Source organism: Trachypithecus francoisi, unplaced genomic scaffold (genome assembly GCF_009764315.1).
Source record: "Trachypithecus francoisi isolate TF-2019V2 unplaced genomic scaffold, Tfra_2.0 Lachesis_group20, whole genome shotgun sequence".
Taxonomy (NCBI): Eukaryota; Metazoa; Chordata; class Mammalia; order Primates; family Cercopithecidae; genus Trachypithecus; species Trachypithecus francoisi.
This window is the reverse complement of record NW_022681466.1, coordinates 57,290,950-57,363,038: the sequence shown is the minus strand read 5'-3', so window position 1 is coordinate 57,363,038 and position 72,089 is coordinate 57,290,950. Positions and strand designations below refer to the sequence as shown.

At 41.5% G+C, this 72,089-nt stretch overlaps 2 long non-coding RNA genes across 2 annotated transcripts; both read left to right on the top strand.

Moving 5' to 3' along the window:
* Window positions 1-29,434: 29,434 nt before the first annotated feature.
* LOC117066520 lies at window positions 29,435-67,539 on the top strand. Its single transcript, XR_004430374.1, has 2 exons — window positions 29,435-29,488; window positions 66,616-67,539. It is a non-coding gene; the product is annotated as an uncharacterized LOC117066520 (long non-coding RNA).
* LOC117066519 lies at window positions 45,655-46,638 on the top strand. Its single transcript, XR_004430373.1, has 3 exons — window positions 45,655-45,780; window positions 45,895-46,171; window positions 46,275-46,638. It is a non-coding gene; the product is annotated as an uncharacterized LOC117066519 (long non-coding RNA).
* Window positions 67,540-72,089: the final 4,550 nt, after the last annotated feature.

Genomic DNA, 72,089 nt, shown 5'->3' with positions numbered 1-72,089 from the left:
GAATATGCAGATTTTTGACTGTGGGAGGGGCTGGTTCCCCTAACCAACCCCTGCCTTTTTCAAAGGTCAACTGTAGTTTGAAAGAGTCAAATCATTAAAAAAGTGAAACATGGCCGGGCACGGTGGCTCACACCTGTAATCCCAGCACTTTGGGAGGCCGAGGCGGGCAGATTGCATGAGGTGAGGAGTTCGTGACCAGTCTGCCAATATGGTGAAACCCCATCTCTACTAAAAATACAAAAGAAATTAGCCGGGCGTGGTGGCAGGTGCCTGTAATCCCAGCTACTCTGGAGGCTGAGTCAGGGGAATTGCTTGAACCAGGGAGGTAGAGGTTGCAGGGAACCCAGATCGCGCTACTGCACTCCAGCCTGAGCGACAAAGTGAGACTCTGTCTCAAAAAAACAAACAAACAAACAAAAAGAAACATAAGTCAGACACTTGGAAAACAGGCTCCATAAAACAACTGAAAGAACCTCTGGCAGGAAGATTTGGTGATGGAATTTCTACCTCAAGGCCGGAGTCAGCTCATGTGCCCTCAGCTGGGGATGGAGGTGAGTCTGGCCTCTGAGGGATACATCTTTCTTTACCTCTTATTATTCTGTGCACCACTTGAGCTGTGCAGCTGCGAACAAGAGCAAATCCAAGGTGTGCCAGGAACCATGTGAGAAGAGAAATATCCTGGACCTACAACTTCTAGGTTTTCCTACTCACAGAAAAAAAAAAAAAATTAATAAATAAATAAAGTCTTAGGCAAGACTCACAGAGAAGTTAATTTTAAAAAGAAGAAAGGAGAAAGAAGGAGAAGGAGAAGGAGAAGAGCAGCTTTGGTGCAGCCAGAACAAGAATCTAAGTTTGACTGCTAATCAAATACCAACACAGTCATATTGGACTGGAAATTGCTTCGGTAACTCGCCATCATGTTTACATGAACACTCTACTTGTTTAAAATTGGGTTTCCTCAAAAGCAAAGCCTGAGACAAGGGAATTCATGTGGGAGGTGATCCCAGGAAGCAACAATGAGAGAGCAGGAAGAGTGACAACACAGGGAAGGAGAAAAAACCAATTCCACCAGAACCTTCTGACGCAAGCAAAATGCTTCTAGAATGGCCCACCAGCAGGGCGGCAACTGGAGTGTTATCCATGCCTCCCGCCCCTCATGATGGTGGGATGTCTCCAGGAATGCCAGCTTAGCTGCACCTGCCAGGTCAGTCTAGGGCAGAAAGAGAAGAGCCCTCCTCAGTACTCTTAAGATAGGTAAACCAAACTTGCGTGAAATGCTGTGCACTGCAGCTTGGTTGAAATTAGAGATGGGCCAAGGAGTTGTGCTGGGGGCACCAGACATAGCTGTTGCCCCATCCAGTTCTACATGAGTCCTAGAGAGCCCCACAAAACATCAACTGGGCTCCCCCATTATAAGTCAGTAATTTGTCACCAAGCCTGTTTTGGTTTTGGTGGTTCTTGACAGAGGCACGCACCCATTCATTCATTCACTGATTCCTTAGTTCTGATTTGAATGTCTGCTCTGTGGCTGGCACTGTCCAAGGCACTAGGGATGCAGCAGTGAACAAAACAAACACGTCCTTGTCATTATGGTGGAAGACAAAGAAATAAACAAATGAAATATATAATTTGTCATATTGTGATAAGTACCATGAAGAAAAATAAGGCAGAAAAGGCATCAAAGGGGCTGCTGTAGTGGTGCTTCAGGAAAGTGGGAAGATCAACAGAAGACACCTGGTATTTCATCCGGCTTGAATCTGTTTAACTTAGCAAATTACCCCCATCTGGCTGACCCTCAGAAAAACAATAAACAAGTTTATAGAAAAGTATAACTCTATGTTGTCTCATATAAAGATATTGGCTGATACTCAGGCAGATTCTACCTGCAGAAATTGGTGTAATCCTGAGTGCGAATCCAAGGTGCAGATTCTCCAAAGTCAAGAAGTCACACCTTCAGCCATGTGAGCCTTTTGTGCATTTTTGAAATTAGGATTTCAGTTTCATGCACAATATTCTGGTATCAAAGGCTACCCTGCAAAAAAATTGTAAAAATAATATCTCACATATTAATTAATTATCAGTGAACATCAAGATTCTACTCTGTGCTGAAGTTGAGCCTGGTTGCTGTCTTCAGTAAAAGCCACAATTAAGTTGTGGCCAGATGACCCGATAAGAGTAAACAATACCAAAGAGAGCACAATTGTGCTTTTTAAAAAAAAAAAAATAAGTATGGACTGATTAAAAGTAAGTTCTAAAAAATTTGAACAAAGGCAGATTGTACAACAAAGGTTTCTCCAAAGAACTGGGTTATGAGAAGGATCTTAAAGAATGGATCAATTCTAGCAGAATGATTGCATATTTTATTACTCAGGCCTGGCATAGATGGCAGTCAGAGAGGTCTGCTGCCTGATTGATGGCTTCTGTTATGGAAAGCTGCACGCATTGGGTAAGACTGTGGTATGGTAGGTCTTGAGAAGCCATCCAACTCACCAAACAGTGGTTGAGCACCTGATCTACCCCAGGCTGAAGATGTGACTTCTTGGCTTTCTTTGGAGAATCTGCACCTTGGATTCACACTGAGGATTACATCAGTTTCTATGGGTAGAATGTGCCTGAATATCAGCCGGTGTCTTTAAATGGGACAACACAGGCACTGTGCTGAGACATGGGGAAATCACCTGTAGCTAAGGGGCAGGGGCTGAGAGAGGCTGTGAGTGAGGAAAACAGAGGGCACTTGCAGGATAGGAGGGATCAGGGAGTCTGCCCGGGTCACACCAGCGTGACACTAGGGTAAGGACAAAACTCAAAGTGTGGCAGTGGAAATGGAGAGGAAAAGAGAATATTAGTCATTCTATGTAAAAAAGAAGTCAACAGAATTTATATCGGACTGTACGTGGGGACTGAGGGAGACATACACTGATGGTAATTCATTGTTTAAGCCTGAGAAAATATTGGTACAGTTGTTAGAGACAGAAAGAGATCACTTCGAGAATCACTCAGGAGGAAATGAGCACATTACTTTGAAGTCATACTTCCAGAGAGTGAACACTGTGGCCGGCACTAAGGTGACTACCTAGAGTAAATCACCACATATTCTCACAACAACCAAGGGAACCAAGGGAACCCAGGGAAGTTCACAGTTGCCATCTCCATTTTACAGATGAGGAAACCTGAGCTTGAGGAAAGAGGAAAGGAACTTAATGTATATCATTCAGCTAGACAGACAAGGGGAGGGTGGGATTCTATGCAAAGTTCATCTCATTAGAAAGCCCGCATTCTCTAGGAACTACCACTGCCACAGAGGTTAAAAAACTAATGTTCTTCAGTGAGATCACTTGGACTCTGGGAGGGGAACATCACACACCTGGGCCTATTATGGGGAGCGGGGAGAGGGGAGGGATGGCATTGGGAGTTATACCTGATATAAATGACGAGTCGATGGGTGCTGACGAGTTGATGGGTGCAGCACACCAACATGGCACAAGTATACATATGTAACAAACCTGCACATTGTGCACATGTACCCTAGAACTTAAAGTATAATAATAATAAATAAAAAAAGTTATTCTGTACCTGGGAAAAAAACAAAAACAAAAACAAAAAACTAATGTTCTTTTCTGGCTATAAAGTAATTTAGTATAGCTAGTAATTATTAACATTAAATATTTATATTTTTTCTGCATGCAATAGTAACCATGTGACTTATTAAAATGCTCAAATATAAAAGATAATGTAAAGTGTAAAAAATTCCAATAACCTCCTTCCCTCAGAAAATCATTATAAGTAGCATTTAAATATTATTACAGATTAAAGTCTCTATTAATTCCAGTTTTCAAGTAAATCTTATTACCTTACTGCTACATCTTGTTTCTTTGTATAAAAGATCATCCACTTGGGTCTTTGAAATGAATATTTCACATTTATCATGGCATAGCCTTAGGCACGTGTCAGTGATTCAGTTCTTAATCCTCTGAGTTCCCATTCTCTGGATAATCTAACTCTCTAGATTAAACTCATTTCTACCAATTTCCACATGTTCAGCCTTCAAGTCAAAGAATCAGCATCATAAATTCTGATCTTGCTCACTGGGCATGGATGGGCATTTATGTATTCATATCTGAATTTGTATGAACCTTCAGGATGAACTTTCTAATTATTATCCAGCCTATATCCCTAGACTTACAATCTAAGAAAGAAAAAAAAAAACTGATTCAGATGGAAAATACCAGGTATAAGGAATGTGTTGACATGAAAACTATGAATGTCAGTAGGGAGAATGCAGGGTTATTTTCTTAGTGGTGAACTCAGTCTGATAGGATAAAAGGGTTAAAAAAAATGCATTGGGTGAAAAAGTTCTAAGCTTCATTCAACCCATGCTTTATGTCAGTCGGTACACTAAGCACAAGGGATGTGGCAGTGAATACAATGAACAGTCCTGTGCAGGGGAGGCTTGCTTTTTATGGGGGAAAGACAAGTGAAGCAGCATGATATTGACAAATTGTGATCATGCAATGAAGGAAACAGCAGAGAAAATAGAATGAGTCAGGAAAGTCTCTTTAGAAAAATGACCAGAAATAGGTGCTTTTTGCCGGGACCCGAAGCATACAAACAAGTTTGGTCTTCCATTTATCACCTACTCACTTCTTCAGTCTCCACTTTGACTGATCCTGATCTGTTCTCCATTCCTGCAACAAAGCAGCTGAAATTCACCAGATCAGATCATGTCTCCAGAGTGCCCAGAGTCACTTTAAATTCATGAGCACCAATGTCAAAGGAGCAACCCTAGAAATCCCTAGACATTCTAGAAATCCTACTCAGTTCCCAAATAGTGTGCCTTCTCACTCAACTCGTCAAGGTCCTAGCAGAAATAGAGTACAATGTAGATGTCTCAGAAAACTTGAATGAAAAAACCTCTTAAAGAGATGTGGGCAAAATTAAGAGAAGCACTAGGGATGTTAGGGCACTCAGAGATGAGCAGGCGTGGTCAGTTGTTCCATCCTTAAATCTGAACAGGCAAGAGGAGAAGGAACCAGTATTATTGAATCATAGAGAGTTCTGGAACCATGGATTAAATGTCATCTGGTAGGAGCACCAGTTTGGGAGGGACACAGCCACTGACATGGAGGAACCAGGGAAAAAGCATCTAGACTTTTTTCTCTCCCACCCCAGCCTCCCACTGGTGCCTCTGTTGACAAATCCCACCAAGAGCCAGCCAACAAAGACCTTAAGATGATGCCGTCAGTGGGGGCAGGCTTCCAAGGCATAGAGCAGGGCAAAGGATGGAGATAGGCATGGGGGATAAACAGAGAATAAGGAACATTGCACTCCAAGATGCCAATTTCAGGCCTTCTCCTTTCACCTCAAAAACCTCATAACCATGGTATGGTCTCTTTGGAAATCAGTTCAGCAGTTTTCTATAACTGTAAACATAAATGTACCACATGACCCACTGATCCTCTTCCCAAGTAGAATCTTTCCTTTCCCAAGAAGGATGAAAATGAATATTCACTCAAAATCTGCACGAGTGTCCAGACTGACTTTATTCAGAGTCCTCCAAAGCTGGAAATAACCCAAATCTATACAATGGTATTGCACTCAGCAATACACGTTGATGAACTACTGATACACGTGAAATGCAGATGAAGTTCAAATGCTCCATGCTATAGGATCCCTTTCATACAACATACTCGAAGAGGCAGAATAAGGATATAAATCAGCTCCGTGACTGCCTGAGGGCCCAAGGGGATGTGGGATCCTGAAGGTCACCCTCTTGCTTGTTCCATTTTTCCCCAAGACCCCTAGGGATCACCCCTTTTGCACATAAGCTCATTTTGGGGTGTGGCTTTCTTATCCAAACTGCCTGGGTCTGGGGAGTGGAGAGGGGTTGACTACAAAGGGGTACAAGGGATTTGCAAGGGGTTCATGAAACTGTTCTATATACTGATGGTAGCAAAGATTGTGTGTGTGTGTCAAACCTCATGAAACTCGGCATGAAAAGGAGTGAATTTTAACAGCTGTAAATAATACCTCGATAAACCTGACAACCACAAGAAAGCCATCCCCATACCACCCCGCCCACTCTCAGATGATGATTTTACTTTTCATGTCGATGATAAAATCGAATACATCTTGGGAAGGCTGTTTTATAGTCTGCTCATCAAGTTCTGAAAAACCTGAGGATCTGTAATTTCACCTGTCCTTCCTGGCATTCAAGAGGAAGAAGTGACATCCTGTTGATTCACAAGGCAAATGGTCCTTCAGGTGTTCTGTGTCAGGGATAAAATCCTTTCTCCTTCCCATCTTCGGTTCATGGCTGATCCTCCTATCACAAAAGACAAATTAACAAAAAAGTCATACGAATGTATTGAATATAAATTTTATGTGACACAGGAATGAAGACTCAACGAGACAGGGAGACCTGTGTTTTTTTATGCTGAGTGTGATGAAGAAGTGGATGGTCTTGGAGAAGAACGATTGGACAAAGCGGGTAGAGTCTAATGGTAGTTAACTGGTAGGAAAGTAGCAAGACTTGTTTGTTAAAATTCTTCTGTGTCCCTGCATCTTCAGGGATAATAAAGATGTTTCTTTCCTCTGGGTATAGGGAAGGCACCTCTCACACGAGGGTCCTGTGAACCGCTTCGGGAGAGAAGGGTGAAGGTGACCTTCTGGCTTCTGCTGTTTTCTCAAATGCCACATTTGGTGCTATGTTTCAGGGTAGTGTGTCCTGTACACTGTTGCATGCACTCCTGTCACTCCTCCAATTAGCCCTCCCTTCCTCCATCTCAGTCCCTACCTTTACCAGATTATCTCCTTCAGTATGTAGACAAGTCTCTCTCGATCCCATCACCCACCCCCATTTCTGTACCATGTCTCTGCCCCTTCCACAACAAATATCTCAATTAGTTATCTCCTCAATGCTTTCTCCACTTCTTCATTTCTAATCCACTCTTTAAAATAATTCTTAAACATTTCCAATGTAAAGGAAATGATAAATAATAGTATAATCATTATTCATGCTTTCAATACCCAGATTTCACAGATGTTAGCACTTAGCTATATTTGCTCAAGATCCTTATCTTTTCGTTTTTAAGAAATAAAACATTACCTGTATAATTGAATCCCCTTTTGGACTCCTGCCCAATCCTATTATCCCCTCATTCCCCAGAGGTGACCTCTATTCTGAGTTGGATACGTACCATTCCCTCCACGGCCTTGTATTTTACCACATCCACTTACGTCCAGAAATGACATGTAGAATTGTACAGCATGCATTTAAACTTGATACAACTAGTGTCTTATCATACTTTGTCACTTGCATCTTCAGTTACTTTTTGCATCCCATGTCTTTCTTTGGTTTTATTTCTTTGTTTATATGTATTTATTTTGCTGGAATATGTTCTTTCATAATTGTTTCAAAAAGAGTGGGTAGGGGGGATCAACATTGTTATTTCTTGCATGTCAGAAAAATTATATATTTCCTGTAGACTTAAATTATAGTTTTTGAATACAGAATCATATTTTCAGGTTACTTTCCTCAGATGATTAAATGTATTGCTCAATTGTCTTTCTGTAGCCAGTGCTGCCAGTGACATGTGATCTGATCCTAAGTTCACACTGGGTTTCTCTCTCTCTCTCTCTCTCCACCTGTGTGTTATGTGTTTTGGCCTCTCTTTCTCAGCTTTAGATCTTTCTCTTTGTACCGGTGAGAGTTCTTTTTCACCTTATACTACTTTTTACATTTGAAGAAATTTCTTTCCTTAATTTGGGGAAATTATACCCTATTATTATTTAAGAATTTCTTCCCCTGAATTTCACTATTCCTTCCTTCTGAAATGCCTATTAACTTGACATTGGTCATCCTGGAGCTGTCTGTCCTTCCTTCTCTTTACTTTTTTACTAGACATTTCATGCCTGTGGCCTTGTGGTCTCTGAGGATTATTGGGATCTACTCCTCATTTTCACAAATTCTGCTTTCCAGCCCATTCATTGACTGGAAGATGTTTTTGGTTTTTGTTTTTTAAATTTTGACGAGGTTTTCAGTTCTGAGATCTCTGTTTCATCCTTCAATGAACAGAATATCCTCTGACATTTCTTGGAATACCATTGCCCTGTTCATCTCCCATTAATTATGTTTTCTCAGGCTGGTTGCACCTGGCAGCTGTCTTCAGGCTGTCGGTTTTCCTTACATGTGTGATCCCCAAGTGCCTACATGAGAGCATGGTACAAATGCCTGATTTCAGCCTTCTTCATAAAGGAAAGAGTGGGGCTCACTGCTTCATGGAAGGTACCAATAGCTGTTCTTCCACATGGATGAGCCCTCTGTTTGTTCTGGGTGTTACCATCATGTTGACACTGGGTCTGTCCCAGGCACTCCCGGGCACTTTCCTGTACTCTCTGCCTACTCCAAAGTTCCGTGGGGTCCCAAGGGGATTCAGGATGCTGAAGGGTCACCCCCTTGGTTGTTCCATCCTTCCCCAAGACACCTCCGGATTGCCCCTTTTGCACACAACCACATTTGGGTGTGTAGCTTTCTTATCCAAACTGAACTCCTGTTCTTTTCCCATCTGTCAGGGATTCCACACAGTTTTAGCTAAAAGGGGCACTGCCTTTTTTTTTTTTTTTCTCTTTCCAAACTATAATGAATTTGTTCAGTGCTCTTTTCTACAATGTACATGGATTCAAATAAAAGGCGAAGGACTGAAGCATGTGTGCAACTATCTCAAATCCTAATTCTCTACGTTTGTTTTATAAGGGACTCCTTAACAAATTGTCCTATTAGAGTTAAAAGGTTTTATTGGCCGGGTACGGTGGCCCATGCCTGTAATCCCAGCACTTTGGGAGGCCGAGGCGGGTGGATCACTAGGTCAAGAGATCGAGACTATCCTGGTCAACATGGTGAACCTTGTCTCTACTAAAAAAATACAAAAATTAGCTGGGCGTGGTGCCACATGCCTGTAGTCCCAGCTGCTCGGGAGGCTGAGGCAGGAGAATCACTTGAACCTGGGAGGCGGAGGTTGCAATGAGCAGAGATGGTGCCACTGCACTCCAGCCTGGTGACAGAGTGAGACTCCGTCTTAAAAAAAAAAAAAAAAAGTTTCCACAGTGAGTGTGTGGTGTGTGTGTATCTTTTATCCTTCACCTTTCTCGGTTAGCACTTCCAGAACTATTTCAAATAACCTCAGTCAGGGTGGGTGGCCTGCCTGATCCCCTTTTCTCGCCATTCTGGCTCCTCCCCATCATTCACAAAAAATAAGGAGGCTTCCAGCTGCTGCAGTCCCCTGTGTCCCTGAATAGCGCTCATTAGATTAAGGAGAGACCCTGACACAGGTTGCACGCATGTGCGTCAGGGCCTCTTTTTCTAGAAATCTGAAGTAACAATCACATAGATACATAATTAAAAATTGCAATAAGTAAAATGAAAATCAATATCAAGGAGCTGTAAGAGGCTGAGTTCTGAAGGACTTCACCTGGTTGAAGAGAGGAGAAGGGTTCCTGGCAGGAAGAGTGCAGGTGAGGGCCATGGGAGAGGAGAAGAACACATGCCACCACTAAGGGACTGAAGGAAGTCCAGGAGGTCTGGTGGGTGGAGCCCCAGGAAGAATACCTTCCTCCTCTTCCTCCTCCTCCTCCTCCTCCTCCTCAATACCATTGAGTGTCTGTACCCTACTTTGCCCCAAAGACCTTACAGGTCTCAACCCATATAAGTAAGGAAGAAGAACTGGAGAGAAACCACACTCTGCAGCACACTGATACCACATTAAAGACCTGGTTCTCTTGCATAAGAACAAAAGGAATTAATTACAGGTATGAAGAATGTTCATGTGACAAGATGTGCACTTTAAAGGATTCTGACCTTCAGAGAATGGGAAGAAGTTAGGTGAGATGAGAAGCAGGGAGACCAATCCTGCAGCTGTTTCAGGGGCAGTACCCTGATCTACTGCTGACTTTAAGGGGAATACCCTATTGTTACAAAACTAAATGTGGTAGGTGATTGTTGGTTTCAGATAATTCTGTGAACCCTGTGAATGAAGGGCACTTATTTTGCTAGATTACTCAGTCTTTTGCTTATATTTGAAGTCAGGCATGGAATCGAATTCTATAAAATTGACATTTTTTTGGAAATGATTTTATTTATAAATAAAAGAAATTATAAATATGTTAAAATACATTTCTCATAAATCTAGGGGGAACCTCGTTGGCCATGTGGTGTATTTTATTTGCTGAGATGAGAGAACTTCTAAAATTTATATTAATAAGAGAAACTGATAAACAGTTTTCTTTGGACAGGCATTCTCTGTCCAGTTTCTTTTTTTTTTTTGAGATGGAGTCTCTCTCTATCACCCATCCTGGAGTGCAGTGGCGTGATCTCAGCTCACTGCAGCCTCCACCTCCCAGGTTCACTCGATTCTCCTGCCTCAGCCTCCCGAGTAGCTGGGACTACAGGCGCATACCACTACATCCACATAGCTAATTCTTTGTTTTTGTATTTTAGTAGAGACGGGGTTTCACCATGTTGGCCAGACTGGTCCCGAACTCCTGAGCTCATGATCCGCCCACCTCGGCCTCCCAAAGTGCTGGGATTATAGGTGTGGGCCACCACGCCTGGCTGGTGCTAGCTTTTTAAAATAGATTGGGTTGCATTCCTTCTTTCTCTCTGCCCAGTAGCAATTTAAATAGCAAAGGAATTTTATTGAATCCTGAAAAGAATTTATCCATGAAACTACCTAGGTACAGATCTTTTGGCAGGAGGGAAAATGTTCTTTGAAAACTTTGCTTATTTTTCCCTTTATTATTTATCTTATTTTCCTTTAATAAGATCTGAAGTCTTTGTAAGTTGCCCATATCTTCCAGCTTTTTAAAATTATTAACATAGACTGGAAAATAAATTTGGAAAATAAATTTTTCTTTCCTTAGTCTCTTCTACATATATAAATTCCTTCTCTCAGTCTTAATTTGCCCTTATTCTTTTTTCCCTTGATTAATCTTTCTAGAGCTATGTCTATCTCATTATTGTTTGCAAAGAAGCCAGTTCTTAGAATTATCAATTATGCAGTTTTTTCTGTGAAATGTATACATTTCTGCATACCTTCCTCCAGTCTCCTTATTGAAGTTATTTTTCTACCATCTTGAGTTGAATATTTATTTACATTCATTTTTTATATATGCAATTAATTCATTTAAAACTATGCATCTTCCTGTGGTTACCGCCTTGACCATATCTTATATTTTGATACACACTGTATTTAATAGCCTTTTAAAACCTAAAATCGCCTGCCAATTTCTTAACGTGTAGACAATATCAATTTTATTACTCTGACATTTCTTGATTTCTAATCCCCACAGTTTTAATGCAGGCTTAAAATACCATGTATTATAAGGCCCTTCATTCTTCTGCCTTGAAAGTAAAGCAGATTATGCTTCTCCTGTCTTCTTTTTCTTGCCTTTATTTTCATCACATTACACCGATCATGTCTTGGTGTCCACTTCACAAGATTTTGGTTAGGAGTCATCATGCCCTCAATGTCCCAGCTCAGAGGTAAAATATCTCCTGTAGAGTAATGCCCAGACACACCTTTTTCTCATCAGTTGCTCTTAAAGTGTGCTGAAACCCATGATAAAAATAGGTACTTTTATTTTTTAAGGTTTCAATACTCAATATTCTAAGAATGAAGTGACGTCAGGAAAGTAATTGCTATGGTGCAAGATGTTGAAAGGGTAAATAATAAAAATCAGATGGATTTCTTGGAAGGAAAATACGTTTACAGTTCAAACACAGGGGCTGGGTGGAGATACAGAACCAGGGGAAGAAATTAAAACATATGAGAGTCAAGGGTAACGGTCAGAACAGCTCAGAATGTGGGACTGATTGAGCATGAGAATCCAGCAAGACTGGAGGGCCAGAAGGACAGAGTTTCACTGTGTGGTAGGCCCATCAAAGGTCTTGTTCACCTGAAGATATTACAATAACTGAAATTGCATATTAATTGGACTTGCATATTAAGTCCAATTAAGCCTGTTTACTTTATTCTATGTTTACTTATATTTGCATTACCATTTGGCAGCCTCTGGGTCTTTATGACGCATCCTTTGCTGCTGGATAAGCTTGAATCTATAAAAGTTGTGAATAAAAATTTCTCAAAAGAATGAGGGGATAGTCCTCAGCCAGTGGAATAGGTAGCCATGCCCTAATCCAGAAAACACTCATTCTTGGATGCATTCTGCTAATTTGACATCTTTTACTCTCCGTCTTTCTGGTAGTGCTCGCCAAAGTAGCCTTTGTCAATTCAGCCCATTCCCATACATGCTTGCTGCTTCTTCAGTGAAAAAGTGGATGCTGGTTGCCCTCTCCTTGCCCTTAGTGACTTGCTTAACCCACAGAATGCCATAGAAGCAGGACTTCTATGACTTCCCAGGCTGAGTCATAAGGAGCCTTGCAGTTTCCACTTGAGTCTCTTGGATTGCTCACTCCTGTAAAACATCCACCATGACATAAGGAGCCTGTACCACATGAAAATGCCATGTGTATGTGTGCCTGTTCTCAACCTTGGCTAAATTCTCATCTGGCATCAACTGCCAGCCTTTGAGTGGGCCTTCTTGGCCGTTCAACTCAGTTGGACCTTCAGTTGAGTACAGCTTGATCTGATATTTGTCTGCAACCATGTAAGTGTCATCAAATGAGAAACTAGCCAAACCCAATCATTGCATAGAACCATGAGAAATAATAATAAATATTTTATACCACACAGGTTTGAGGTAGTTTTTTTATATATATACAATACATAACCAGAATAATCATCCAAGTTTCAATGACCCAAATAAGTACCTTTCTGAGGGATGCATATATATCTTACTTCTTTAGATATATAACGTATTATTTCAGGTTAAAGTCAAATCACACTTACTTGGAGCAATTATGCCTTCAGTATTTCTGATTTGATCCGTTATGCTATTTATTGGTTGAACAGCAATATCATTTTTAGATTCTTATTGAAGATGAAGATACCTTATTTTCGTTCCCATTGATCACCTAATGGTAATTATGGTGAAACTCTAGGCTCTGATTTTAGTGAACTGCTGAATTTACTGTTCAATTGAGTTACTGCTCAACTCAATAGATATTTATTAACTGTCTTTTATGCCCTGTGATTGTGGCTCTACGACTTGCAAAATGAATGTATTTCTGTTCTCAAGGACCCTTTAGTTCAGGAGAGAAGATAACTCAAATATAAAAACATTGTAATTCAAGGAAGAATGTGATAGGTCCTAAGTATAAAGGGCACATGTAAAGTCATACTAGGGCTCAAGAGAGGAAGAAGGCAAGTATCATTCAGGATACTTGCAAAGGGGAGGAGAAAGTAGAGAAAGACCTAGTTTGAATCCTATATCTGCCACTAACCTGAACAAGCTATTTAAACTTCCACATTTATAATACAGGGAAAATGAGAGTACATTAGCAAACATTCTTTTAGGGTTTTTGTTTTTGTTTTTTGAAAAACTACTTTACAGAATCGTGAGAATTAGATAAAATACAGGAAAGAAACTAGTGGTAATCTAAAAAAAAAGATATTTTATTGATGGTGGCTGGTGTTATCATCATTATTATCACCCCTTTCAATATTTAACTAGCATTTGAGAAAAGACTTAATGGAGAAATGGCATATGAGCCGAGACTTTAAAAATGTTCTTATCTCACACCATATACAAAAATTAACTCAAAATGGATCAAAGACCTAAAAGTAAGAGCCAAAACTATAAGTTTATTAGAAAAAAACAAAGTTTTTGTGATCTTTGTAAATCTTTGTGACCTTAGATTTGACAATGGATTCTCAGATATGACACAAAAAGCACAAGCAACAAAATAAAAAAATAGATATATTAAACTCGATCCAAATTAAAACTTTGTGATTCAGAGGGCACTGTCAAGAAAGTAAAAACAAAACCCTACAAAATAGAAGAAATTATTTTCAAATGATTTATATGATGAGATTCATATTTAAAATATGAATAATTACAACTCAATAATAAAACAATAATTCAACCAATTAAAAATAGGTAAAGTATCTGAATAAACATTTTTTTCCAAAAATATATACAAATGTCCAACAAGCACATGCAAAAATATTTACCATCATTGGTCTTCAGGAAAATGAAAATCAACTACAATGAGATACTACTTTACACCCACTGGGATGACTGTCATCAAAAAGTAAGGTGATAACAAATATTGATGAGGAAATTGGAACCCTCATACATGACTGATAGGAGCATAAAATGATGCAGACGTCTTAGAAAACAGACTTGCAGTTCCTCAAGTGGTTAAACAGAGTTACCATATGACCCAACAATTCCATTCCTTGGGATATACCCAAAAGAACTGAAAACATGTATACAAAAAAAAAATTTATACATAAATGACATAAATGTTTATAGCAGTGTTATTCACAATATTTAAAAGGTGGAAACAACCCAAATCCCATCAACTAATGAATGAATAAATAAAATGTGGTCTACCATACCATGGAATATCATTAGGCTACAAAAAAGAATGAGGTACTGACATATGAGATAATATGGATATACCTTGAAAATATTACGTGAAGTGAAAGAAGCCAATCAAAAGACCATATATTATGTAATTCCATTTACAGAAAATGTCCAAAATAGGCAAATCTGTCGAGATAGAAATCAGGTTAGTGGTTTCCTAAAAGTGGAGGGAATCAGAAGTTCGGTGATACTTAAAGAGTACAGGGTTTTTTTTAACGAAGTGTTTAAAATGTTCTATAATTGATTATAGTGATGACTGCACAAGTCTGTGAACATACACAAAAAACATGGAATTGTACACTTTAGATGTGAGTCATACAGTTTAGAGGTGAATCATTTAGAGGTGAATCATATAGTGAGTGATATCTCAATAAAGCTGTAACCAAAAAATGATGTCAAATACCTCAATATGTGGGGGTAAGCAGTAGTGAGAGGAGGTGGGACACCAGGGATCCAGTTAGAGACCGTATGTACAATGAGTAGTGGTGGGACATTATCAAGCAGAATATATTTGTTGGTGAAAAAGTTGGAAATTAGCCTCAGGTAAGACAATATGTTAGAACACTGTGAGAGCCACACACTCATTAAAGATGGAACCTACAACTGGCACAGCAAAAAAGCACTGGGGATCTGAAGGAGTGTGGTGACAATAGAAATGGAAAGGAGGAGACACACCTAGGAAATACTGTCTGCCATTCTTAAATTTATAGGACATTAATTATGTCTGTTGAGTGGAGGCTAAAGTGTGTAGGAAACCCAGGTATGATTGTACAGTTTTGAATCTGAAAACAGGAAAAATGATATTTAATAGAATGCAAAAGTCAGGAGAAGATGCTGCTTTGGCAAAATGGGGTGGTTAAGTCAGTTTGGACAGACAGACCAGAAGTGGAGAAAGTGAGAGAGAGATGAACACAGGCAGAACCCTGAAAACACTCACATGCCCAGTCTGTGAAATGGGCCAACAACACCTCATTATCATAGGGCTTTTTAAAGTTGTTGTTTGTTTTGGTAGGTGATTTGGGGGGTGGGTGGGGGTTGGGAGAGACTAGCATTTATCGTTTACCACGTGATATGGTTTGAATATTTTTCCCCTCCAGTTGCATGTTGAAATTTGATCTCCAGTGTTGGAAGCGGGGCGTTGTGGGAGGTGTCGGGTCATGTAGGCTGATCCCTCATGAATGGCTTGGTGCTGCCCCAGCGGTACTGAATGAGTTCTCTCTCTGTTAGTTTCCATGAGAGCTGGTTGTTTAAAAAAGCCTGAAACCTCCTCCCCTCTCCTTGCTCCCTCTCTCACCATAAGACATACCTGCTCCCCTTCCCTTTCCACCAGGATCAAAAGCTCCCAGAAGCCCTCATCAGAAGATGCTGGTGCCATGCTTCTTGTACAGCCTGCAGAATCATGAGCCAAATAAACCTCTTTTATTTATAAATTACCCAGCCTCAGGGACTCCTTTATACCAGTACAAAAGGAACTAATATACTATGCATCCAGCATTCCCCTATGTTGTTTAACTTTTTTTTTTTAAATATGGATTGTTTTACTTTCTCACAGCAGCCCCATGGAGTACACATTACTTTTGTTACCTTCTGATTTTGAAATCAGATCTATTTGGTTAACGATTATTTCTACTGTCCTTTGCTGTAAAACCAATGAGGCGGCATGTCTGAGAGCCTAGCCTAGGGTCTGGCAATCGTAGGTGCTCAAAATATACTAATTTTCTTCCCTGTACCTGGATCAACCTACCCTCCATTGTTGCTGATTTTGTATAAAAGCCAGGATTTACATTTACTAACCAGAATCTCCCTGCTCCCTCACCTCTGTCTTTGGCACAATGCAGTTGGTACCTCAAAGCTTCATTTCTCTGCATGGGCAACTTCCTTATCTCTGATCACTCCATTCCTTGTACATCTGCACCTCCCCTGTTCCTTTCAGTCACTCCTCCTTACTCCACCAATATCTCTTTCAGCTTTGGCTGAACCAGTGGGGTTTAATAAAGACAAATGTGTATTGTATTTGAGGCTACAGATAAGTGCTTCTCGGGAATTTGGTGAGGCCCATCCACACTCCCATCTCATTTATAACTAACGTCACTGGAATCAAGACTGCTTAAAACAGAAAGATTACGATCCTCCACTACCCTCTCCAACTAATCTCAAACACAAGAGAGGACATGGCAGAAGGCTCATCTCTGTGAGATTTTACAACAGTAAATTGTAGCTCATCAGAGCCAATTCCTCAAGCTATTTGCTGTAATCTAAACCAGAATTTCTCATCTCCCCTTTTATGATTCCATTTCGGGGCTCTGTGATGAAGTTGAGCAGCATGTCCATATGTTATCGTCCTAATGAAAACAATCAGAGCCTGGTGATTATTAATCACTTGGCCTTATCATCCATTAAAGGAAAGTCTTATTAACCAAAAGGCATATACTTTGGTCAGAAATTCCAAAGATAAAAACCCAAAAGAGATGAGAGAAGTGAACTAAAAATTCAATTGCATTGAAATTTTTAAAATGAGCAGTATCATGTCAATGACTTCTTTAACTAAACATTCATGGAGTTCGAAATAAAATACTCAGCCCTAGATGTGGTTGTCTGAGTGTGTTTCTCTTTTTGTTATTGTCATTCTCATAGTTTAACATGGGTTCTGGAATTCCAGAAAATGAAGTAGCTTTAACCAGCTTTGTAAAGAAATTATTAATCAGCTTTGTAAAGAAATTATGAGGCCTCATAGAAACCGTTCATAAACACCTAGTTGTATTCAGTTTCAGTTTTTCATAAAAGGAAAACAATGTATAAACCATTTAAGAAACGTGTTTTGATTAGAAGCCTGGTAGGTAAGTCATAGAATAATTGTAAGTGATTTTACAATTCTAATCTCCTTAGGTAAGGGCTGAAAGCAGGACAAAATGATTTCATAGCAAGAAAACCTCTTGGTTAGAGACAAATTATCAGAGCAAAGACATGTACGCTGTGCACTTCTGTAATCTCTAGTTCACCACCAACTAAAATAGACATTTAGGCAAAGGAAAGTTACATGGAAAATAATTGAGTACCTATATATTATTTTGTTTTGCTTGTTATTTTCATGGAAAGTACATTGTATTTGAATCAGTATTTCTAAAAATGAGTTCCACAGAGCACAAGTATAATGTAATAATTAACGGGAGGAAATGTTTGGGGACAATTCACAGTCAAAAGTGTTTGGGAAACTGTTGCATTCTGTACTCTTCATTGAACATATCACTCACATTCACCTGGTAGGGACTTTGAGAAGTCTTTCAGCAGAAAAAACTTCCAAGTTTGAATTTTATTATTATTATTTATTTATTTATTTATTTATTTTTAGAGGGAGTCTCACTCTGCCGCCCAGGCTGGAGGGCTGTGGCACGATCTTGGTTCACTGCAAGCTCCACCTCCCGGGTTCACACCACTCTCCTGCCTCAGCCTCCCGAGTAGCTGGGACTACAGGCGCCCTCCACCACACCCAGCTAATTTTTTTTTTTTTTTTTTTGTATTTTTAGTAGAGACGGGGTTTCACCGTGTTAGCCAGGATGGTCTCGATCTCCTGACCTCGTGATCCGCCTGCCTCGGCCTCCCCAAATGCTGTGATTACAGGTGTGAGCCAAGTTTGAATTTTAACTCAAGTTCTCTGAAACTTATTTGACAGTGAAAATGTGTGTCCTTGTAACATCTATTAAAACGTTCTGGAAATAGTGTGTGTTCCATAAAGTCCATTTAGGAAAACACCTGGCCTCCCAGCATGCTATGATTGAAGAAAGCGTGCAGAAGTTGTCCATGTACCCACAGCCAGGCACTGGTATTCATCACGTGACAGTGACCTAATTTTCAGGCACAGCAACTTAGGGAGGTACAATGATGGGCACATAGTAGGCACTTACTATTGTTTCCATGGGATAAAATTCAAGTTAATAAAGCTATTTAAATGACCCAGCCCAACTGCTGCTTTCATTGGGACACATGTAAACTGTATTCTAATTGGTGGCCTGACTACCACCTGACACAAATGGGCTTTGTCCCCAGATCTCTGAGACACCAGCAATCTCAGTGAGCTCTACGTTAGGCTGAAGTCCTGGACAGCTAGACTAGAAGATAAACAAACCATAGAGCTAGAGGGTGTTCGGTGCAATACTTAATCCTGCTCAGTCTTGGGCATTCTCCTACATTTGGACGCACGTTTGATCCCTTCCTGGCCCACTGCATAGTGGGGAAACAGCCTGTGCTTAGGCATCAAACAAAACCTAACTCTGAGTTCAGGTTTTGCTATTTATAATCTTGCAAGCTCCGGCAAGTGACTTACACACTCTGAACTTCACTCTCATCATCTGTAAAGTGGGAATAAAAACAGAACCTATGCCGGGCGCGGTGGCTCATGCCTGTAATCCAGCACTTTGGGAGGCCAAGGCAGGTGGATCACCTGAGGTCAAGGGTTTGAGACAAGCCTGGCCAACATGGAGAAATCCCGATTCTACTAAAAATACAGAAATTAGCCAGGCATGGTGGCAGGCACCTGTAATCCCAGCTACTCAGGAGGTTGAGGCAGGAGATTCACTTGAACCCGGGAGGCGGAGGTTGCACTAAGCTGAGATCGCGCCATTGCACTCCAGCCTGGGCGACGAGAGTGAAACTCCGTCTCAAAATAAAAAATAAAAAAAACAGAACGTACTTCGTAAAGTTGTGAGGAATAAAAATTAAAAAGACCACATGTGTATGAAATGAAAAACAGTGCCCAGAAGACAAACGGCCAGTCAATTTTAGGTGATGCTGACCACAGTGAAGATGATGACCCTTTGGCTGGGAATACCATGAAATCAGAAGTTCACAGTGGCCTCTGAGATCTAGTGAGAATATTAACCAAACAGGCTATACAGAATTTCCAGCCAATATCACATGGCATTGCAAACATTTCCACTCCTTCCATTGACAGGGACTACAAGATCCACAGAGGCCCAGAGAAAGGGAGAACAGCAAGAGGAAAGTAAGTTAAGCAGTGCTCAGTCAGGCCTCCTGGGACTTCCAGATCATCTATGAGGGGGAAGGTTGAAGCTTTCACACTGAAACAAGAATTTGTCCCCAGGTACAGAAGTGCGCCGGGTTGTATAGCCTGAGCCCTGCCCCAAACAGTAAGGCTGGATTGGGTCACCTCTGGGTTGCTGAGCATAGCAAATAATGCTCGGGTGCATTTGAAGGGAGATATCTAAAGGTTAGCAAGCCACAGAGCAGGGACTACCCTTCCCCAGTAGATCTGCAGGAACGTGAAAATGTAGCACATATTAGCTGGAACTTTGACCCAGACCCCTTTGTGGAATCGAATGAACTGGGCTGGCCACTCGGAGAGAGCTTTTAGCTAAGCGAGGTCAGTGTAAGAAGTCAAGAAGAAAGGGATGTCTGCCCTGAAAAGCAGAGTGTGTGAGAGAGTGTGAGAGTGAGCAGTGGAGCACCACGAAGCTCACACCAGTGGCAGAATAGGCACCCAGTGTGTGCTTCCTGGGACGGGGCGGAGTGGAGGCCAAGTTGCTTCTAGTCTCAGCTTATGTGGACATATTAGAGAGGGAAGAGTATCCGAAGGGGGAAAAAAAGAGAAAAACAGGACTAGGCCTTCCCCCAGAAGTGGCTGGCTCAGACTTTCACTTATTCATTGATTCATTCATTCATTTCCTCCACAAATATTTACTGAATACCACAAACAGTTCTAGGCTCTGTGACTATATCAGTCGATACAACAATTACCTAAAACCCATCCTTTTGTAGAGCTTACGTTCTGTTGGGTGTGGAAAATCAACAACAAACATAACAAACCCGTATATGTATATTATATATTGTATGTATATTATATTTTGCACTAGATGGTGACACACGTTACGGAAAAACAAATAAGCATGGTAAGAGAGATTGAGAAATACAGTTAGCCTCTTTAAATAAGGTAGTAAGCATGGACCTCCCTGAAAGGCAATGTCTGAGCAAAGACTTGAAGGAGCTGAAACAGCAGGCCATGTAAACATGGGGAAGAACATTCCTGGCATAGGGAACAAAGGACAAAAAGACAAAAGTCTTGGGTCCAGAGAACCCCTAGAGGTTACAAGGATGCTCTATTATAAGGATGCTCTATAATATAACCTAGAGGTTATAGGGTGCTTCCCAATGCCTATTGCATCGGATCCAGACTAAAGAAGGGAAGTCAGAGGAACAAGATGGATCACGTCATCAGCTCCAGTGAAATGTCCTGGCCTTGACCACACCCATAGCACTCCTCCCAGGGCAGGGATAGGGGTAGGGTGGCAAGGCGCAGGGAGACTAGCCTCAAGCCCCTACAAAGTTCAGTAGCGAAGAGAGGAGAGCAAGCTGCACCTTGGAGAAACAAGAGTCCTCGATCCTGACCCTCCAGAACATGGGCACTTGAGTTTTCAATTGGATGTGCTACATGGAGCTGAAACTAGCGACAGCAGTAGATTGAAACAGGCTGCGTCTCAAGGTGGTTCCATAGGAAAGGTGCCAGCCCCGGACAGTAAACCTGCGGTTGTTTGGAGCTAGTTGCAAAGCTTTGCTCTCCCTTTGAATTAGGCAATCTAAGCCTCTGCTTAAAACCTGGGAATGCTTAAAACTCCTTCCCTGGTGATTTGATTCAATAATGCTGGGGTCAGGCCCAAGAGTCTTAATTTTTACAAAGGGAATTTAATGTGCCTCCAGGCATAGAGCTGTACGTCCACACCCTGTGGTCAGCTGTGTGAGGAACTCCAAAAAGGGTTGTCTCTAGCCTGCCACCAGCTTACCCCTTGATAGTATTATTCATGTCTCATTCTCCAATGCAAAGCTTTTGACCTTAGGGATGGAGGAATTTAATATAATCTGGAAGAGCCAAGGACTTCATATTTTAGTTTCTTTGGCTCTAAATAATTCCCGTAAGTAAGATATCCAAATATTACGTTTTCCTGTGGTTTGCCCTTCATGTTTTAATTCACAACATCTCTCTGTAGCCCTCATTGAATATCTGGATGACAATACATTTCTCAACACTTAGAAATAAGTCCTCCACAGCCATTACAACTATAAAGTACAGCTGCTAATAGCATACGATCCAAGTTCCCCAGGCTCTCAGAAAACATCAAAGTTTTCTGTTGCCAGAAACTTTGGGTGGAAGGGAAAGTGAAAAGGAGCCTTCTGATCCAACGTGTGAGCTGAGGAATGGTGAGTGGGTTAGATTTATGAACTGTTAGCCGTCGTCCTTGGATGCCTGGATGGCCAAGAGTGAGGTCATCAGAAAGCAGGTGCGCGGCTCCCTAACAGGTGTTTAAAAAGAGCCTTTTAGCCTTTTCTGGGCTGCTACCTGGAGTCAAGGGGTGCAGACATCGGGCACAGGAATTCTCAGCAATGGTGCTAAATCAACACAAATGTTCTCCTAAAGGAAATTGCTAAGACTTAAAATCGTGGTCATGTGATTGGAAAAGTTATTTCAGAAAACTGACATGAATTTGAGTGTGTGCCAAGACTGAAGTCTGAGACTGTTATAAAAATTAGGAGAGTTCTTCAAACTACAAAGAATACATTTCTAAAAATGTGTGGCTTTGTTGCTCTTGCCTTCTCTAGGGTTTGGGTATGAATGTGGAAGGGGATATAAAAGTCCAAAGCCATGGGTGTTCTATCCATGAAGAGATTACATGTGGTTCAATCTGCCGAGCCTGTCTTTGAACCATCCACTGTCTTTCTCCCATTCTCAGTCTGTAGGGTTTGAGACAGCTGACTCTACACCTGTGCTCCAAGACTGCACATACAACCTGCTATCCAACTGCAATCTGCAATCCCCTGAACATTTTGCAGAACTATTGGAAAAGGGCTCCTGAGCCACTTGGAAAGGAACCTTAATTAACTGGGCCTATCTTTGGTACCATCGGTAGAAGGCCACCTTGAGGGCAAAGCCAATACAGAGGACACTAGAGGTGACAGAGAGAGAGCAGCAGAGTCCTGAAAGTACTGTTTGAGGCCCTGGTGCTGGCCATGCCTAATGATTCCTCTCCGATTTGATTTTCATGAGATTCCTCTGTTGGCATAAGGCACCATTACTGACCAGAAGATCCAGACTTCATCATTTATTCCTCGAACAAAAAATCTGGGATGGAGCCCTGGGTTTTTGACTCCTGTGGCACTCTTGGCTAATCATTTATAGTTTGAATGCATCAGGTGTCCTCATTTATTAAACCAGAGGGTAGATCAAGGTCAATTCTCAGTTACTCAATTCTATTATCTTACTATGAACTCCATGATCTTATAACCTAACACCATCTTTAAATTCATAATACAAATATAATTTCTTCTCTACACTTAATTGCCTGATAATATGGCTCATTTTAAATGTGTTCATTTATCGAAGGAATAAAAAACTTGACCTTGTAAGTTTTAGCAGCATTACTCTTTATTTACGATTAATTCTAATTCCTGACGGCTAGTAGGAGAAAAAACAAGGATACTTCCAACAAAATCCGTTATTGGACACAGCTGTCTTGTCAAAGAGCAAGTAGGATGTATCTGGAGATGTTTGATTGGGGTTCCTTGTCCTATACCCACATTTAGAGCCTCTCTCTCATCCCTAGACTCAAATCTTAGCCGCATTCTTCATGTATCTTTGAGCCAAGCGGGACAAAAATTCTCTGCACACAAATGCAGTAGTGCCAGGAAGCCTTTCTGCCTGTCTCTCACCCAGCTTCCGTGTTCAGAGCAAAAAGATACCTTTTCTGTTAAGAGCTTACAAAGTATTAACGTCTACTTGTTTCTTCACCTGCTGTCTCTAACCCTAGAATCCTGGAAGTATATCCTTATTGGATTAGTGGCAGCTAAATGTCTCAAAACTAATAAAATTACCCTAGTAGGAATTGTTCATAGGTCATTTGTAAAATGAGGACGCCCTGACATCTTTTCCCTTGTCATTAGACAGCTGGAGAGACAGAGCCTGGCTTTCGTTTTAATAACAAACAAAGCTCCACGCAATTCCTCTCAACACCCTCACAGGAGGAACGAAACAAGCCTACAGACCAGCAATAAATGTGGACTCACCTCACCGAATAGGCCTTTTCCCACTTATAAATCAGAGATAACGAAATTTCAGGTTTCTGCTTTAAGCTCCAAATGGGGGTGGAATTGAGGGTCGGGGAGTAAATTGCTATATAAATGCAATACATTGATTTGTGAGCATTTCACATTTGGTTTGGGAAAGGGAAAAAGGGGGCTAATTCAATTTGTACTAAGTATTTTCTTTCTCCTTTAAGTTGATCATTGGAAATTCTGGCAGTTGCTAGGCAAAACTTTGGCTGTTCTGAAAAATCTACCAGGAGGCTAAGGTAAGGCATTGCCAAGTCCTGCGGGGGACAAGTTTGACAACTGAATGTGCAGCAAACACTTGAGGTCATAGCATTTATTCCCTGCTGGGCGGTGGTTTGCAATGGCTGTGTGCAGCCCACGGCCATGTATCTATGATGTGGGTCCTTCCCATTAGCAGCAGCTCTCTCACTTTGCCCCTTTGCACGTAGAGCTGTTAATGACTTTCTGCTTCTGGTCATCCCTGGTGTACTGCTCTCCTCTGTTAGTTCACCCTTCAACTCTTTCAGGATATTTGGACCACCACAAAGAAATGGACACATATTAATGACATAGATAAAAATTGTGAGCCACAAAACCCAGAGGTAAGAACTCAGAAGAGCTGTCACTAGTATGTCCCTCAATATCTAAGTTGTAAATGCATCTCTTTTCACCTTCTCTGTCTGTAACCTGCATCATCAAAGATCGTTTTCTCAATTCCATGTGGTTTCTTCAGCCCCAGCACACCTGTGAGCACACATGCACACACCCACACATTTATAATTTAAAGCTGTTTGCAAACACCAGGATGTTCAGTGACACTACCCACCTCCTCTACAGCCTCTAACCCCACCAACATCAAAGAACAAACACTCTGTCAATTACCAATCTTCCCAAACTTTAGTTTAGGTAATCCACCCACAAGCCCCAGGTTGCCCCATGCTTCATCCTTTACCCAAAAAGACTGTGATCATTAATTTTATGTGTCAGCTCCACCAGATCACGGGATGCTGGGGTATCTGGCTAAACATTATTTCTGGTTGTGTCTGTGAGGATGTTTTCCTGAGAGATTATTAGCATTTGAATCAGTAGGCTGAGTCAAGCAGTTTGCCCTCTCTAATGTGGGTGGACATTATAGAGCAAACGGGTAAAGGAAGACAGGATTCACCCTCTCTCCCTGCCTGACTGCTTCTTCTTCTGCCCTTAGCACTCCTGGTTCTCAGGCCCTCAGACTTAGACTGGAATCTCCACCATCAGTTCTCAAGCCTTCCAACTACACTGCTGGCCATGGGACTTCAGGTTGCAGAGAGCAGGTAGTGAGACCACTTAGCCTCCATAAGCACAGAAGCCAATACCTTATAACAAATTTATTTATATGTATTCTATTGGTTTTGGATCTCTGGAGGACTCTCACTAGTACAAAATGTGGATGTCTCAGGACCCAAAGGACCTGGAGAAGCAGACACAGTGGACTGTGGCACCATGCTATAATCATGCACCAGAGAGCATGAACAGCTCCTGTCAGGGTACAGGAAGGTAAGTGAGGCGGGAGAATAGAGATAGGATAACATGAGACCAGTGGCCCAAAGAGCAGCCTCCATCAAAATTGCCTCTGTGGACTTGGCACCTAAGAGCCAAAGGTAGGGTGAAGACAATGCCCTATTATAAAACCCGATGTCGGCCAGGTGTGTTGACTCACACCTGTAATCCTAGCATTTTGGGAGGCTGAGGCGGGCAGATTGCCTGAGCTCAGGAGTTTGAGACTAGCCTGGACAACACGGTGAAACTCCATCTCTACTAAATACAAAAAAATTAGCCGGGTATGGTGATGGGCGCCTGTAGTCCCAGCTACTCGGAGGCTGAGGCAGAAGAATTGCTTGAACCCGGGAGGCGGAGCTTGCAGTGAGCCGAGATCACATCACTGCACTCCAGCCTGAGCTTCAAAGCGAGACTATGGTGCCAAAAATAATAAATACATAAATAAATAAATAAATAAATAAATAAATGTTTAAAAAATAAAGTAAAATCCGACACCTGCGTAGACTTGCTGTGGGAAGCCAGGAAATCGGATGGCTAGCAGGAGCTGTGGTCCGCAAAAGAATAGATCGGGAAGAGGTGAAGAAAGGTGCCTGCAGAGAAGCACCAGAATCAGGAAACAGGATGTGGGAGTTAGGTAAGCCCTTAACATTTTCAGGCTTGAAATCCAGTGCTTAGCAAGCTTGCCTACATGCATGTGGTAGTCTTTCTTTTCCCTTAGCCTCAATGACCCTTTCCTTTTAGAGCCAACTTTGACTACAGATTGGAATCATCCCAATGGGGGGGCTTAAAAACACGGACACCCGAATCTCACCCCTCCTCCTCTCAGATTTTAACCCATCTGTGATGCGGCTTTGGGTATTTGGATTTTTAAAAGTTTCTTCCAGGCAATCCCAATATGCAGCCAGAGTTAAGCATCACTGTGTTAGAAATGTCAGGCAACTCACCTGTACTCAGGAAAGTACAGAAAGGGCTTCTTAGCCATCTTTGCGTAGGTAAGAATAGCCGCTACTGACCGGGCGCGGTGGCTCACACCTGTAATTCCAGCACTTTGGGAGGCCAAGGCGGGTGGATCACGAGGTCAGGAGATCAAGATCATCCTGGCTGACACGGTGAAACCCCATCTCCACTAAAAATACAAAAAATTAGCTGGGCGTGGCGGCGGGCGCCCGTAGTCCCAGCTACTCGGGGAGGCTGAGGCAGGAGAATCGCTTGAACCCGGAAGGCGGAAGTTGCAGTGAGCCGAGTTTGCGCCACTGCAGTCCAGCCTGGGCGACAGAGCGAGACTCCGTTTAAAAAAAAAAAAGAATAGGTACTACCATAATCCTTAAGCTGGACTTAGTGGCAAAGGGATCAAAAGGAGACTATACCGCAGAGGAAATATCATCTGAAGAATGCCCAGTGCAGCTCTTTCCCCTCTGAGCAGATTGTTTTCCTTTCGGGCAGTGGTTCTCAAATGTTGGCAGCATCCAAATCACCTGGAGGGCCAGGGCTTGTCAAAACACAGACTGCTGGGCTCCACCCCAGAAGTTTCTAATTGCGAGAGCTGGACAGGACCTTAGGAATTGCGAAGCTGCTGGTGCTGACGCAGGGCCACACTTCGAGAACCACTACTCTAGAGAAAGTTTCTCTCCATCCATGCCTTACTCTTCCCTGTTTTATGCGGTTAAGAGAGCTCTTTCTTTACAGTTCCATGGGAGCCTTCCCACTCTGTGCCCACACAGAGGGAAACATCCATCATCCTGGGCCAGAAAGGGCAGCAAAATCTTATCTATTCCCCAGCAGGTGTTTGCATACACAGCTGCCTGGGGCCATGCAAAAGCTCACTGGGAACTTGGGGTTTACGTGGCTGTCATTGAAAATCTTGGAGCCTACACAGCAAAGAACGCTCATGTGTCAGCAAGAACATTTCTTCCTATGATCACAAATGGTTTCCATTCCTGAAGAAAACCCAGGAGACATGTGGGAAGAAAAACTGCCAAGTCAGTCCATCCCAAAAATGAAACGGAAAGGAAAACTATGGAAATATATTGGCTTTTCTCTACCCATTCTTGCACTCCTCTTTGGAATAAGCAGATTTTTCTTATATTTCCCATTTTCAATATTTGCAAGGAAATAGTCCCTTGAGAAGTAGGTAGAGTATTTGGAGAAGATTCACTTTTATTAAGACCTGAGTAGCCCATTTGTTTCCTTTCTTACAAACGCAAACACCTTATTGTTTTTTAATTATTGAGTTTCTTTTCTTTGTATACATGGAAACACATTTTAGAGATAGAAAATACCAGTGGTGCTAATTTCCCTAGCCTCTGTGGAAGAAAATGGAAGAAAATGTAGCAGCTGAGACAAGGGCATGAACTCTACTGGGCTCTTCCACAGTCACCTCTTTACAAAGGCTCAGCTTAGCCACCCTGACCCCCCAGCCCGGGTGAAGGTCACTGTAATGGTTAATATTGAGTATCAACTTGACTGGACTGAAGGATACAAAGTATTATTCCTGGGTGTGTCTGTGACGGTGTTGCAAAAGGAGATGAACATTTGAGTCAGTGGACTGGGAGAGCCAGCACCACCCTCAGTCTGGGTGAGCACCCTCTAATCAGCTGCCAGTGCAGCTGGAATAAAGCAAGCAGGAGAAGACGGAAGAATAGACTTGCTGAATCTTTCAGCCTCCGTCTTCCTCCTATGCTGGATGCTTCCTGCCCTTGAACTTCAAACTCCAAGTTCTTCAGCTTTTGGACTCTTGAACTTATACTACGATTTCCCAGGGGCTCTCAGGCCTTTGGCCACAGACTGAAGGCTGTCAGTTTCCCTACTTTTGAGGTTTGGGGACTTGAACTGGTTTCCTTGTTCTTCAGCTTGCAGACAGCCTATCATAGGACTTCAGCTTGTGATCATGTGAGTCAATTCTCCTATTAAACTCCCCTTCATATATACATTCATCCTACTACTTCTGCCCCTCTGGAGAACCCTAATACAGCCGTGATATCATGTTTCTTTTCATCTCAAACACATGCTGAAGCTTTGAGTTCACAGGGGTCTGAATCTAAAAGTTGTGACTTACAAATGGCAGGCTGCATCACTGGGTTCCTGAAGTTGCCCTATATATGTACCTAGGCCGCCGAGACCAGGGATAATGGACACTGAACCAGAATGGACATGGTTCTGCAGGCAGGATGAATTAGCCCTGTGTAGCCTGAAATCTACTGCCTGGAACACTGATTCCATGAATGTCAGCTGTCACTGAAAAAAAAAAGGATGTCGGCCAGGCACGCTGGCTCAAGCCTGTAACCCCAGCACTTTGGGAGGCCGAGATGGGTGGATCACGAGGTCAGGAGATCGAGACCATCCTGGCTAACACGGTGAAACCCCGTCTCTACTAAAAAAATACAAAAAACTAGCCAGGCGAGGTGGCGGGCGCCTGTAGTCCCAGCTACTCGGGAGGCTGAGGCAGGAGAATGGCGTAAACCCGGGAGGCGGAGCTTGCAGTGAGCTGAGATCTGGCCACTGCACTCCAGCCTGGGCGACAGAGCGAGACTCCTTCTCAAAAAAAAAAAAAAAAAAGGATGTCATGGACACAGAAGTTTGGGAAATGCTCATTGAGTTAAAGAAAGTGAATCATACTGGTTTCTTTATTTTAGGACTCCTCAGGACTTTTAAGATATTAATGTGCATGATAAAGTTTCAAGAGGGGATTTATTTGACCACAGGAAATGTATGAGATCAGAGAGTGAAAAAGAGGAGGATTCTCTTGGGATATTTCTGAGGACTGCTTGGGGAAAAACAATATATTAGATAATATCTACTTTGGGGCTGGACACGGTGGCTCATGCCTGTAATCTTAGCACTTTGGGAGGCCTAAGCAGATGGATCACTTGAGGTCAGGAGTTTGAGATCAGCTTGGCCAACATGGGGAAACAGTCTCTACTAAAATTCAAAAATTAGCCAGGTGTGGTGGCATGTGCCTGTAATCCCAGCTACTCAGGACGCTGAGGCAGGAGAATCACTTGAGTCTGCAAGGTGGAGGTTGTAATGAGCTGAGATTGTGTAACTGAACTCCACCCTGGGTGACACAGTGAGACTTCATCTCAAAAAAAAAAAAAAAACAAAATCTACTTTGGTCTTTTCTCACATAAATTCTGTGTTCCAAGTTCTATGTTTCTATGATGTGGAAATAAGTCTTAATGAACCAACAAAACTTAAAGGTGAGGTCTGAGCCAACCACAAGTCAGGTACTTATGACCTAAGAAGCAAAGCATGGTAAAACTTTCTCAGTGTTCCTCCTTCTCCCTTTCCATCTCCTCGCTGGGCTAAGAAAAGGATTCTGGTGAGAAAAAAAAAATTCAAGAGAGAATTTTAAAACACTAAGTTTCAACTTTTATAGGCATATTTTAAACATTTTCTTTCACTATCTTACATATAAAATATTTGGGTGAGAATATTCTTTCCAAGAACTCTATGCTGCCTAGAGACCCTTATACAGGCCAATGCATCTTGGTGGAAATCACTTTTTCTTAAAGAAATATGTAAATGAGTATCCAAATGCAAAGCCCAGAATCAGAGACTGAGCTATCTCTTCTTTACTAATTACCCTCGCTGACCTCTTGTGCTGTAGTAATACATCATTTAGTTTGACATCTGACCAAATCCATTAGTGTAAAATGTTTTTGCTAATTGGTTATTTTGTTTCCTAACAGTTAAAATGCGTTCACACTCCAAAATTCTATTATATCATGCTGTATTAATTACATCATGCTATATTAATTATATCACATTACCATAATGTTATTTAATTATATAATTATATCATTGAATTCTCATAATATTATACTTATAAACTAAGCATTGTCAAAATATTCTCCTTTTATAGGTAAGAAAACAAAGTCAGAACAAAGTTAAATAATTATCTCGGGTCTAACAATTAGTAATGGCTGCAGCCAGGACTTAGATCAAAATCCACCTGAAACCAAAGCCTGTGTTCTTCACCATCACCTCAAGTTTCTTCTCATAACTATTGGAATAAGACTGAGAAAGAGGAAAAATGGAATCTTTAAGATAACTTCTTAAAGTAAATATCAAAATGCCTTTAACTTAATTCATCATTAAAAATTGGAAATAGATTCTCCTAATATCAGAATATACAGTAACACATAAGAACAGATTAAAAAAATACAGTGTTTTATGATCTGCAAATAATTACATCTCACTGATAATAGATCTTATACCAAATAAATAAACAGCTCTATAGAAAAAATCTTATACAATGGGGCTCTAACTCCTCAAAATGTACAGTTTTTTTTTTTTTTTTTTTTGAAACGGAGTCTCACTCTGTCCTCCAGGCTGGAGTGCAGTGGCGCCATCTCCGCTCACTGCAAGCTCCACTTCCCGGGTTCACACCATTCTCCTCCCTCAGCCTCCTGAGTAGCTGGGACTACAGGCGCCCACCACCACGCCTGGCTAATTTTTTGTATTTTTAGTAGAGACAGGGTTTCACCGTGTTAGCCAGGATGGTCTTGATCTCCTGACCTCGTGATCCGCCCACCTCGGCCTCCCAAAGTGCTGAGATTACAGGTGTGAGCTACCACGCCTGGCCCCAAAATGTACACTTTAAAAGATGCACTCAAAAATCTTAGAATCAAGGGATTTAGAAAAAAAAAATTACCACCAAATTGGCGGGAGGAGAAAAGAACTTTACGGTTAACAAAATGCAATTAATCTTCAAGTACGGTAAAACACACTCATTTGTACCAATTAACTTCGTTATTCTATTTGGAAGATTTCTCTCCCTCTCTGTATTCTAACCTTCTTTTAAGTTTTTAGTCTGAGCAATCTTTACTACCTTATTTCTAGTGAAGATTGCAATAATTTGTCATTGGTGTGCAGGCACTTTCTTAACTATTCCTGTGTTGCAAATAAAAGAGCCAGTATTGCTCAGGAGGTTATCTCAAGGGCCCTGCAAAGCCAAGCACTATAAAATGGTTAGACATTAAAGATGCGAAGAAAATCCATAAAACAACACATAAAAATGTGTCTTCCCATGCCATTTATACGGAAAGATGGTGCAGTTCAATCTTTCAAGCCAAAGACTATTTTAGAGTTCAAGTTTCAATCAGAGGCTGGGCGCGGTGGCTCAAGCCTGTAATCCCAGCACTTTGGGAGGCCGAGGCGGGCGGATCACAAGGTCAGGAGATCGAGACCATCCTGGCTAACACAGTGAAACCGTGTCTCTACTAAAAAATACAAAAAACTAGCCGGGCGAGGTGGCGGCCGCCTATAGTCCCAGGTACTCGGGAGGCTGAGGCAGGAGAATGGCGTGAACCCGGGAGGCGGAGCTTGCAGTGAGCTGAGATCTGGCCAGTGCACTCCAGCTTGGGTGACAGAGCGAGACTCTGTCTCAAAAAAAAAAAAAAAAAAAAAAAAAGTTTCAATCAGAACTTTCAGAAAGGAAGAGGTTTCTGTCTTTCTCTTTGACCCTCTTCCTTTAGTTGTAAAACTGCCAAAGTTAAAATCATGTGCTTTCTTGGCCTTTCCACTGGCCTTTTTTTTTTTGGGACAGAGTCTGGCTCTGTTGCCCAGGCTGGAGGGCAGTGGCGTAATCTCCGCTCACTGCAAACTCCGCCTCCCGGGTTCACGCCATTCTCCTGCCTCAGCCTCCGGAGTAGCTGGGACTACAGGCGCCCGCCACCTCGCCTGGCTAGTTTTTTGTATTTTTTAGTAGAGACGGGGTTTCACCGTGTTAGCCAGGATGATCTCGATCTCCTGACCTCATGATCCGCCCGCCTCAGCCTCCCAAAGTGCTGAGTTTACAGGCGTGAGACACGGCACCCGGCCTCCACTGGCCTTTTGATCTCTCTCTCTTTCTCTCTCTCTCAGTGAAATCTGCTTTTTCTAGCTAATATTATTTCTAGAAAATACTTGCTAAATCAGACCTCCAACTCCTGGAGAAAAAAATATATTTATTTATTTAGGCAGATTTATAATTAGAAAAAAATCTGAGAAATGTAGAAGTTCATACTCACTTGAAGAGCCGTTGAATTAACCATTCAACGGAGTTGTTTTTGCTTTAAAAGACTGCAGTTCTCTGGGTGCATAATAGATAGTTATCATTCTAGCCAACAGTAATAATTTAACTCTGCCAGGCAGTAATCAGTGTGAACACCAGAAGCAAAGTTAAGGATGGCATCACCAGGTAGGGAGGAAATCAAATCCCAGGTGTCATAGTTTTAATCTCACGATGTCCAAAGACAATTGTGTCAGAGAGAGTCAGAGATAGCATCCAGAGGGAGCAAAGGACATCAAAGGTGAGTGAACTCTGGTCCTAGAGCAGGGAAGGTCTATTTTCTGTCATTTGTTTACACCGCATTCCTTGTTAGTTTTGAACATAGATCATGATGGCCAGGAAGATGGCAATGATTTCCTGGTATGCTGTAGTAGATGCTGCTATGCTGTTGATACCCTTCCCCCTTGTATTCTCTTAGCTCTCACCATTTGTGCACACATCAGTCTGCCAGCTTCCAACCACGAACACCTATGTCTCTTTGAGCGCTTTCTCTAGTTATCTGAACCTTCCCAGAAAGCTGGAAGTGCCAAGGAGTTAACAGCTCCCCAGCAGCCCTCAAGCAATAACTGACCCGAGTTAATACCTTGGTGGCATCTTCCACACTGCCACTGATAGTACCCCAGCAGGAAGGCCTTAGTTGTGTATGGTGTGTATTTACTTCATTTCCTTGCCTGCCTTATATCCCCACTCTTTACTGATGTTTCTTAGAATCACCTGCCAGATAAACTTCTTGCACTGGAATCCTTGTGCCTCCAGACATGCAGCTGAAAACATAGGCCCACACTGATATAGAAAGGAAGGGAAATTAGATATTCTAGAGTTATCACAAGATCCTAAAAGTGCCCCAATGTCAACAATCTTATTTTTGTGTCAGACATGTTACTACAGATACCATAAAATATAGGTAATTCTACAGGAGCTAGGTCCAATCTGTGGATTACCAAGACCAATTTTCTGAGCCATGCCCCATCCAGGCAATCAGATGAAGAGTGTCTTTCTGTCATTTAGGGAAAGCCATGAACCATTGATTCATGGAGACCAACGAGGTCTTTGCACGTGATCAGGATGACTGGTCAGGATGCCTATCATGTATGCCACGTAAATGTTTCAACCGTGGGGCTCTGCAAAGGGTTTTAAGTGAGTAAGTGTAGAGTGCATTCAAGAATGAAAATTATCAAGTATTCAGAAGGAGATGGATTCTGGGGCTCTGAGAAATGTTCTTTGTGAGCCCTTTGAGAGTCAGGAGCCAGAGTTTTGAATCCTACGTGTGGCTCAGTTTTCAGTCTGAATAAAAACATCCGTGGGGTACTAGACAAGAGCAGTGCCTGGGAGACTTGGGGGACTCAAAACCAGGACATGAACAAGGTACTTGGTTTATAAGGAACTCCCATGGCAACCTTCAGAAAGAAAAATGTGGTCTAACAGTAATTGCATAGCTGAGGCCAGAGTAGAGCACCAGCAAGCAGCAAACCCATAGGAATGGGGTCCATTCAACCATCTGCAAATGGCAGGTGATGGAGAAAGCCAGAGGATAAGACCCTGTGGGGGAAGTCTTGGGACATTTTCATGGCTGCAGAAATTGCTGGGACATTTGAGGAATATAAAGGAAGTCAATGTGGTAAGAAAAATAAACACAAGGAAACTGACAGAAAATTAGATTGTAAAGTAACATAAGAACCAGACATATAAAGACTTGTAAGCCATGATAAGAAATTTGGGTCACATTTCAACTGCAATGGGAGACCATAGGGGCAGTTTTGAGTAGAAGAATGATATGCTCACATTTAAATTTTGAGATCACTTTGGCTATAGAAGAAGATTGACCGGACATTTACCAAATATACCAGAAACTGCTTATGATATACTAGACATTGTGCTAAAGTTCTCAGTGCATGTAATCCTCACTACATCTTGACAAAACAGGTCATTTTTATTGTCTCCATGGCTCAGAAAAGATGTGTCTAACCCTGAGTCACCCACTGGTAAATGATGGAGTTCGGAACTGAATCCAGACAGAGCCAATTGCAAAGGGTGAACTCAAAATATACCTCAGAGTACTCACAAGAGCCTGTATGCAAATTCCCTCTCTCCAACCTATCACCTAATGCTTTTGATGTTCTCATGGGTTCAGTAAGTTATATCACAGAATCCACTATCTGTTCAATGGCTTCCCAGTATGAACGTGGAGTTTTAATGGAACAGGTTTTTGTTTGGGGGCCCCACTTCTCTAGCATTACAGGTGTGCCTTTTTCTATGCATAACAATCTATTGATACTGTTACTGAACTGAATTTGAGTCTGCCTGCTCAGTGCGGAAAAGCCAAACACTGACATTGAGATTTGCAGTGAGAGAAAGTGAGGCGTTTATTGCAGGGAATCAACCAAGGAGAATCCAGCAGCTCATTCTTGAGAAAAGAATTCCCCAGTGGCTTATATGTAAGGGTATTTTTTGAGACACAGTCTTGCTCTGTCACCCAGGCTGCAGTGCAGTGGCACGATCTCAGCTTACTGCAACCTCCGCCTCCCAGGTTTAAGCAATTCTCCTGCCTCAGCCTGCCAAGTAGCTAGGATTACAGGTGCGTGCCACCACACCCAGCTAATTTTTTTGTATTTTTAGTAGAGATGGGGTTTCACCGTGTTACCCAGGATGCTCTCGATCTCCTGACCTCGTGATCTGTCTGCCTCGGCCTCCCAAAGTGCTGGGATTACAGGTGTGAGCCACCACGTTTGGCCACAGGTAAGGGTTTTTAAGGTGAGGAAGCAGAGGTTACGGGCAGAGTCATAAACCAATACATGGAGGCTATCCATTAGTTTGACCTAAAAAGTCAGGACATCTTCAATTAGGGGCTTATAGGTCACAGGTAGATTCAAAGATTTTCTGATTTGTAATTGATTAAGGAAGTGAAACTTTGTCTGAAGACTTGAGATCAGCAGAAAAGATGTTAGGTCTGAACCTGTAAGCATGACCTCCTCCAGGCCTCTCGGGAAGAAATTTAGAACAAAGAATGGCAGTCCGGAGTTCAGTCCTCAGTTCCTTCTTACCTGGGGTGTATGCACCAGGGGATCCATTTGGTGGGGGTCTAGGTTTCTAGAAAACAACTCAGGGACACATGTTAAAATGTAATCTTGGTCGAGTACTGTGGCTCACACCCGTAAGCCCAGCACTTTTTGGGAGGCTGAGGCAGGCAGTTCATTTGAGGCTGAGGAGTTCGAGACCAGCCTGACCAACATGGTAAAACCCTGTCTCTACTAAAAATACAACAACAACAACAAAAATAGCCAGATGTGGTGGTGTACACCTGTAATCCTAGCTACTCGGGAGGGTGAGGCAGGAGAATCGCTTAAATCTGGGTGGCTGAGGTTGCAGGGAGCTGAGATCTCACCATTGCATTCCAGCCTGGGTGACAGAGTGAGACTCCATCTCAAGAAAAAAGAAAAGAAAAGAAAAGATGTTACCTTTATGTCCATCGATGGCGGACTGCATACAGAAAATATGGTACATATACACCATGGACTACTACACAGCCATAAAAAAGAATCAAATCATGTCCTTATTGCAGCCACATAGATGGAGCTGGAGGCCATTATCCTGAGTGGATTAACACAGGAACAGAAAACCAAACAGAGCATTTTCTCACTTTTAAGTGGGAGCTACAAACTGAGTATACATGGGCACGAAGAAGGGAACAGTAGACCCTGGGGCCTACTTGAGGGTGGAGGATAGTGAGGAATGAAAAACTACTATTGGGTGCTATGCTGATTACCTGGGTGACAAAATTATCTGCACACCAAACCCCTGCAGCACACAATTCACCCATGTAACCAACCTGCACATGTGCCTCTTGAACCTAAAATAAAAGAAAAAAAAAATCTGTTATCTTTAGTTTCTGTAGGGAACCAAACATCTCCTGACTCTAACTTCCTTGGTTATTGTTTTAAGCCACTGTTACCTTCTTGATTAATCGAGTTGCTCATTTTCTTCTCTGGGCTAGCGAGGTGTCTGGAATTTCCCTTGGAGGAACTCAAGATTTTCCTTTATTTCCATGGTTGGGGGTTCCACAGGCCCATAAGTGGGGGTCTGTACTCCTTCTCATTACCTGTTTATAGGTGCTACATTCTCACTGAGTTTTGAGGGTGGGCTGGAGGGACAGCAGGACATAGCCTGGGGCCAATGTCACTTGGGGCCCTTGGGTCTCAGGTTCTCTTTCAGCAGGCTCAGGCTGATGCTAGGCTCTTCACTGGGACCTTAGCAGTGTCCTTGTAAAACCCTACAAGGGTCATAAGGGGATCTTAAGGGGACATTTGCCCAGAACAATTTAAGTGCACTTTGGGGCATCTATCCCTGCTTCCTGCAGATTTGCATTTTTTTTTTTCATCTATTCCAGACAAGCATGTATCAACCCTGTTCTAAAATCTTTTAAGAAAGTGATCCCACAAGTTTTGCATTACAGGAAAGTACTTCCATTTGGTACTTACAGAAACACCCCTTTACCCAGTGCCACTTAGGAATAAGCAAACCCAGATCCACACTGCAGCTTCTACAAATCCTTGCATGTCTCCCACCACATCCCAGGTGCCCTCATTTACTGTCTTGTTTATTTCATCATCTCAAATTCTTCACAAGTTTGATTGTAATAATGAGCACAAGTTGAGACTGCCTCCTAGCTCACAACGATTCTCTCAGTGGTGATCATTCTTCCACCATAGCCTCCCTTCTTATAAGATGTTCTGACCCTTGGCCACAAGCAGTAAACAAATGACCCAAGCAGAGTTATTCACAGTGCCTCACCACCATCCCCTGCCATGGTTCAAGGCATGAATGTGTGATTTAAGCCTGGCCAATCACCATACTTTCTAGGAAGTTTTTTTCTAGTTAAATTGGAAGGGGTACCTGGGTGCACTGGCGTGTGCCTGCAGTTCCAGCTACTGTGGAGGCTGAAGTGGGAAGATTCCTGGAGCCTAGGAGTTTCAGGCCAGCCTGGGCAATATAGTAAGACCCACCTCTAAAAGAAAATGATAGAAGCCTTTTCCCTTTTCCAGACATGGAGATGTTGCCAAGCTGGAGGCCATATTATCAACCACGCAATTGTGTTGCACTGTGACAATGTAGCCACAGGAAGAGGGAAGCAGAGAAGGGAAACCAACAGGTTCCCGATGGTGTCTAACTCCCTTGTTACTGAGGTTACTACCCCTCCTCTGGGTTTGTTCATGTGAGCCACTGATTTTTTTCTTCCTTCTTTAAACTGATTTTAATCCTGACAAGATCCAACTTTTCATTAAATAAAAAAGAAATAAATTGAAGAGAAAGGGGAAAGAAACAGCTCTACAGGAAGGGGCACCCTGATGGTGGAAATGATGGTTAATAATGCCACACTGAGAGAGAGAACTGGAGAGGCAAGGAGCAGGCAGAGCACACAGTTCCGCGGCGCAGTGCGGGATGTTAATAACTCTGACCCTGAATCTGTGCCAAAAGTTCAATAGACTCTGTGTAAGTGAGGGATAAAATAATAGCTATTTTAGAGATATTTAAATCCAAATGGCGAATTCTTTTTAGAGTTCAGGTATTTGAAGGACTGGATTTGGTTATGAAGAGCTACATGCTGAATTCCAGACAAATAAAGCACTTTAAAAAGGACTTTTACCATATAAATTCATAATTTTTCCCAACACTCTAAAATTATTTTCTCTTACAGATTCTATTTTCTATTCCGAAAGCAAACACTTGTATAAACACAGATTTCCTTTCATTTCTTTTCCATTTTTTCTTGCTGTTGGATTCATTCCTGTTTCCATCATTTGGGCCTGTTTGTCCACAACTTGCTCTACCTTCAGCACTGGCCATATCCCAGTCCTCAGAATTGAGGTGTTTTTGTTGTTGTTTTTGTTTTACCAAAGGTGCATTCATTCAAAAAGCAAGGCTTCTACCTTCTGGTAGTTTATCTCCTGCGCTTGCCCTACGGCCCTACGGTCACAACCCCAGCTTGCTGCCCAGGAAGTGGTAAGGCAGATCCATGAGTTAACAGACTGTCCTAAGTCATGGTTCTAACCAATACTCATCCTCCTGGGACAGAGGCTCCTGCCCATCCCCCAAAGATGTACCTTTGGTAAATTCCACTTCAGCCACTGAACTCCTGTGCTAACTCTATAGCTCTCCAATTACCGCCTTCCCCTCCTGGATGCCCTGGGCCCCTGCCTATCCAGCAGGAGAGCCTCAAAGCAGGGCTTAGCCCATGAAAGTTCTTGGTTTTGGCCAGGAAAGAATTCAAAGGCAAGCCAGGGGTAGGGTGGAAGAAAACAGCTTTATTGAAGAGGCAGTGTTACACCTCCAGCAGTTATAGCTCTGTGACCGCTCCTGCAGAGCAGGGCTACTGCACAAGGTAATGTGCTGGGAGGAGCAACTCAGGGCAGTTCCCAATCATATTTATACCCACTTTTAATTACATGTGCATCAAAGGGCGGTTGATGCAAAAGGATGATTGCCATGGAAAGGGGCCATAACTCCAGGGGCCATGGCAATGGTAAACTGTGGCACACTGGTGGGCGTGTCTTATGGAAAGCTGCTTCCACTCCATTTCTGTTTTAGCTAGTCCTCAGTTTGGTCTGGTGTCTGAGCCCTACCTCGAGTCTAGTCCCACCTCGAGTCTAGTCCCACCTCCTACCTCACCACCTCCTGCCAGATCACCTTGGTACAACCTGTTTGAGTCCAGTTGTTCCTGTCATCTCCCACTAGGTCATATGGACCCCTGCTTACTCACTCGGGGTGTCTTTCTCCCGTTACCTGCTACTCTCCGCCTCCTGCTAACCCCCATCAGGGCCCATCTGGGCCTATCATGCAGCTGCTGATGCAGGTAACATTTATTTCTCTGACTTGAAGCCCTTTGCCCTCTTGATCCACCCTCCAAGTTTTTCTAACTGTGTGCATTTCCACCATCCCACTGACCCCCAAATAGCCATGTCCCACAGCTATTTCTAATATACAATCCAGCTTCTTGTCTCCATTGGTGTTGAATATTATATACGCTCCTTTTATTAGTATAGTTCCTAAGTATATGACTTCCATACCTTTTGGCATGTGAATCTCCAAGACTTTTTTTCTAATTCTTCTAAGCTTTATACTGAATTTTACCAATGACTTGTAATGTTTTTTTTTTTTTTAAGCCAGAGTCTCACTCCGTCGCCCAGGCCAGAGTGCAGTGGGTCGATCTCAGCTCACTGCAAGCTCCATCTCCCAGGTTCACGTCTTTCTCCCACCTCAGCTGGTATTACAGCTGGGATTATAGGTGCATGCCACCATGCCCGGCTAATTTTGTGTTTGTATTTTTAGTAGAGATGGGGTTTCACCATGTTAGCCAGGATGGTCTCCATCTCCTGACCTCGTGATCTGCCCATCTTGGCCTCCCAAGGTGCTGGGATTACAGGCGTGAGACACTGCGCCTGGCCATGACTTGTAATTTATATTGTGTTATACCTATGCCACCACCTCTTTAAGATCTTTGCATAGTTCTACCATTCCACTTCTATCGCATACTTGTGTTTTTGTGTAATATCTGTATATAACTTCCCCCCTTTTGAATGTTCTTACTTTTTCAACATTCTGCCATTCTTGCCAAATTATGCATTTTGTAATTCTATTTCTTTCTCAAAGAGGGACTCCTACCCTTCAGTGTTTTATCTTAGGTAAATAAAATTTAAATTTTTTGAGAATTTAAAAATTAACTGAGAACTTGTCCTTTTCTTCCTAATTAGTCAAACCATAATTTAATCAATTGAAAATAATTGTACATTTATTATTTATAGCTTGCTCTTACTCTAGTTTTCCAGTGGTAGGGATGTGAACTGTCTTTGGGCTACATTATTCTTATTATTTTGTAAAATATTAAAAACAGTCTTCATCAGTGAGACCACTTGACTGACATCCAGAAAGCAGCAGAATTGTTTTATCCAACTTGTCTGATATTTTCAAAATCTTTCACATAATAATTCGTCCTCTTCTTATTTTAATTTTTCAATTATTTTCCCATACCTATAATAAATAATATCTATCCATATATCAGATACTGCTGGCTCCTGAGTTTCCTACCTGCTCCAGCCGTTGGACCCTGCATGTGATCCCTCTTTGCTTTGAGTCACCCGCTCTCAGCTTCACCTCTCAGTGCAGCAGAGGCTGCTATGAACAGTCCCTGGGGCAGGGCTTCACCTTACTTTCCAATAACAGTCTCACCTGGAGCAGACAGTAATTTTTTTTTTCCTTTCTAGATACATTTTTGTATTGTATGAATACAGAAGAAAAACATGGTTTTTCTTAAAGGAAGCAAAAAAATGAAAACCGAACAGTAATAGAAAAATGGTCAAAGAACATGAAGAGGTAATTGACAAAAGAAATTCACTTGGACAATAAACATATGAAAAATGTTCAACACCAGATTAACAAGGAAAATTAAAATCATGAGATGCCCCTTTAATCTAACAGATTGGCAAGATTAAATACATTCTCAATGTCAGAATTCAAAAAATTTTCTAAAACATTGCATTTGCATTGCTGGAAAAGAAGATGAATTGCAACACTCTAAAAGCTAGCTCAGCAAAATGTATCAAATGCCTTAGGTTTCAAGTAACATTTATCCATACATCTCTGGAAATTTAACTTCTTGGTTAAAAGGAATAAAGAGTAACAGTAAACTTTTATCCATATGCATAATTATAATGACATTATTTAGAATAGTATAAAAAGGGAAACAATCTAAATGTTCATCCATTGAGGATTGTCTGTATCCATTTTATTCTGTCCATGATGGAAGCCATGAGGCCCTTAGAAATCACACACTATAGGAATACAAAGAAAAATGTTACAGTATGCTGCTAAGAGAATAAATCAAGTGTGAAAATAATATGGATGGCTTAAATCAAATTATAAATTATTATTGAGAAGTTGTTTAGATGCATAGGACAAAATACCAAAAGACAACAAAATGAAAAGTTATTCGTGGCTATTTCTGGGGGTTCTAATGTGGAGATTTTTTCTCTCTTGTGCTTTTCTATGTTCTCCAAATTGCTTATAATTTTAAAAAACTTAACTTTTTAAAAAGAGTCAACCTTTGGAAACACTGAACGTGTCCCATAACTCAACGTCAGTACCTATCTGTTTCCTGTTTCCTCTAATTCATCTTATTTTTCCTAAATAGTAATGCTGTGGGGCGGGGTGGGGGTGGGGGAAACGCCATCTACTACTTTTTTTCTCTGTTGTTTTGTTGTTAATACTCCTTCACTATTGCTCTTTGTTCACTGAAATATGAATCAGTGGTTGAAATAGATCCAGCATCTTGCCAGTTACTAGAACCAGGAATGAGAGCAGACAACCACATGGTGTTTCCAGAGTTCCAGGAACTCTTCTAGTAATGTGTGTGTGTGAGCGTGCATGTGCGTGTATTTAAATTCTCACACAACAGCTCCGTGAAATAGATCTTAATATCATGCCCCTTTTATGAATGAAGAAACTGAGAAGCCAAGTGATCTGCCCAAAGTCACACAGCAAGTGCGTGTCCAAGCCTGGATTCAAGCACAGTCAGTCTGCCCCAGAAGCTGTGCCCATCATCACCATGAGATGCCACTTCTACAAGGATACAAGATGCACACAGTGTGACTCTTATGTTTTCCGCTCTTTGCCGTTGCACTATTTCAACCGAGATTAGGGTTAAGTAAGAATTTTTGGGCTGACTTTGATCCTTAACTGCCATTTATAATATGACTTCTACAGGAAGAAATCACTACGCATTCTAAAGAACTGACCTTCAAATGAAATTTCTGAAAAGTCTTTTTATAAGTTGGGGTCTGCCTGTTTATCTTCCAAGGAGATTATTGCCAAGGGAAAGACATGTGTTTCCATCCAAAAGAAATGTCTGGAAATTATTTGGCCTTTGGATCAACTCAAGCCATCCACCTTTAGCCAGGAGTTTACTCTGAGGACTCTTCATGAAGTGCTTAAACCATGAATAAAGACTCTTCGGAATGCTAACATCAAGTCACAGGCATGGTTTTGGAAGCCTTAGAATTTTCAAACGGCCACACACATACTTCTGGGAAAAGAGTCCTTCTTGGCCATTTGGCACTCTTGAAGAGAAGGCAGAAAAGCATGAAAGTCGAGCATTTCTTCATCCTTTCAGAAGTAGATGAATGTTCGATGAAGATAAAATATTCTAGAAGAGAGAAAAGGCTAAGGGGCAGGAGAGATATAAACTTGCATAATTTTCATTGTTCCCAAATATATTCTAATATATGCTTGGATTTGCCTGCTAGAAGTAGACCACATAATCAACAGGTTGCAAAAATTGCTTACTGAGCTATTTCAATCCAATTTCTAATAGCAGTAGACAGAATACAATTTTGCTCCATTTCCCTTTCCAAAAGGTAAAGCTGTCAGAGAAGTTTATATTTATGTAAAAGCAATACAGCAATATCATACTGTATCCTTAGAAAAATGCATATTTGTACACATTTTCTCCTTCATCAGTAAGAGAAAATGGGGAGACTCAGACATAACAGGAGAAATCTCCCTAGCTGAGAATTAAACCAAGAAAAACTAAAGATACAGTTTAAAAGCTTTTTATACAAAACCATCTCATTGGGAAAACCAAAACAAGCAACCATTCCCAAATTGCAAGGACATGAACCACATTGTCACAAACTGGAAATTGTACAAGATTAGGAAATAACAAAATCTAATCTTCTCATGGAAAAAGAAATCATAGTCTTCTGAAGTTCTGCAAAGAACACTGTCCAGCTTTATTACTCTAAGGAAAAATTCTGAATAGAAAGTAGTGACATTTTATGGTCATGGCGATAAAGCTCATTCTTTACATGTGGTATACATTCAGCAAGTGTTTGAAAACGATCCTATTATAGGCACATAATTTTGATACGTGTGTTTATCACTGATTAGGTTTTACACATAGCAGACTTGTATTATATCTGGTTCTTAAAGCTGAGGGACTCATAAATAATCTGCATATGGAGTTGTTGGTTCCTTTTGTTCTGTTTGATGAAAAGAAAGTGTGTTTTTAGAAGGAGAAAACGACTTTTTAATCATTCATCAGCTCTGTTCATAAGCACTCTAAATCCTAGAATGCGGGCTTAGATTTCCTGAAGACTTTAATGGCATATTCTTTTACAATTATTCTTCACTAAGATATCATTTTATTGTATTGACCTTTTTTTTATTTCCATGTTTAAGTCCAATGATACTGATAACAGACTAGAACTGTAGAACTACACTTTCCAAGGTAATAGCTCCTGGACACCTATGGCTATTAAGCCCCAGAAATGTGGCTGGTGTGAATTCAAATACACTAGGAGAATAAAATGCACACTAGATTTGAAGGCTTAGTACAAAAAAAGAAGAATGCAAATCATCAACATCATAATTTTTATATCACTGACATGTTGAAATGATACTCCTTTGGATATACTGTAACATAGAAAATATATTTTTAAAATTCATGTTATCCATTCTCTATTCTCTGTCCTGTCCCCTGCCCCAGCAGGCTGACCTCTAAGGACTGAGTCCCCCAGGCTTCGTTGATGGCAGGTTCTTGGTTGAGTTCAGTAAATGGGTGGCCCTCGCAGAAGATCTGAATGTGAGAAAAAGGAGCAGGCAAGACAAGCCTTTACTCTTCTCCCCCCCCCCCCCCACCTTAGGTCCATGTTTCTCAGAGAAGCGGGGCATCACGGGAACAACAGTTCTAACTTGGTGGCTCCTCCTCTGGGACTCCACCTTCCCTGGGCTCTGAAAACACGATGTCCTGCTTCATCACTTAGGGAAGTAGCACTTCCCACTGTCACTGTACTCTAGGTGCCTTGTCACCACCTTTGGTTCGTTTTCTTAGACCTGCCAGTCTTTTTTTTTTTTTTTTTCTTTTGAGACAGAGTGTCACACTGTCGCCCAGGCTGGAGTGCAGTGGCATGTTCTTGGCTCACTGCAAGTTCCGCCTCCCGGGTTCACGCCATTCTCCTGCCTCAGCCTCCGGAGTAGCTTGGACTACAGGCGCCCGCCACCACTCCCAGCTAATTTTTCTTTTTCTTTTTTTTTTTTTTTTTTTTTTGGATTTTTAGTAGAGATGGGGTTTCACCCTGTTAGCCAGGATGGTCTCGATCTCCTGACCTCGTGATCTGCCCGTCTCAACCTCTCAAAGTGCTGGGATTACATGCATGAGCCACCATGCCCAGCCTAGCCCTGCCAGTCTTTAGTTCATCCCTGTATTAATTAATCTATTAATGCATTAGGATTTTATGCATTAATAGGTGCATTTGAAGCACATGCGGTGAATTCTGCCCCTGCTGGCACCCTGCCTGATGCGTAAACCCATTCTTTTCTCCTGTATAACAGTAGAAAAAGCCAAGATCCAATATCCACGGACAAGATATCTTAGATTATGTTAAGATGAGTTTGATGCATTGAAATCAGCATATGCACTCTTTTTCTTAATGATCCAAGAGCTCCTTGGTGACACAGTAAAGTCAATACCCTGCCCACAGTGGCCAAGCCACCATCTCACTTCAAGAATGTGAGCAAATGAGGAAAGCCCACAGAAAACAAAACTGTGCAGCTGAAATAGTAAGTGCCCACAGAGCTGCAAGAACAGTGTTTGAGAGTTTAGTGGAAGAAGAAATGTGTGGATGTGGTCTGCATTTCCCACTCTGTCTTGCAATCATTTTTCTAGCAAATAGCAGGAAATGTGAACATTGGCTGGAGCATAAAATCTGGCTATCACGCAAGGTGTTGCAGACCTGTAGTCCTGGCTACTCAGGAGGCTGAGAGGAGAGGACACCCTGAGTCCGGGAATGCAAGGTTGCAGTGAGCAGTGATTGCACCACCGTGCTCCAGCCTAGGTGACAGAGTGAGACTTCATTTTTAAAAACAAACGAACGAAACAAAACAAAATACTGGCTAAGGCAATAACAGGTGGTCATAATAATAAGTGTAGCTAATGACTATCTAGTAGCTCCTATTAGCCTAACATTCTGCTAAATACTTTACACAACTATTGCTATCACTTCTGAATAGTACTTGTCATTTTCCAGGTACTTTTTATACTAACACTTTACCTCTATTAACTCATATAATCTTCATAACAGCCTTAGAGACAAATACTATGGTAGTCTTCATTTTACAGGTGCAAAAACTGGGGTACAGACTTTAATCAACTTGCCCAAAGTCCCACAGACAATAACTGGTGGAACTGGAGTTTGAGTGAGGCAGCCCAGCCCCAGAGACTTCATTCGTGGCCATTGTGCCCTGCACCTTCTCAAAGGCTGAGTTAATCTTCACAACACCTCATAATGCTCTGAGGAAAGCAAAGGTTCAGAACTGCTTCCCAAACTCACCCAAGATCATGAGACTAGTCCCCATGACACTAGACTGCCTCCCAAATAGACCTGGAAAATGAACTGAGGCCAAACTGTAGAGTGCTTAGATGAATACCTTAGTGTAAAGATGAATACTTTAGTCAATCTGTCCTTACTCCTTAACTTCACTCCTCTTCATTGTCCCCATGCTTCGTGCTCTGTGTAAGTCACCCAATCGTTATCTTTGACTCCTTTTCCACATCTCACTCCATTATCTGCCTTCCCCTCTCCAACAGTTTACCTTCCATCCTCATCTTCCTGCATTAACTTCAACAGTACCAGACATTTCTCAATTGGCCAAGTGCTCTCCACTTTCTCCATCCCTACCTTACATGTGGAAGAATGGAACTAACCCCAACCATCTTCGTCAGCCACTCTTGATTTCCCTCAGCCAATCAGCAGGGCTTATCTACCTATTCAGAGGAACTGGTTCAGAAACAGACCTAGCAGACTGCTGGAGCCAGCTCCCAGGGGCTTCAGAGAGTCCACTGCGGCCCCCTCTACCCCACACTGGGTCCAGGGACATCACATTGGTAGTCTGAAATCAGCCACGGTGAGAGAGTTTATGCCATAAAAATCAAACACTGCGTATCAGGGTTGTTTTTGTTTTTTTTCATTTTTACCTCTTTTCTTTTTCTTTTTCTTATTTGAGAGAGACAGGGAGAGGGAATTGCTAGACATTCATCTATATACTACTTGGATGAACAAGACCTAATTTAGGTCCATGAGACGTGAGGAGATATTTAATCAGCGTTTGGAGAAATCATTGAAGAAGATTCTATTCTTTTGTGTAGGGAGAGTTATAAAGAAATTGGATCTGAGACTACTAAAGCCATTTTGGCCATCAAAGGACCTAACTGGAGGATAGAGTTGATATACAGAGAAGAGCTGCTCTGAAAGGATCAAAGAGGTCTGGAGTCAGAGAGCACTGATGGTGTGGACTTCTGGATCCACCCCCAAAACCCATATGCCTCTTCACTCTTCAGTTAAATGAGACAATAAAGTCCCCCTGTTTTAAAAGCCAGTTTGAATTGGGACTTTTATGGCCATCAATTGAAAGATGTTGAGTGGATACACAGAGTTATGACTTAGGAGCAAGGCCAACCCTATTGCACAAGCCCAGGGGCACCATTCACTTGAAGTCTTTGTAAAGGGGAGTCCTTCCTTGGAGCCGGCAGGGCCCAGCCTGTGCAGCCACATGTGGCAAATGTAATGTTGTGCCTAAGAAACAGCCTATTCCCCCCTATCATTCAGCAGGAAGCCCAGATTCCCTGCTAGTACCCCATTGATTCCTTTTATTTCGCTGCCCATTTTCATTCATCTGTTCCTATTACCCTGCCGCGTATAACACACCATTGCCCTGTTCTTATTTTCTCACTTCTTCCAACAGCCGACTTTTACTGCTTTCTACCCTTATTCTCTGTCTTCTGTAGCCTTTGGGAATTTCTAAAAAGAATAAACAGATTTTTTAAATCCAGGCCGGCTCCATCGATTAATCAAAGCTTTCCCATCAGTCTTCCAAGTGTTTATCCTGTTATTTTGCTTTCTGTTCAACCCATATTGACCAAGCTGGCTCATTCCTCATGTGCCAAATATGTCCAAGAAGTATATGTTTCAGCACCTTTGTGTGTGATGCTCTCCTTGCCTTGAATTCCAAGATCCTTTCATCTTCCCATATTGAAATCTCATTTCCAGCAATTCCCAATTCAAATCCCTCCCCATTATGATTGTCTTACTCCAATATTATTATAAGAAACAGACCTCTTCAGCCAAAAAAGCTAAATGTGTTGAATTAAAAAAATACAGGCCTAACTCACAGAACCTAAGGCATAAAATGCAGCCAGGTCTCATATGAAATTGGAGTAAGAGAAACCAGCAAATCAGGAATGGAAGTTACTCTGTCCGTCTCTGGAGCACCCCGTTCTCACTTGCCTGCCTCTCTATTCGTATCTGTCTCATTGTTGTTGCTCTCTTCACATCTGCTCTCTGGACTTTGTGTATGTCTGGTGGTTTGTTTGTTTCATCGATTCCAGAGTCTGGTGGAAACTGAGTAGGTTCTCACTATGTCTCAATTTCGAATGTCTTGGAGGAAAAGCTAATAGCCAAGGCAAGCCAACGGGTTGTTTTTCCCCTGGGTCTGATGTCCACCCTGTGACAAGTCAACTGTGAAAGAAGGTACATGACTACATGGCACCTTTGACTGTTCCTTCCAGGGACGTGGAAAGATCAGACTCTCTAAAGAGGAGGTGTAAGGGCATGGAAGAAGGGATTGGCATCCCTAATACGCTAATCACGCCTTACAGTGATTCCACATCCCCCACTTCTTACTACATGTATTTAATACTGTTGTAAGTTAGAGTCATGCCCCACTTTCCCCACTAAGGTACTGGGAACAGAGATCAGTTTATCTGCATCTTATGTAAGGATCACTATTGTAGTTGGATTCTCTAGAAAGCAGACTCCGAGATACAGGTTAGCATGCAGAATATTTATTAAATAATATCATTGGTATCAAGTTCTATAGAAGGAAGGGGAAGAAAGCAGGAATGGTCAGAAGGAAAACTGTGAGCAAATTCATGACAATGAAGGCCAAATCCAAATGACAGCCTCAGCCTACCCTATGGGGAGTTCTGGAGAAAACTTAGCATTATCCTAGTAAGGCTGAGATCACCAGGCCTGTATCCTGCATCTATTCAGTCACTGGATGTGAACTATCCGAGGGATGGGGGCATGTATTTGCATGAGGGGTCTTTCCGCAACTGAGGCAATCTGGAAGTGCTAACAGCTGGATACTGGGTGCTGACAACAAGCCCAGCAGCTGCAGCAGTATGTATTTTAATGCAAGGGGGTCTGGATGGCACACCACAATGACCACAATGACGACGACAGCCACCATTGTGCCTTACACAATGCATGTGCTTACACATCTGTTAGCTACTTCAAAGCAAGGGTGGGAGGAAGAATAAGAATAACTGTTAAATGAAAGATTAGAACGGATATTTTTAAAATCCCAAGATTTGAGGCTAACAATGTATACAAATTCCACATCTGCCTCTTACTACGTTACGCAGCTTCTCTGTAACATCCCTTCACTCCCCTGAGGTGATAGCGAATATGCTCCATGTATATCTGTCCCTAATATTTGCGTGACCCAGAGAAGGAATACAAATGAGGTTCCCACCCCTCGTTAGTGTGTAAGCACCTCAACCCACATGCTCAAGTCCTGTTCACACTCTTTCCCCAGTACCCCTCTTAACAGCAGCCCCTTGGATCACTCTCTGCTAAACAGACTTGGAAAAGAGGCCCTCGCAGTCTTTGGAAATGGGGTTGAGGCCATTTGCTTAGGAAACCTAATACCCCACTGCCTGAAGTGGGATCTAGAAAGAGCAGCACAGCTCTGAGTGGGACTCCCCTGGGCCCCAATCTCCTCACTTCACAAGGAGAAAACTGGGATGCCAAAGTTAACATAGGTCTCCCAGGCCAGGCGCGGTGGCTCACGCCTGTAATTCCAGCATTTTGGGCGGCCGAGGCGGGGAAATCACCTGAGCTTAGGAGTTCGAGACCAGCCTGACCAACATGGAGAAATCCCGTCTCCACTAAAAATACTAAATATACAAAATTAGCCGGGCGCGGTGGTGCATGCCTGTAATCCCAGCTACTCAGGAGACCGAGGAAGGAGAATCGCTTGAACCCGCGAGGCAGAGGTTGCAGTGAGTGGAGATTGGCCCATTGCACTCCAGCCTGGGCAAGAAGAGCGAAACTCCGTCTCAAACAAAACAAAACAAAACAAAACATAGGTTTCCCTAAAGCACAGGACCCAAGAAAGGAGTCCTGGATGCACCAATCAAAGGCTGTACGCAGTTCAATAGTTCATCCCATCTGAACCTGGAATGAAGGACCCATTTAGGCCAGCTATTAGTGTTCTTTAATTTTATAAAAAGTCCCGGCTGGGTGCGGTGGATCACACCTGTAATCTCAGCTCTTTGGGAAGCCAAGGCGGGAAGATCATGAGGTCAGGAGTTTTAGACCAGCTTGGCCAACATGGTGAAACCCCGTCTCTATTAAAAATACAAAAATTAGCCAGGTGTGGTGGCAGGTGCCTGTAATCCCAGCCACTTGGGGAGCTGAGGCAAGAGAATTGTTTGAACTCAGGAGGCAGAGGTTGCAGTGAGTGCGAGATGGTGCCACTGCACTCCAGCCTGGGTGACAAAGCAAGACTCCGCCTGGAAAGAAAAAAAAAAGTGCCCAAATGAATTCTCCCTTAAAAAGTTCTTTCCGGCCAGGCTCGGTGGCTCATGCCTGTAATCCCAGCACTTTGGGAGGCCGAGGTGGGTGGATCACAAGATCAGAAGATGGAGACCATCCTGGCTAACAGGTGAAACCCCGTCTCTACTGAAAATACAAAAAAAAATTAGCCGGCGCAGTGGCGGGCGCCTGTAGACCCAGCTACTCCGGAGGCTGAGGCAGGAGAGAATGGCGGGAACCCGGGAGGCGGAGCTTGCAGTGAGCCGAGATTGCGCCACTGTGCTCCAGCCTGGGCGACAGAGCAAGACTCCGTCTCAAAAAAAAAAAAAAAAAGGTATTTCCTCTCTTTCTTGTCCTCAAAAGTATGCATTGGGTTGGGCGCAGTGGCCCACACCTGTAATCCCAGCACTCCAGCACTTTGGGAGGCCAGGGTGGGTGGATCACGAGGACAGGGGTTCCAGACCAGCCTGACCAACATGGTGAAATCCCATCTCTATTATAAATACAAAAATTAGCCAGGCGTGGTGGCGGGTACCTGTAATCACAGTTACTCAAGAGGCTGAGGCAGGAGAATTGTTTGAACCGGGAGGAGGAGGTTCCAGTGGGCGGAGATCATGTCATTGCTCTCCAGCCCTGGGCGACAGAGTAAGACTGTCTCAAAAAAAAAAAAAAAAAAAAAAAGAAGAAGAAGAAGATTCATTTACCTCTGTTTCTATGCCTTTTTCTGTAAGTATATTTATCCTGGTTGATGTTTACTGATTTTATGAGTCTATAAATTTATGTGGTTTAACCAATTTGGGAAATTATCAGCCATTATTAGTCTTTGTTTTATGTTTTGTTGTTGTTGTTGTTGTTGTTGTTGTTTTATTTTTTTTCTTTGAGACAGAGTCTCACTCTGTCGCCCAGGCTGGAGTGCAGTGGCGCGATCTCAGCTTACTGCAAGCTCCACCTCCCGGGTTCACGCCATTCTTCTGCCTCAGCCTCCGGAGTAGCTGGGACTACAGGCGCCCGCCCCCACACCTGGCTAATTTTTTGTATTTTTTAGTAGAGACGAGGTTTCACCGTGTTAGCCAGAATAGTCTCTATCTCCTGACCTCGTGATCCGCCTGCCTTGGCCTCCCAAAGTGCTGGGATTACAGGTGTGAGCCACTGTGCCCTGTCTAGTTTTTTAATTTTTTTTCCCTGCCCTATTATCTATCTTCTCTTCTTCCGGGATTCCAGTCACATGTAGGATAAACCTTATGACATTGTCTGTGGGTCACTGAGCCTCCATTTTTATTTTTTAATCTTTTTCTCCTTTTCTTTTTCAGACTGGAATTTCTATTAATGTATCTTCAGAGTCACTGATGCTTTCTCGTTCACTTTCATGAAGCCCATCCAGTGATTTTTTTTTTTTTAATTTCAGATATTGTATTTCTGGTTCTAGAATTTAACTTGTGGTTTTTATTAATAGTTTCTATTTGTCTGCTGAGATTTCGTTTCTGTTTATTGATTATTTGTATATCAGCATTGAGCATAGTTATAACTGCTTTAAAATCCTCATCTGTGAATCCCATCTTAAGTTCTCTTAAGTTCTCTTAATAGTTTCTATTTGTCTGCTGAGATTTCCTTTCTGTTTATTGATTATTTGTATATCAGCATTGAGCATAGTTATAACTGCTTTAAAATCCTCATCTTAAGTTCTCTCAAGTTCTCTTAAGGTTGCACTCATTGCTGTGTTTTCTCTTAAGAATAGATTAAATTTTCCTGTTTCTTTATGTATTGAGTAATTTGTAATTATCTCTTGGATGTTGTGAATATTACGTTGTGGTGACTCTGGATTGTTATATTCTTCCAAAGTATGTAAATTGTGCATTTCAACAGACAATATACTTGGTTGCTCAAGTTGCAAATTAGGTCTCTTGGGTAGCATCTCAAATCTCAGTTCAGTTCTTTTATACGTAAGCAGCATTGAGTCAACCGTACATACCTAGTTGAGGGGATTAGCCAGAGATATGGGCAGAGTTTATGTGTAAAATTTGGACTTCTTCTCTCTGGCTCTCTCTTTTCTTGAATTCCATGTGCCATCCCTCTTCCTTTCTAGTGGCAATAGTTATCACAAATTCTGTTCTCTGGTTTTTGGGGCCAGAGAGACTATGGGTTTTCTCTTGGAATTTAGTCAACCTGCATGACACTGATCTAGCCTACTCACAGACTAGAAGCCTTGGAAACTCACCGGGTGCCATTTCCTTCCTCCAAGTGCCAACTCCCCTTCAGAATCAGCTATTTTGGCAGTTACTTCAGTGAACTGCTTTCTGTAATTTTTCTAAAAGCTATAGTGAAGATGTTCGGGAGGATCTGTCCAGTGGGAGTTTCCCGAGCCATACCAGAAATGGCGCCATCTTCTACAGCTACATTAACAAGAAAAGAGGACTCGCCTCATTTCCTTTTCCCTGGCCTTTCTTTCTCCATTTTTTTTTCTCTTGGAGTTGTATCTCCCTCCCTATGGAGGTCTGCAGCCTTTTTAGGTGGATCCTTCCCCCAATTTCAACAAGAGTACCTGCTGAACTCAAGTATATATACTTCCTGATATTAGATCCCCCAAGGCACACAATCCTGGTTGGCCACTGCTTTTCTTGTCTCTTTTTACTTGGCTAGGTGATAAGATTTTTATCTCCTCTACCTCCTTCTCTAGATATGCCTCCCCGAGCTGTTACACAAACTTCTGTGATCTCCGAACCTTCTCAATAAAGTGGTTAGTGTACCAGTTTTTGTTTCCTGACACTAATGAGAGAAAAACAGTTTTTCCAGATAAGTATACGTGGGGTAGACATAGGGTATATTCTTTTCTGAATGTATCTTTCCACCAGTAATCTAAGAATAGTGTTGAGGTTATGACTTCTATTTCATTTCAAATACTCAAGAGGAGTTTATGAAGCTCCTTCCTTTCTAGGTCATCCATGACCCACCCCCCCTGCCGTATGTTTATTCTGCAGGAACTCACATCTGCAGAAAGCTGACAGTCACTTTTCATCTGTAAGTTTTAGAAAATAAAACATTTTTTTTTCTTAGTCTCAATGCCTATAAAATGATTCTTCATTCATTATCACATTTGGCTGCCACTTCTTACTCAGGGACTCCGAGCTGCTTCATTGGGGAAAAAGAAACTACTCCGTATATTCGAACAGTAGGAATTCAATCAAGGGATTTGTCATAGAGGTAGTGGTAGACCAGAAATACAAGTTCAGGAAGCCACTACAATCTCTGTGTCTGGAGGGACAAAGAAGGTGGTATTACTGAAGCTTAGGTCCTGCAGAAACTGGAACAAAGCTGGAGCGTGAAAGAAAAGACAGACGCACGGTCTGGGAAGCGGCAAAGAGGGAAAAATACTCTGGATTCTACCTGCCTGCCACCCTCCAATCTCTCTTCAACATCTCTCATTAAATATAGCTGCAATACAGAGCAGAGCAAGGGAAGTGTCAAAAAATTATTTGAAAGCAAATATTAAGATAAATGACCAGCATAAGGAGTATAGCGAATGTCACTGGAAATATGAATTTACTTAAGCTGAAAGATCTTAACACGAATCTAAAGTCAAACTGTAGGCCAGATGTGGTGTCTTGTACCCATACTCCCAGCACTTTGAGAGTCCAAGGCAATAGGATCACGTGAGGCCAGGAGTTTGAGACCAGCCTGGGCAACATAGCAAGACCTTATCTTTAAAGACAAATAAATAATAACAAAATAAAAATAAATAAAATCAAACTGTAGTCTCTGGAGGAAAATCTACGGCTAATTTTGAACTATTTTAGTCTCTCCTTGCTCCTAACAGAAAACCAGGATGTGGTTCCTCCAGCATTCTCTTCGTTGAGATGATCACTTCCATACTTTTTCAAAAACCTCTCAAGTTATCTTCACCTACAGGTGCTATGAAAGAAGAGCCCTCCCTTTCTCTCTTGCTCAGACACCCAGAAAACTGAGCTGTAGGATGCTTGCATTCCCCCTCCTCTGCCTCAGAATGATTGCATTTGGTTCAGTTACAGAATCAGAATCCCGGTTTCTATGCATTTAAAGCACAGGAGGGGTGCACATCCCATTTCTGTATGTCTGTCCTTCCCTGCAGCCTCTGTGTAAATGTGTAGACCTACAAATCCTTAGGGCTGGCAGGGAGTTGAGGTCCTGCTGGAGTGATGGAAAGAGTTGGACTGCACCCCATTCAGTAAGGATATTTGGGAACTCGAAGCTCCTTTAGACTTCTTTCTGATTCAGGAGATGTACTTCTACTCAGATTACCCTGCCTGCCTCAGTTGGGGGAACCCAGGAAACCACTAATCCCATCATACAAAGGGTTACTTGGTACACATGGGCTGCAAGGAGATACCCAACCAGGATCTTCTTGTGAAGACCAGAAGATCTTCAGAACAAGGATTTCAGCATTGGCAAAGGGCAGTCTTTAGTAAAATCGGGAAATCCTGATCCTCTGGGAGGACAGAGAGTCATACCTGGGAGTACCCTGTAAGGAGTCGGGCACAGAGCACCACACAGGCAGCCTGAGTCTCCTGTGTCCCGTGTGCCCCTGCCATGTGTGTGAAATGGCTGAACATTTCTGCCTGTCCCGCCTACATGGGATTGGAATAGGTTTACAACAGAAGTGAATGTGGAAGCAATTTGTGAATTCAAAAGAACTGTATGAATGCCAGCACTATTAGTTCCTCGTTTACTCTTCATTAAGGAGCATGAGTCATTACTGAGACATTTCTTTTTCAGCAGCTCGAAGTCATTGGTGCTCTTTTTTTGTGTGCTCTTATCTCATTGGAAAATAAGAATAAGTCCACTTATTTACTGGTGTGAACATACTCTCCATGAACAGTCCCCTAAATACTTTGAAAACTGATGTCAAGTCAACCTTTAAGGACTTCTTTATAAACTTTTGGAAGACTTGCTTAATCTTGTGTCATTGTGCCATTTGATCGGAAAGAAGGAAGAAAAGAAGGAAGGAGGGAAAGAGACGACGGGGAGGGAGGGAAGAAAGGAAGACAGGGATGGTTGAAGGAATGAAGGAGGAAAGAAGGAAAGAAGAAAAACATTTCAATATACCTTTTGTGTGATATCTTTGATTCCCAAGTTGATAATGAAATAGATTTAAAATTTGGATTCTATCTATAGAAAAATAGGATTCTTCCTTCTTCAAAAAGCTCTATTGTCCTTCTCCACAAAATAACTGAGATCACCTTCTGAGGACTGTATTCTTCTGGTGAGTTCAAGGATACTAATAGGGTCTCTGCCAGGATAGCGCCAGTATCATGCTCTGTGGATATGTGACGACATGAGTCAATTTGACTTACACATTCCTGAGTTTGTCATCACAGCAGCTTCCGGGGAAAGCACCTGGAATTAAATTTCCATGAATCTACCAGAATGGCAAAGATATCAGGAAGTAGGTTGACTGCTTTGTCAGTGCCTACGTATGAAGATGGTATCCCCTCTGTTCCCATATCTACCCTGCCACACATCCACAGACTTATCTAGGCATCACATCCCTTCCTGATATCTCATTATCTGAGGGGTTTGGACCCCACATACAGGCTACTAGCCGTGAATCCACTTAACAGAGCCTAAACTCATGTAGTCAATAGAAAAATAAAGTAATTCATTTTATTCTATATTTAACAATTTAGTTTAAAATTGTATAATGATTTATTTCTTAGAACAAAGAATAAATCAAGTTTTGATTTGTAGGTTTAGGGGGTATAATTTCCCCTTAAAAAACTGAAAGGTAGCGTGCCAAGACTTCCTCACCCAATACTTAACGTGATTTTTTTAAAGTTGTTCATTTTTTTTTTTTTTGCAAATGTATTCAAGGGCTTCATCAATGTTCTCAATGACCTGTCTTTTCAAATGGATTCATATTTAAATCATTTTCTTTTTTTTTTTTTTTTTTTTTTTTTTTGAGACGGAGTCTCGCTCTGTCGCCAGGGCTGGAGTGCAGTGGCCGGATCTCAGCTCACTGCAAGCTCCGCCTCCCGGGTTTACGCCATTCTCCTGCCTCAGCCTCCTGAGTAGCTGGGACTACAGGCGCCAGCCACCTCGCCCAGCTAGCTTTTTTTGTATTTTTTAGTAGAGACGGGGTTTCACCGTGTTAGCCAGGATGGTCTCGAACTCCTGACCTCGTGATCCGCCCGTCTCGGCCTCCCAAAGTGCTGGGATTACAGTTAAATCATTTTCTTATGAAGTCCTTCCATGATATTATCCTTGCTTGTTTTCATTTCTTCAGTTGTTAACTGGTTTAAATATTTTAGATCCTCATGTATCAGTGGCTTTGCTTGATTCCGGGAGTTCATTGACTTGATAAAGTCCAGGATATTTGGCAAATTTTGCAACTTTGCTTCAAAACACATTTGTAGTGTAATACGACTGTATTAACCATTTCACGCATGTATTAACCATGCAAGAAGTCAATTTCCAATAAGTAGGGCAACAGATCCATTCCTAAAGTTAAACTGGGAAGGATGTTGAAATAGGGACTGATTTCATGCATGGTTAATACAATGGCGGATATTCTTGTGATACACTTTGTTTCCCTATGAGCCTCCAACATGTAAGAACTAAAATAAGATAGCCACAGACAATGAGCACCTTTGGACATTAGATGCTGCCTTTACATGGATAAAGTGGCTGTTGAACCGGGATGCCCATTCTGGCCCAACAGACTAGAAAGGGAACCTTCTAGGGTTAGTTCTCTGAAGCTGCCTTATGGTTTTGGCCAGGAGGAGATATGGATAGGAGCTAAAAGAGAGGGGTTCTTAAAAGCAAATCAAGCAAAACACTTTATCAGTTAAAGAAAAGGCATCCACATTTCCTACTTGCACCACAAACAGTACTAGTGAGTCCTACTTGTTAAGAGAAACGATGGTCTTGCTTCCAGCAGCCATTTGTCCCTTGTTTCTAATGAATGTGTCACGCAAAGAAAAGACACGATTACAGCCAACACTTGCTTCCGCTGGCAACGTCTGCAGCTAAATCGGAATTAAGAAAAATATATATTAGAAGAGTATTGAGAAAAGTAAAGAAAAAAGAAATTGCATTTAGATTTCAACCTCTCACAAAGTCCACACTTCCCTCTGGTGTTGCAATGAAGTAGCTCTCTGGAGGATCCTGAGAAAGCCCACAACCTCCAAATGCAGACACAAAAGAGAAGGTAGTTGCTGACTTCGATTCAAACAGAAAAGTCAACAATTCCTTTCTTTTTTTTTTTTTTTTGTAATGCAGTCATGCGATCTTGGCTCACTGCAAGCTCCACCTCCCGGGTTCACGCCATTCTCCCGCCTCAGCCTCCAGAGTACCTGAGACTACAGGCGCCCGCCACCACGCCCGGCTAATTTTGTTTTTGTATTTTTAGTAGAGATGGGGTTTCACCATGTTAACCAGGATGGTCTCGATCTCCTGACCTCGTGATCTGCCCGCCTTGGCCTCCCAAAGTCCTGGGATTACAGGTGTGAGCCACCGCACCCGGCAACAATTCCTTTTTAAGTGAGCAGACTAAAAAGCAAGTTTACAGGACACAGACAGGGTGAACGCCTCTCCTTACCTTGCCCCTGCCTACCGTGCCAACCCTTGACTTGTCCTAGTTGAATGAAGTCATTTTCCATTTTTGCGTTAATAAGCGAAGTCTGGGAGCTTACTCATGCCTGGATTGCCATGCCACGTGAGTCCACTGCATAAGTGACGGGGTCTGAGTTAAATTCTTGGCTCTTCTGTTACTGCCTGTTTGATCTTAGGTAAGCTACCAGCCTCTCTGGCCTCAGTTTGCTCACCTTGGAAATGCAAACACTATCGGTACTTTCTTTACAGAGTAGTTTTAGGGAGCATATGAACTAATATATGCAAAGTGTATAATGCTGTTTCTGGCACAAGGTAAGTGCTCAATGAGTGATAGTTATTATGACTAGATAATACGTGGAAAAATACAATATGGAATATATAAGATATGAGAAAGTTAAAAAGAAATATTGAGAGCATATCATTCGGGACCTCAGTTTTCTTAAGTGTGAAACAGGGCTGAAAATACCTATTCCAAAGGTTATTTTGATGTTGAAATATTAAATGGGGCTAGTCTTTCACTAAATGCTTAGGAAGTTATAGCCCTTATTTTTATTGCATTAACTGGCTCTGGAGCATAAAATTTTGAGCTTAGTTGTTTTCTCTGATGTTTCTCACCATCCGGAGTCCCACGGGCTAGGGAACTGGAATTCCTGGTTTCTCACACCACTGTGTACAGTTGTGCAGTGCACAACCTCCATGGCAGTTCTACATTTTGTCTCAAACCTGGATGTGGGTCTTATTCAGCCCTTCTCCCTGCTCCATGTCCTGTGCCCTCAGGAGAGTAACCACGCTGGGCTGCTCCTCCAGGAGCCCCCGAACTCCCCAGCACACAGTGTGGGCTCCTTACCCATGGGTTCCCCACCTTCCAGGCAGGGAGCTCAGAAAAGCCTCAGCCCTGGACTGTAGGTGTGGGAGGAGGCAAGCAGGGAGCTTTGGCCCCTGCTGAGTCTGAGTCCATCTCCCTTTCTCTCAATGATGGAAATGTGAACCTGTGAGAAAGAAAAGAAGTCACCACCACCCACACTATTTGTCAAAACGGACAATGCTACTTACTGTGTGCAGTAGAAGGTTGTTGAATTGGGGGTCTGGGAAGCCTGAATCTTGGCTTTGGTTTAGCTTGAGCCAGCACCATAACCTGGAGAAGGCACACAGACAGACGCCTCACCTTCCTGTCCTCACCTGTGAGATGAACTTACCTCTGCGTCCTGGGGAGTATTTGGGTGCCAGGGTACCATTTAGGCCTTCCACAGAGTGTTACTGTGGTATTCCATGGAAAAGAATATTGTGAGATGGGAGATGTAATTATGCCACATCAAACAAAATACAACATATTTCTTCACAGACGGATTTTTAAGAGGGAGGAAGGTTTGTTATTGCCCAGACTTACTTTGCCACATTACCCTTTACATTTTTTTAATGAGACATCTGTTAACATCTTGAAGATGTCCACTAAGAGTAGCTTGACAATGATGAGTTACACCCCTTTACAGTCCCTCTTGGTCTAAAATGATAGTGTCTCCTCAATATCAGAGAAATAACTTCAAAAAGAAAAACTAAAGTATTAGTTGGCCTGAGTAATCGTTATATCAGTGAGAGTAACTGTTGAAACCTGCTTCAAACCTGTTGAAGTAGCATGTGTTTATCATTCCTTGGGTCAAATTAACCTTTTCGTGTATAATTTTGTTAAGATATAATAACTTTTACGTTTATACAGCATTTTAGACAGGTAACATCATTAGACCAATGACAGACAAATTAGAAGAAAATCGGACAAGACATCAAATTTGTTAAATAATTAAAGAAGTACCTTATGGTTATATTTTATTCAAAAGTTAATTTTTGATTTGTTATGTCTTTTGAAGGTTCTAAGCTAGTGAAAGAGACTTCGTTACTTGACAGTGGTGAATTACAAATACAAAATTTCTAGATTACAGATGAAGACCCAAGCCATGCTAGATTACTAAAATTCTAAGACAAGCTTTAGTTAAAACAGGAGTCCATCATCAAGAATACCGACTTGGGGCCGGGCGCAGTGGTTCACGCCTGTCATCCCAGCACTCTGGGAGGCCAAGGCAGGCGGATCACCTGAGGTCAGGAGTTGGAGATCAGCCTGGCCAACATAGTGAAACCTGGTCTCTACTAAAAATACAAAACTTAGCCATGCATGGTGGCACGCACCTGTTAATCCCAGCTACTTGGGAGGCTGAGGCAGGAGAATCTCTTGAACTTGAGAGGTGGAGGTTGCAGTGAGCCAAGATCATGCCACTACATTCCAGCCTGGCCAACAGAGTGAGACTCTATCTCAAAAAAATAAAAATAAAAATAAAGGAATACCTACCTAAGAACCCTACACTTGGATGCAGCAGGACACTTCTAACAAAGTACATTGAAATTTCAATTCCAGTTTTCACTCAGTCAACTCTTCCTACTCCCCTGGCCTCTCTCAGGGAATGGTACCCAGCGTCCTGAGCCCCAGACCCAGGGAGCAGCCCAGACTCTTCCCCACCTCTCCACACACACCCAAGAAAACACAAAGCCTGGAAATTCTTTTTACCACCCCTCCAGTCAGCCCACCTCTCTCCATCATCGCTGCTGTTTCCCCTGTTCCAGGCACCATAATCTTTGCCCTGAAATACAGCTACTTCAGTGATGGCTGCACCTCCAGCCTTGCCCGCATCTATCCCTTTGCCACACTGCAGCCAGGGAGATCTTTCCTATGAGAAGATGCAGTCATTTACCTTCCTATCTAAAAGCCCTTCATGGCCCCCTGCTGCCCTGAGGATGAAGTCCAAACTCCTCAGCAAAAACATAAAAGGTATTTTTTTTTGTGTCTCTTACTTAGAATTGCTGGCTTAAAAACTGAATGCATCGGCGGGTCGTGGTGGCTCATGCCACATAATCCCAGCACTTTGGCAGGCTGAGGAGGGTGGATTACCTGAGGTCAGGAGTTTAAGACCAGCTTGACCAACATGGTGAAACCCCATCTCTACTAAAGATACAAACTTAGACCGGCATGGTGGGGGGCGCCTGTAATCCCAGCTCCTTGGGAGACTGAGACAGGAGAATCACTTGAAAGCAAGAGGCAGAGGTTGCAGTGAGCTGAGATCACGCCCTTGCACTCCAGCCTGGGCAATAAGAGCAAAACTCTGTCTCAAAAAAAAAAAATGCACTACACATATATTTATTATATAATATATCCTACAAATAAATGTATAATGTATAGGCACACACATTTCCACATACAATTAAGTACAAAGAAAATATTACAGACCCCAATGTACTATGATTTCACAAACGTTACCATTCTGTCATATTTATTTATATAATTTTAGATACTGTTTTAAAGACATAAAATATTATTGATATAGCTAAACGTTCTACACCCCAGCCACAAATCCCACCTATTCCAGGCCAGACATTGCCAGAGGGAATCTACCTTTACTGTTTTCATTAACAAAGTCAATTGGCCCAGCATCCTTTGGTGAATGGTTCATCCCTTCCTCGCAAATCTGGAGTGCCTTCTCTGTCCTGTATCAGCTGTTTCTCAATGTTCAACTATATAATTCTGTTCTATTGATCTCTCTCTTTCAAGACAAGCTTCTCTTTATTATTCTTAAAAGATGACTTGCTTATTTTTGGCTCTCTATTTCAATTAGGTGTTTGTTATTTTTAGTAGAATCTGGCTACTAATTTAATGGCTTTGCACGTTATAGGGACATTCAGTCGTTCTCTTATTTTCTTGAGGAAACAACTATAGTTATTTTTATTAGAATATGTTCATTTGTCTATGGGTTCAGATTTATCAACACCATTTACATTGTTTTAATAAACTCTGTAAGTTTTTCTAGTTGATTCATTTATGCTTTTATCTTTATTATTGCCTTTCATTTACTTTTAGAGAGTTTATGCTTTTATTGTTTTTCCAACTTCTTTTTGTTTTTTGTTTATGAATACCATTTGTATTGATATATAACAGTTGTACCTATTTTGGGGGTACATGTGACATTTTGATACATGTGTACAATGTATAATGATCAAATCAGGTAATTGAAATAACAATAACCTCAAACATTTATATTTATCTTTTCTTTGTGTTGTAAACTTTCCAATTCTGCTCTTCAAGCTATTTTGAAATATATAATAAATAATTATGATCTCCCTACTGTACCATCAAATACTACAACTTACTCCTTATATCTAACTGTATTTTTGTATCCATTTACCAACTTCTTTTCATCCTCTTCGTAGCCTCTCATAGCCACTATTGCTTTTCCAACTTCTTGGGACAAATGCTTAATTGGTTAATTTTTAGTCTCTTGTTTTTAATATAAGCATTTACCATATTTAGGGTTACAAATGTCCCTATAAACATCAGTTTAACTGTACAAGTTGTGGTGTGAACTGTCTGCAATTTCTATTGTTCTTAACATTTTGTAACTATCAATTTGAATTCTTTTTTAACCCATCATTTATTTACAAGTATTTTTAGCTTCCTAGTGAATAGAATTTCTTAAAATTATCTTTTAGTCGTTAATTTATAATCTTACTTCATCTTTGTTAGAAGACATAAATTGGGTTATATTGTTTTCTTGATGTTTATTTAGACTTACTTTGTAATCAAGTATATGGACAATGTTTATAAGTGTTCTTTACTTAAAATATGAAAATGCTTTTTTGTTGGAAATGGATTATTTTATATTAGGTGGACATTCTAAATATGTTCATCATATGCAGCTTTATAAATGCATTATGTAAAACATTTATATCTTTAGAAAATGTTTATCTCCATTTTTCAGTAACTCATAGAGATGTGTTCAACCTTCCACTATAATGTTGGATTCACTTTGTATTCAGGCAATTTTTGCATTACATATTTTTAGGCCGTCTGATTCAAGATTGTTAGAACTTCCAAGTGACTAGTGTTTATGTGTAAGAAAAGACTCCCCTTATCTCTACTGCAGTTGATTCTGTCTGATATTCAAGTCACTAGATCAGCCTTCTTTTCTTTTTTGCCCACTGTATCTTTTTTCATGCCACTACTTCAAACATTTCTATATCATATTTTAGATGGATCTCTGAAAAATAACTTATAATTGAGTTTTTTTATTTGATTGTTTCATTGCAGTGTGAGAATCTTTGTCATTTAATAAAACAGTGTCATACATTTACACTTAGAACTACTGGTATATCTGAACACTTTACTAGCTTCTAATTTTTAAATTACCATTCTCTATTTATTTTCCTCCTTTTTTGCTTTTTGTTGAATTACGTGGGAATTTTGTTTTCTTCTTTTGATTTGTTCAAAAGTTGTACATTCTTTCTCTACTTCTCAGTTCATTATCCTTATATTTTTAGCAAACTTATTCAACATAGTTTTATCAACCTCTCTGCCTTCTTCAAACAATGAAAGGATCTTAGATCTTCCTTTTAATCTTCTTCAAGTGGATTTTTTGCTATGTTTCTAATTCTCAGGGTGTTAGTTCACCTATCTGCTGCCTTAATAATTCTCTTTCATGGCTTTTTGCTTCTTTGCCTGTCTTGTAATTTTCTTATTATGAGTTCTTCCTTGATGAACCCTCTTTATTGAAGGTTTCTTGAATAGTCTGAGTGGTCCTAAGAATAGTGTTCTATTGGCTTCTCCCAGGAGAAGAGTGAGTTCTGGACCACTTTATGTTAATTTCTTAGTTTGGGATTATCACACCATGCATATAAATTCAGAATTTAAACCCATGTTTAGTGCAGACTTGGCATTTAGATTTCTCAAAGGATATTGTCTGATTTTTAAAGATTCACTTAGAGCCTGAGACAAACCCTGTGCTTTCTTACCATGTCTGCAAAGTAGGAGATAAAGTTTATTATTATTATTATTATAAACTTGGAAGCTCTTTGAGGATCGTGGCTATGTAGAAGGGATCTCAATTACAGTCACCTACTTCATGCAATGCCAAAGATACATCTCCTTTCCTCCAGTTCCATTAGGGCAATAAAACCTTAGTCCCAGCTCACAGCCGCATGTCTGATGGCCCCAGCCTTCAGCAAGGCTGCTAGAGGCTGCTGAGGGTGAGAGGGGTACTATGACTAGATGTCTATTATTATTGGCATCAAGCGACTTCCACCTACTTCTGTTATTAAACTGTATGTGTAGATTCTACTAAGCATTTCCATGTTGTTTAACAAGGGAGGAAAATCCTTATTAGTGTATCATAACATAAAAATCAGATTCTGAGTGCATTATTCTCCTTTTCCTGTTTCCTCCTAATCTTTCCTCCCTTTCTACTCCTGACCTCCACTTAAACTATTTTATGCTCATTCTCTCAAATCCCAGGTCTCCCCTTAGAAGCCAGGTAGAGTAACAGCTCTATGAAGTTTGAGAAAACCTGCCCACTTACTGATTCCTTGTGGTTGAGCCATGTGGCTTTGAGTAGAAAAAAAGGAAAAAAAAAAAAAATATTCAGGCAAAAATGGGGATAGAAAAGAGCAAATCATCAAAGAAACTTAAACGTATCATCAAATGTATTTTTGGTGAGTCCTCAGCTCCTCAGTAGAGTAAATCTCTCAGTAACATTTCAGAATCAAACAAGGCATCATCTTTGGAATGATCCTGTCAAACTGGTGAAAAACCAAACTAATTTATATCTCCAAATCAGCTTTGCTTCCTTTCTATTTGAGGGGTAAAAAAAAATCCTTAGACTAAGAATATCCCTTACCAAGAGAAAAGAAGCAGAAAGCACTGATAATTAGATGCAAAGAACATTCCCCCAAATGTTCTTAACTTTCATAGCCAGATACTTTTCTAAATGTTTTCTCACATTTTCTAGGGAAGCATTTTCTGACATTTCCTCCTGTTGAGACAGTTTCCTTTCAGTGATTCTTTCTGCAGTAACTTTAAGAGGCAGTCTCCAACAGTTTCCCTCTGCAGGTGGCTTTCCTTCTTGGGATAATTTGCCAATGGCAATTGTATTCCTTATGTACTCAGTGACCTACCAGTCTGCCCTGGGTCCCACAGAGTAAATACTCAAACTCTCCCCTGAGGATCAGTTTTCTTTAATTTTCAATTTTTTAAATCTCTTCATCCAGCTGTATTACTTTTGACCATCAAGTCTAGGTGAGATTGACAGATGCTGACAGTTGTTACAGCTGCTGCTAACCACTGGTTACCTTAGAAATGGAGGTAAAACAAACACAGGAATTCCAAGGAACCATACCTCACCTCTAGGTTTCTGAGAACATCGTAGAGTAAATAAATCGCAACTCTTACTCCCATCTATCAGGCTGATTTTGTGGCTGGATTTACAAGAAGCAGCAGAGGAAAGAGAGACAGTAGCAGGGGAGAAACGAAAGTCAGTTGTTACCAATAGTTCGGAGACAGAAAGCTCTGAGCTTCCATTAAGCAGTTTGATTTATAGCTTCGGATATTATGTGCAAGAGCGCCCACAACCCAAAGTGTTTTGTGTCTTGACCTGTAAAAAATAAGTCTATTAACCCTAATCAATCTCCTATTATGCTGAGGTGCCTGAAATTTAGCAAGCAAAAGGGTGACTGAGGTCTTGCAGCCCAGGAAGTAACCATTGTCTTTGGTAATCTGCAGTGACTGGGGTCTTTGCAGAAGCAAAATGATCGTTCAGAGTAAGACACTTGGGGAGGGGCTTTCATCTTTTAATGAGAAAATGGAGGATTGTTTTCATTTTTAATTGCTGAGGCTAATTAAGGCCTGGGGCTCTTGTGTGAACCCGGACCCTTGCAGATGCCCGTTCACAGACACCTCTGCCTGTGCTTCACCCCAGCTGTGGGTAACTCGCCTACCCTGACTTCCTGCTGTAATTATTAAGGGCTTCTATTCCGATTAAGTACTTTATTACAGAAGCTAATTATGAAGTCTAGCTGGTTCGCTGTGCCTTAGGAGGGATTTCCTTGTGCTTTGTGTGGGGAATTCTAAGGGTGGGTGTTGTTTTAACCTTTGAAGGGCAAAATAGAAATTGACATATTGCACGGATGGTCAAATGTTAATATGGGCATGGAAAATGGAAATATTTTAAATCCACACCAGGAAAACCAAGCAAACAAAGCTTCTTTTAAACTAAGATTTGGAGAGGGGGTTAGAAAGGAAATAAATGCTATCACTCTATCAACACCTACAAACTGTTATAACAGATCCGTACTGAATCCCCAAACAAACCCAGCCCTAGGTTGCAGAATCTGTACTTTGCCTTATATATTGGTCCAGAGTGAAACTGTCTAGTAGAAGGTTTACAGCAGTGACCACATATTTTTTCCTTGCAATATTCTGTTCATTCGTGTGTATGTTTTAAGGGTCACTGAGTCTTTCTAACTCAAATTTAAAACATTATGTGTGAGTGTAGTTGGGAAGTAGGGTAAAATGAGCTAATGACTGAAATAACCCAGCCTGTTCCTTTTACCAAATTTGGGGCAAGAGTAAAGCGGAGACTCCTAGATCTTGCCTCCTGTGGCAAGGAGGACTCTTCCTCCCTCCACTCCTGTGAGCCGCCTTGGTTACCTCTTGTGCTTAGGGGTGGGCACACCTATAGAACAGCATACCTTTGTGACGGAAATCCAAGAAAGAGACTCTAGTAGGCCCTGGAAGCAGGTTTGAGGGTGTCTTGACAGATAATTTCCCATGTCAGGTACCTGGAGCTTAGTGGGGTTGGGATGAGGGGAGGTTGCTGTAGGTGGACATGAACCTTTGGCCCTGGGGACTCCTCAGTCCATGAGGATTGTGTCAAGAGGAGAAAGAGTGAGTCTGTTAAATCTCCAGGTACAGGGCAAGGTCCTGGGTGCCCAGCTCTAAGGGTGATACTATAAATAACATTAAAAATTAGGTGATATATGTTCATTCATTTATTCATCAAATGTATTTTGACTTTCTACAATGTCTTGTGAACTATTCTGGGTACCAAGAATATGTAGGTGGCTAATTATGCAAGATGATGTGAATACTTTTTAAATAAACTTTCCAGAACTTATACAATCAAATGAATGCAGTTACTGCTTCCATTATTGTGGAACTATTACTCTCATTAGAAATTTTGCTTCAGATTTAGAATATATGTAAGAAGACTATGTATAGGTATATAATGTATGTGTGTATACATGTGTGTGCATCTGTGTGTATAATATTCAGAGATTTTAAGGGTCCCCCCTTTCTCTTCATAGATGAAGAAACTGAATTTCAGGAATGGTAAATGATCTGATCAAGGGTGTTCTGCTGGAGTGGTGATTGATCTCAAGCTTCCTGCAAGCCTGTTGACTACAGCATTGATCAGTTCGCCTAAGTTTCCTGACTGTAAATATCATGGCTGATTCTAACATCGTGCACAAAGCCTGTCATTCAGAGAGATGGTGCTACAAATTGTTTTGCAATTTCAGTTGTGTTCAAATCAACCAAGTATAAATCAGAATGTCATCAAGGCTATGAGCTCCACCTCTCTAAATCTGGGTATTCCACGTCTGAGAAGGGTTTTGTGCCTGAGAGGTTCATAAATGCAACTGTCTCAAGGTCTAACTTTTCATAAACACTATTACAAACTAGTTTAGGCTGTACAAGAGAAGACTTTCTTTGAAAAATCAAAAACATAGGTTTTGGTTCATCTTTGCAAGGTGGGGGAAAAAAGCAGAATAAAGAAGTCTAGCCCTCCCAGATGAGCCCAATATTTGAAATGACCCATGCAAGCACTTTCACTGAGAAGTGAATAAAACTAGGAGAAATTGCTGCCAGATTTAGTGTACAATAGGTCTGATTTTGTTGCTTCACAACTTTTTTTCTCATCAAACAGTAGAGTGAACTTCGAAGTGGAGAAGATCCTGTCAAAACTTCACTCACACTCCTTAATTCAGAGGAGTAAGGGCAGGTAGTGGGGCAAAGAGCCATGATACACAAAGTGCAGGCCACTGCCCCCTACTTCAACCTGACCTAATCCATCATGGGAGTTCACATCGCCTCAGCCAAAATAAATAGAGAGACGTCCTTCTGCACAATGGAGACTTTTCTAGCTGTGATTGCCTACTCATCACCTCTCAACGTCCACTCACACCCCCAAGCTACTGAATGCCTAATATAAATGCATAGCAAAATGTAAATTTTCTGTTTTTCTGTCATCTGGGACTACAGAATTTGGGCAGGAACCCCTACACACACACCAATTTTTGACAGAACATATTATCATTCTTATTGCTTAAGAAAGCAAAGAGGACGGGCGCGGTGGCTCAAGCCTGTAATCCCAGCACTCTGGGAGGCCGAGACGGGCGGATCACAAGGTCAGGAGATCGAGACCATCCTGGCTAACCCGGTGAAACCCCGTCTCTACTAAAAAAAAAATATAAAAAACTAGCCGGGCGAGGTGGCGGGCGCTTGTAGTCCCAGCTACTCGGGAGGCTGAGGCAGGAGAATGGCGTAAACCCGGGAGGCGGAGCTTGCAGTGAGCTGAGATCCGGCCACTGCACTCCAGCCTGGGCGACAGAGAGAGACTCCGTCTCAAAAAAAAAAAAGAAAAAAAAAAAAAAGAAAGCAAAGAACTCCCTCTACACGAATAGGACCAAAAAAGAAAAATTTAAAGACTTAGAAAAGATATCGCATTCAAAGAATGGTACCTCACTGAAAAATGGAAGCAAATCCTTCTCTGTTAAGTAAATTTGCTACAAGAAAGAGCAGAAAGTTTTAGAAAACTGCTAATCTGTGGGCTTAATTTTCAAGTGCCTATTAAATTTATCAATCCTCATTAAGCATTCCTGAGGAGAAAATCATCTCCAAGCAAGAAAGATGGGCATTAAAAGATAAGATTACTGGATTAAAAATCACTATGTTGACTACAAACAGAAGATTAGATTCTGTAGAAAATTGAATTAAATAGATGACAAGTCCTGGACATTTATCCAATGCTCATAGGCAAAAAATGGAATAGATAAAAGTTGGGAAAGGTGAGAAAGGTGGAGGAGTCAGATCTATAAGATACTACTAGGAATATTAGGACAGACTGAGAAAACTGATAGAAAATAAAACAAGTACTAAGGTAGCCACTTAGACATAGTCTCCAAGTTATACAGATTCTATGACTTCCTATCATTTCTGATGCCACATCTTCCTCATACTTCTATTCTTTATTTGTTTCATTTGTCTGTTGGCTAGAGTACTTTTTCTAGTAAATGCCTAGAATGTGTCCAACAGTAGCCCCGTCTCACCAGGAACGTAATGTGCATTTATCTCCTGGGCTACTGCTGTGTGTCAGGATCCATACCAAGAGTTGGACCTATAGCCTCAGCCTGGGCATCCATTTCAAGATGTGACATTGAGTCCCTGGCTTTAATTCCCTCCTCTCCTCCATCCTGAACTCCCACTGACATCTCCAAAAAAATATGAAAACAGGAAAATGTGAATGAGAGTGTATTGGGAAAAAAAAGATATATGTCATCAAGGGATCCCAGAACTTTGGGGAACCGAGGTGGGAGGATCACTTGAGCCCAGGAGTTTAAGACCAGCCTGGGTAACATAGTGAGACCCTATCTCTGCAAAAGACAAAAAGTAAAAATTAGTCAGGTGTGGTGGTACACACCTGTAATCCCAGCTACTCAGGAGACTGAGGTGGGAGGATTACTTGTGCCTATGAGTCTGAGGCTGCAGTGAGCCATGATCACGCCACTATACTCTAACCTGGGTGACAAAGCAAGATCTATATGTGGAGAACATCTGTAAATTACAGGTAAACATGGGACCAAACTCAGACAGGTACACAAATGTCAGTACATCGCAAGAAATACCCATCTGGAGAACAAGCAGACAGCAGTAGTGCTCCATCACACAGACACCCAAAACAAACAAATAAAGGAGGGACTGCAACAGCTGGAGAGCGAATAATTCACACTAAATGAATTGTTCCAAGGAATAAGGGCCAATGGTCCTTCTATACTTCACTTACTCAAAGAAACACAAGTGTACTACATACAGAAAAAGAAAACCACCTAAGATCAGGAAAGACTGAAGATTAACAAATTTAAAAACAATGGCAGTGGTCATCAGCACATCAGGTACAACACAAAACACTGATTCATGGATTAGGCTGTGGCAAACCTACCATGTTTAACACTAGGAGTAAATCATGTTTTAAGCAGCTGCATAATATAACAAAATTATTTTTATTAGTACTCATGAAATAAAATGATGAGCCAGGCACGGTGGCTCACATCTATAATCCCAGCACTTTGGGAGACCCAGGCGGGCAGATCATTTGAGGTCAGGAGTTTGAAACCAGCATAGACAACCTGGTGAAACTCCGTCTCTACTAAAAATACAAAAGTTAGTTGGTCATGGTTTTGGGCGCCTGTAATCCCCTCTACTCGGGAGGCTTAGGCAGGAGAATCACTTGATCCTGGGAGGCAGACGTCACAATGAGTCGAGATTGTGCCATTGCACTCCAGCCTGGGCGACAGAGGAAGACTCCATCTTAAAAAAAAAAAAAAAAGAGAGAGAAAGGAAAGAAATAAAACAATGATAATAACTAGAAAATAAATCATAAGTCACAATGAAATTATTCTTTTATTTCACATCATAGAATCCCAGTAAAAATACATTAAAAATAAATATTATAGTACAAGAAAGGCAAAATGAATTACACATTTTTAAATTACATTAGTGCATTTTTAAAGGGGGGATAAAACACATGATTAACAATTCTGACACTGCTATTATGTAAACCGGAATTGAGCAATTAAATGAATGGATAGTGGGGGAGTGGGATCGGGTTTCTTGCTGTTGGAGTGGAGGTTACTAATAAACAAGGGGAGGAGGCTTGAAGTATTCAATAGAGTAGGAGACGTCAGTGTGAACTCACGTTTAGATTTATTTAGATACAGATCATTGCAGACAGAAACATTTATATATGTGTATATATATATATAGGTTATGCATTCATATTTCCACATTCTGTAAGCTGAGAGAGCCTAGAAGCAGTGACATCCCTGCAACAATGAACACACCTAGTGCCCAGATCTTGGTTTCTAATACCATTTTCTAATAAAAGAAACCAGTGCTTTTGGGACAAACGGCTGATTCTAGAACTCAGGCATAAAATGTACAAAATGAGCCCAGAGTGTCTGGTAGTACAAGAAAGTGAGGCCATTCTCAAAAGAAAAATAAATGATGGATGTCAAAGGGATATAGGAGTCCACTGGAAAACAGCTTCCGGTGGTCAAAGCTGGAATAATTTGAGCAATCAAATAAATAAAGTAGTATAATATTATAACTCCAAGTACAAAATAAACGTTCATGAGTCAATGCCAATACAAATAAACAATTAAATAAATAAATAATTTGAAAAGAATAGACAAATCTCCCATGCATAAGAATTCCAAGTAATTCAGGGAGATACTCCACCCTCAACAAGGTGGAGCATAACTCCCCACTCCTGAAGTAGAGACTGTGTATAGCATCTTCCTTCCAAAGAGTGTAGAATGAAAGAGGAGAAAAAGAGTAAATTTACCATAGATGAACCTGGCAGAAATAACCTCAGCCACATGATCAAAGTCAACATCAATAGTGGTAAGTAAAGTTGACAGTATCAGCAGTGATGAATGAGGCTGGATATGATGTGATGAAAATGGCACTTTACCTCTGTAATTTTTCTACTCAAAACACATAAGCCTAGTTAATAAGGAGGAAAGCATCAGAAATATCCCAATTGGAAAACATTCTACAAAATACCTGATCAGTAACTCTTAAAACAATCAGGACTGTCAAAAACAAGAGAAGGCTGAGAAACTGGAACAGCTAAGAACCTAAGGAGACATGATAACTAAATTTGTTTTTTTGGGTTTTTTTTTGAGATGGAGTTTCACTCTTGCTGCCCAGGCTGGAGTGCAATGGTGTGATCTCGGCTCACCACTTGCCTCCCAGATTCAAGAGATTATCCTGCCTCAGCTTCCTGAGTAGCTGGGATTACAGGCATGCACCACCATGCCTGGCTAATTTTGTATTTTTAATAGAAACGGGGTTTCTCCATATTGGTCAGACTGGCCTCGAACCCCTGACCTCAGGTGATCCACCCACCTCAGCCTCCCAAAGTGCTGGGATTACAGGTGTAAGCCACTGCACCTGGCCATGATAATTAAATATTATGTGGCATCCTGGATGGGATCATGGAACAGAAAAAAAGACATTAGGGAAAAATGGAGGAAATCCGAATAAGTATGTGCTTTACTTAATAACAATGTACCAATATTGGTTCATTAATTGTAACAAATAGATCATATGAATAGAAAATGTTAATAATAAAGCATATTGGGTGGGGAGTATGTGGCAACTCTTTGTACTGTCTTCATAGGTTTACGTAAAGCTAAACTATTTTAAAATTAAGACTGTATTAAAACACATGAAGAGATAGTTTTTAAAAAGACTGCATTTTGCAAGGCTTAAAAAATGACTTGCACATCAAATGGCAGAATATAAATAACTCAAGTTCAGTTTCTTCCTCTTCACAATCATTATGCTGCTATTGTTTATTTCTAATACAATGTTTACATTCAGGAATAGCCAGTGCTATTAAAAGTTGGAGAGACAAAGAAAACGCAAATAATTCTGAAAGTTACTACCTAGCTCTCAAAACAAATGTGTATACAGTTTTGCGTATACGTTAAGCTTA